Below are 60,948 nucleotides of genomic sequence, written 5' to 3' on the forward strand. Positions count from 1 at the left end.
TCGAGTCACGAGTTAACTCATTAAAAGTCTTCGGTTTTGCACGTGATCTGGGGGTTGGTTGATGAAATGCTGACTGCCTAACCTTTCCCTGCCAAACTCGCCATATTTGACTCAGTGCTCTTTCTAATTGCATTTTTTTTCTTTTTTAAGCATTGACAGCCTGCATCAATGTCCTTTTCTATCACAATTAATTTAATCCTTCTTATTTTTCACATAAATGGAAAAATATAGACAAAATTTAATTCGTTTTCTAACTATATTATTTGTCTATAGTTATGACTTATGAGTAGTAATTATAAACTTTTACTCATGGTTCTTTTTCTTTGTATTTTTCAGGTTCTTGAATGCTGGAATATTTGGCAATGGAACAGAATCCAATTGCACACTACCACACACAGCAACAAGAGCAGCCATGCTTGTTAGAATCAATACTCTTCTTCAAGGCTACTCAGGTATCCGGTTTGAGATTTTGGAAGCCATAACCAAGCTCATAAACAGCAACGTTGCTCCATGCTTGCCTCTTCGCGGCACAATCACAGCTTCCGGTGATCTTGTTCCACTTTCATACATTGCCGGTTTGCTAACCGGCCGACCGAACTCCAAGGCTGTCGGCCCCTCCGGCGAGATTCTTACTGCCAAGGAAGCCTTTGAACTGGCCAACATTGGTCATGATTTCTTTGAATTGGAGCCCAAGGAAGGCCTTGCACTTGTTAACGGTACCGCGGTTGGTTCTGGCTTGGCTGCTATTGTTCTCTTTGAGGCCAACATACTTGCTGTCTTGTCTGAGCTTATTTCAGCGATTTTCGCTGAAGTTATGCTCGGCAAACCGGAGTTTACCGACCATTTGACTCATAAGTTAAAGCACCACCCGGGGCAAATTGAGGCTGCAGCTATCATGGAACACATTTTGGATGGCAGCTCTTACATAAAAGCAGCTAAGAAGTTGCATGAGGTGGATCCTTTGCAAAAGCCTAAACAAGATAGGTATGCGCTTAGAACTTCACCCCAATGGCTTGGTCCTCTTATTGAAGTGATTCGATTCTCAACCAAGTCCATTGAGAGAGAGTTGAACTCAGTCAACGACAACCCTTTGATTGATGTCTCTAGAAACAAGGCCTTGCATGGTGGTAACTTTCAAGGAACCCCCATTGGAGTTTCAATGGACAACACACGTTTGGCTCTTGCATCTATTGGTAAACTCCTGTTTGCTCAATTCTCTGAGCTTGTTAATGATTTTTACAACAATGGGTTGCCTTCAAATCTTTATGGTAGTAGAAACCCCAGCTTGGATTATGGTTTCAAGGGAGCTGAAATTGCCATGGCGTCTTATTGCTCTGAACTCCAATATCTTGCAAACCCGGTGACAACCCATGTTCAGAGCGCTGAGCAGCATAACCAAGATGTGAACTCATTGGGTTTGATTTCGTCTAGGAAAACAAATGAGGCTATTGAGATCCTCAAGCTCATGTCGTCCACGTTCTTGGTCGCGCTTTGCCAAGCAATTGACTTGAGGCATTTGGAGGAGAATTTGAAGCACACTGTCAAGAACACTGTTAACCAAGTTGCTAAGAGGACACTCACAACTGGTGTCAATGGGGAGCTTCATCCATCAAGGTTCTGTGAGAAAGATTTGCTGACAGTTGTTGATAGGGAGGATGTTTTTGCCTACATTGATGACCCTTGCAGCGGCACATACCCATTGATGCAGAAACTGAGACAATCACTAGTGGATCATGCATTGGAAAATGCAGATGCTGAGAAGAACGTGAACACATCCATCTTTCAAAAGATTGCTATCTTTGAGGATGAATTGAAGGCTATCTTGCCTAAGGAGGTTGAAAGTGCCAGGGTTGCATATGACAATGGCGAAAGCGCGATCCCAAACAAGATCAAGGAATGCAGGTCTTACCCGTTGTACAAGTTTGTGAGAGAAGAGTTGGGAACTGGGTTGCTGACCGGAGAAAAGGTTAAGTCACCAGGGGAGGACTTTGACAAACTGTTCACAGCAATGTGCCAAGGTAAAATCATTGATCCTATCTTGGAATGCCTTGGGGAATGGAATGGTGCTCCTCTTCCAATTTGTTAGAACAGTTTGTTTGTTTGAGAAATTGTTTCTTTGTTTCTATATATGTATTTGTGTTGATGAGTATTTGATTTGTCTGTAAGCCTCTGTGGGCAAATCAATCTAGAAGACATCCTTTAAGTTCTCCTTTATGTTAAGGAGTTTGTTGTTTTGCCATAGCTTTTACTGCAAATATGATACATGGCCTTTTATGTAAATGGTGTTTTATCATGAATAATAATTGTTAGTTTTTTTACATTAGCGTTCTCTGTTCAACTTTGAAAGAGGTTTTTACACTTTTTGTGATCTTGCACTCTGTTGTTGTTAATACAAAAATAATTAGTGTCAGTTGCAAGGGACCATTTAAAGTTCAGCTATATTTCAGACAAGTTATTATAGAAAAAACGCAGACAATAAGTGGAAGGAAGATGTTGCAAAATGTTCCTCTCATGGCAAAAATGACTGGCTTCAAGGGGAGAACAAACTATGAGCTGGATTAATGCAAGGAAAACATATAACAAATGATAACATTCTTTCCATGGCTATTTCTAGGGGTTCAATTGAGTATCAATCCATCCAGAAAAGTGATATGGCGTCCTTCTAAGTTGATGCCCGGTTGGGTCATGAGAAACTCGGTGTAGTAGACTTTATTCAAGTTCAGGATGTCTCCTTGAGAGTCTGATGTGAGGGAAGTTGATTCTTAGAAGCTGGACATTTTGTATAATGGGCTTCCTGCATATATTTCTGAAGCAATTCTGACTTAGAATGTGGTGTTGAACCAACATTTAGGCTATGTCTGGACAGTCTGGACAGGGGACAAGTCTGAGATTTATTCAGCAAAGGCCGGGTACAGATGGCTGATTCGAGGCCGGGTACGGGTGTGCTTGGATATGGAGGCTTAAAGCTCCGCTGAAATTTTCCTTTCTGATTCGGCTCGTTTTCGACTACTCTTTTTAGGCTAATCACTAAAAAAAATAGCTAATTAGAGTCGGCCAAAAGCCTACACTAATGAGCTAAAAGCGGACACTAAATTCAATTTAGCATCAGCTTAGAGTCGGTGTTGTGACAGACTCGAAAAGGGTCGAAGTTAACTTTTAGCATCGGTTTTCTGGCTGACTCTAAATTTAGTGTCGGTTAAGACCGATGATATTCACTTGATAAGAAGTTTGACACTAATGTATCTTTTTTACCCTCAGCCATAAAGGCAAACGCTAATTTATCAATTTTAGCGTTGGTGTATAGCTGACACTATTTATTGGAGGTCTTAAATAACTTGTGACGGTTTATAACCACCGCCACAAACTCCTTATATGGCTATTAAACTGCCACGAAAGTGCTTATATGGCTATAAACATTATTGCTTAGGCTCTACACAAGTATCAGATGAAAGCACCATTTTCAGATGCCCTCCCATTCAATCAAACAGGGAACTGGGTATGAATTTTAATATCTAACTAGTAATATAGAACAACATGATAAAAACAACACCAAAATTCATCCAGTACACCAAATAAAGAAAAGACACTACTATTTAAATATTTGTCTTTAAACTGTAATGAACAAGTATAGACAAAAATCTTACACATGCAACTCACCAAGCGCTACCTTTCAACAGACAGACAGCATGCAGTAGAATAAGAAGTTGGCAACAAGTAGAATTGCATGTGCTCAAGCTGTGACAAAACTACAAGTCAAATAAGTAGTTTGCATTCCAGACAACAGAACTACAAGTCAAATGAGTAGATTGCATTGCAGACTATTTAGTAATAACACCGTGAACCAGAAAAAACTTGACAAGAACAACTCAAGCAAAAATAGCATTGAAAGCAACAGGAAATAAACAACTTTTCTCTCAAAATAATTAGAAACCAAACATGCATTTAGTAAGGTCACTCTAATTTAAACCAAACAATGACACATTGCAGGTGAAGAAGGGTACCTAGCACTGGGAGGCCTTCTAGGAACTTCAGGTTTGAACGCAATGGGCAAGCCCAAGAAGCCATTGAACCTATCAAAGGTGACATGAGCAAATTATTAGTTAGGGACCCAATATCCTTGGTGCAAAAAGTGAGATGTTTGAGTCTCCCTTCAAAGTTATTAAACAAGTTAAAAAGGAAAGGCAGTGTTGTAATAGTGCTAGCACCTAAGGCTAAAAAATGCAAAATTTGCATAATGTAGCTTATGATTATGACAGATGGTTATCAAATAAGCAACATTCACCAATTGAAATGCTGCATCACTGAATAAAATATGACAACCTAATTATGTAACTTGATTCAGTCAGCTTATGATATATGACAACCTAAAGTACCTTACAAAATGTTGACTATGTGATTACAGTGACAAGTTTCTTTTTCTACCAAATATGTCTTCAGATTTCACTGCATCTGAAATTCAATTAAGAAACAAGAAAAAACAGAAAACAAATTAAAGTAAGAAGCAAGAAGAAAGTGAAAAAGAGCAACCAAAGTACCTAATTGTTTCATGAAAATATAAAAAAGGAAGAGATCTGCTTAACAAATCATGATCAATCATCACCTCTTTAGCCAAAATAAATGCTAATGCAGAATTAAAATACAGAAAGCCACGGTACACGGAGAGAAATGAGAACTAGGACAGGGAAGAAGCTAAATTAATCAGGATTCAAGAGCGGAGAATCGTCCTTCATTTCAAATAGGAAACCAAAATTTCACACTCACAATATACACCTTGAGAGAGAAGAGACGAAACAGAAAATTGGAGTGTAAAAGAAAAAAGAGATAGAGAGGAGTAAATGTGTAAAAGTTGGAGTATGAAAAAAAAAAGAAGAGTTTTTCCAAAATCCAAATTAAGTAATAACATAATTGTGCAGAATTTCATGTTTATTAGTTATACTTTCTCATGTCAGTGCATGGACAAGGACAAGAAAATAGTTCTCAGCCCAATAGGGACACAAAAGGGTCTATTACCAAGTTCATGAATCATGAATCACAAGTGAAACATTCTCATAAACCAGCACTGTTTCTATCTCGACCTCTTTCCTCTCTTCCCGTCAATCTCCATCTTCTTCCTCTTTGTTTCCCCATCCGAACGTGCACTGTGAAGCTTATTGGAGTTACATAGTGATTCCACCTGTATTTAGTTGGTTACTTGTGTATTAGCTTAGTTTGTTAGCTTTAGTTAATTGTTTGTTAGAGTAAACTAGAGTTACTCAACTAAGGTTAAATTTCTGTTACAGTTAGCTACTGTAGTTAAGCATTGTATATATAATGTACTTTCATCAACATTGAATGATAAGAATTCATTTCAATCAATTCATTTCAAGTAACATGGTATCTAGAGCTTTCTAAAGCTTCCGCATACTCTTTCTCTCTTTTTCCCTCATTTTCTCGGGAAAATTTTCTCTCTACTTTCTCATCACTTTCTCGGTGATTTCTTCTCCCTTCTCTGCAACTTTCCTGTTCGATCTCTGCTTCGAAGCTTCTCTCATCTTCAACGATGGCGCCGATTACGATTACGCGTGCGAACTTGACAGATTCGACTCATGACTATTACATTCATCCAAACGAGAATCCTTCACTCGTTCTTGTTTCTCCGGTGCTTGATGGAAGCAATTATCACGGCTGGGCTCGTGCAATGGCGATGTCGTTGCAGATGAAGAATAAGTTTGGTTTTGCTGATGGATCCATTGCGAAGCTTGCAGATGAAGATCATATGCTTTCTGCTTGGAAGCGCTGCAACAATCTCGTTCTTTCTTGGATCAACCACTCGGTTACGCCAGAGATTGCAACTAGCATCATCTGGATTGATACTGCTTCAGCAGCTTGGCAAGATCTTAAGGATCGGTTTTCTCAAGGCGATTCCGTAAGAATTTCTCATCTTCATCATGATTTGTACTCTTTAACACAAGCGGATCTTTCAATTACTGCATATTATACCAAAATGAAGATCTTATGGCATGAATTGTGCAACTATCGACCAATTCCTGTTTGTGCTTCACCTAATGCTTGTTGCTGTGAGGCTGTGAAAATTTTCAAGCAATATCGAGAGAATGACTGTGTATTATGTTTTCTTAGAGGTTTGAATGACAATTATGCTGCTGCTAGATCTCAGATTTTGCTAATGGAGCCTTTGCCAACATTGTCTAAGATTTTCTCTATGATTATTCAACAAGAAAGGCATTTAGGCATTGGTGTTCTTCCTGAACCTTCAAACCACTCATGCACAAGGTTCTCACTCTCAGCAGTCCACATACCACAAGGGGAAGCCAAGTTACCAGCACAATTCAGGCAAGGGAAATGTGCAAAGGCAGTGCACACATTGTGGAAGGCTGAATCATACTGTTGAGACATGCTTTCTTAAGCATGGTTATCCACCTGGTTTTCCAAATGGCTATAAGCCAAAGAAAGCTTATACTGTGACTACAGAAGGTGCTGCTCCTTCTCCTCATGATCAAGATGATCCTCCTACTTCAAGTCTTGAACTGACTGCAGAACAGTTCCAGAGTCTTCTTGCTTTACTTCCTGCATCTAAGCCTACTGCAGTATCTCATGCTGTCTCTAAACCAGTGACATTAGCACATTCTACCAATCTTGTGAGCAGTCACAATGTTATTTCTAATAACATAGGTAATGTCACTTCTCAATGGATCTTGGATTCAGGTGCCACAGATCATATTGCATCCTCTTTGACTCTTTTCTCTACTTACTATTCCATTAAACCTGTACCTGTGTCTCTTCCCAATGGTGCTCATGCAATTGCAAATCATTTGGGAACTGTGTGTCTTTCTCCCACTTTGACATTACACAATGTCCTTTACATTCCAGAATTTTCAGTGAATCTTGTTTCTATTCATAAACTTACCAAAGTCTTACACTACAAACTAATTTTCACTGACAATTTGTGTCTTATTCAGGACAAGATCACTTTGAAGATGATTGGGAGAGCTGAGATCAGGGATGGGTTATACATCATGGTACTGCCACCTCTCCACAGTGTTCAACCTTTACACACTTTCCACTCTGTGAATATGTCACATGTTTCACCTAATAAAATGCCTAATGTATGGCATTATAGGTTAGGACACCCTTCAAAGCCTTGTTATCTTACTTTGCAACAATTGTATCCTGTTATTACTACTGTTCCTTGTACAAACTGTGATGCTTGTCATTTTGCTAAACAAAGAAAGTTGTCTTTTCCTTTGAGTAATACTATCTCTGGTGCTGTATTAGAACTATTACATGTTGATATTTGGGGGCCATATGGCACTGTTTCTATTACTGGAGCCAAATATTTTCTTACCATTGTAGATGACAAATCTAGGTTCACTTGGATAAAGTTAATGAAAGCTAAGTCAGAGGCTCGAGCTAGTCTTCAAAATTTTGTCATTTTAATCCAAAAGAAATATAATACTCAAGTGAAAATTATCAGGTCAGACAATGGAGTTGAATTTGCTATGACAGATTTTTATAATCTTCATGGAATTCAACACCAATTGTCTTGTGTGGAAACACCACAACAAAATGGTGTTGTTGAGCGCAAGCATCAACACATCTTGAACATAGCTCGAGCTCTCATGTTTCAGGCCAACTTGCCTACTGTTTTTTGGTCCTTTGCTGTTATACATGCAGTTTCTCTCATGAATCTTTTACCAACCAAAGTGCTCAATTTTGTATCACCTTTTCAAATCTTGAATAATACAGCACCTGACATAACTCACTTAAGGGTCTTTGGCTCTCTATGCTATGCCACTACCTTAGCAGCTCATAGAACTAAGTTTCAACCTCGTGCTAGAAAGTGTATTGTCCTTGGACAAAAAGAGGGGGTGAAGGGATATTTGTTACTAGATTTACACACCAGAGAAATATTTCTCTCAAGACATGTTATTTTCTATGAAAATATGTTTCCTTTTCAAGCAAATGACAGGTCTTCACAACATATACTCACCCTACCACCTTCTCTTCCTACTAACCTCACTGGTTCTTTTGATGACCTTGATCCTTCTTCCTCACAACCATTAACCATTGATCCATCTGCTGTAACAGCCATCTCTCTTACTCAACCCTTATCACCACAAACTTCACCACAACACTCTCCTATAGCACAACCACTACCTCAACAACTTCCTCTAAGACATTCCTCTAGGCTCACACATAAACCTCGTTATCTCCAGGATTACCATTGCAATTTAGCTCATACTTGTTCTCAGGTTGCTCAATCATCTGGTATTTCCTATCCACTTTCTGATTTTTTGTCTTATGATACCTTGTCTTCATCATATAAATCCTATGTCTTAGCTGTGTCTCAAGTTGTTGAACCAACAACTTATGCACAAGCAGTTAAACATGAGTGCTGGAGAACAGCCATGGATAAAGAGATTGCAGCACTTGAGGATACAAAGACTTGGATCATCACAGATCTACCACTTGGAAAACACCCAATTGGCTGCAAATGGGTGTACAAAATTAAAAGACATGTTGATGGGAGTATTGAACGATACAAGGCACGTTTGGTTGCTAAGGGGTATACTCAGCAGCATGGTCTTGATTACTTTGAGACCTTTTCTCCAGTGGTGAAAATGACCACAGTTAGGTTGGTCCTTGCAATGGCTGCTTCCAAAGGTTGGTATCTCCAACAGTTGGATGTCAATAATGCGTTTCTTCATGGCCAGTTAGATGAAGAAGTTTACATGTCCTTACCACAAGGCTACAAGACAGGACATTCTGGTCAAGTTTGCAAGTTAGTCAAGTCCTTGTATGGCTTGAAGCAAGCCAGTAGACAATGGAACTCCAAGCTTACATCTTCCTTGGTCTCTCTTGGCTATACACAATCCAAGTCAGATTATTCATTATTTGTGAAGCACAAAGCTAGTAAAATCACTGTTCTGTTAGTTTATGTTGATGACATTGTCTTGACTGGTGATGATCTTTGTGAAATACACCATGTCAAGCAGTTTCTGGATCAGCAATTCAAGATAAAAGATCTTGGGAATCTTAAGTTTTTCTTAGGCTTTGAAGTAGCACGTTCCAAGGCTGGCTTGGTTTTGTCTCAAAGGAAGTATGCACTGGAATTGATAGATGATGCTGGTCTCCTTGCTTGTCAACCAGTTACCACACCAATGGCACCAGGCACAAAATTCTCTGCTACCTCGGGTCAACATTATTCAGATGTTCCCTCTTATAGACGGCTGATTGGTCGCCTGTTGTATCTCACAAACACTAGACCTGATCTATGTTTTGCAGTGAGCACTCTCAGTCAATTCTTGTCCCAGCCCATGAAAGAACATCATGATGCTGCACTTCGGGTTCTTCGCTACATCAAACAACATCCTGGGCAAGGGTTGTTCTTTTCTGCAACTTCAGATCATGTTCTGGCAGCTTTTTGCGACTCTGATTGGGCTTCATGTGTTGACACTCGACGATCGATCACAGGGTTCAACATCTTTTATGGATCTTCTTTGATCAGTTGGAGATCTAAGAAGCAGAACACAATTTCCAGGTCTTCTTCTGAGGCAGAATACCGCGCCATAGCAACCACAGCTTGTGAAGTCCAGTGGCTTCTTTATCTGCTCGCGGATTTGCACCATCCTCTGGAAGTTCCAGTTGCAATATATTGTGACAATCTCTCAGCTATTCACATAGCTCAAAACCCCACCTTTCATGAACGCACTAAGCATATCGAAATTGAGTGCCACTTAGTTGTGATAAAGTTCAACAAAAGATCATTAAGCTTCTACCTATTCCCACCAAGGCTCAGTTAGCTGATTTGCATACAAAGGCACTACATCCTGCACAGTTTCATCAGCTCTTGTCCAAACTGAGTGTTAAAGACATATACAGCTCAGTTTGAGGAGGGGGGGGGGTATTGGAGTTACATAGTGATTCCACCTGTATTTAGTTGGTTACTTGTGTATTAGCTTAGTTTGTTAGCTTTAGTTAATTGTTTGTTAGAGTAAACTAGAGTTACTCAACTAAGGTTAAATTTCTGTTACAGTTAGCTACTGTAGTTAAGCATTGTATATATAATGTACTTTCATCAACATTGAATGATAAGAATTCATTTCAATCAATTCATTTCAAGTAACAAAGCTTCTTACTTCGTTTTGAATTGTGGTGATGCTTTCATTTCGCCCTCACAGCAACCTGAACTCGCAGCAACAATTTTTTTAAGGGGCCGCAGAAATTTCTGCTTAAACGATGTTGAGGGTGAAGGTCTCATTCGTGAACAGAATAAAACCGACACTAAAATGGAGGTATAGCCGTATAGCTCAATGATTGAGGTTTAGGCCTAGCTGACTCTAATTACTTGTAGAGTGGGTCTGGCTGATGCTAAGAGCATCTCAAATGCATAGTTACTAGTTGGGTTGCTTAAAAATTATTTCGGTGGGTCTAGACTGACACATAGGATTTAAGCAACCCAAGCAGAATTCGCTCCAACCACGGTTGCTTAGTTTACTTTTAGTTGGGTCCAATTATACCTCTTATATTTATATTATTTCAAGATAATGACATTATACAAGTACATGAATGAAAGTGAAAATATGATTTTTTAGTCAAAAAGTAAGGAGAGAGAAAATAAGCAACCGTTGCTTAAATAAGCAACCGTTGCTTAAATTTAAGCAACCCAACTGCCACGTCATGTTGCTCCAGTGGTGCTATAAAATAAGTAACGTTGCTTAAGTTGCCAACTGGATTTAAGCAACCCCCATTAGAGATGCTCTAATTAGCGTGGGTCAAACCGACACTAACTTTATATAATGTAAAACATTATTTTTTAGGTTTTGTGTCAGCTTGTCCGATGCTAACAACGTTTATTATGGTTGATGTTGAAACGGACGCTAAATTTTGAAGTCTAAAACGACGGTTTCTTATGGTGAATGCTCCTTGCCACCATAATTGGAGGACTACCCTTGGTTTGTGTAGTAGATGCAATCTTCTTCATGAGATAACTCTTTACTATTTGAGGGATTGTGATAGAAGTTGGGAATGAGGGTGGATTATGCAATGTTTTCAGCGTTTGGTCCTTTAGTTTGAGTTTCTAGCTTGTTAGGCGCCGGTCACTACACAACTTTGGCAGCCTTGTGAGAAATATGGTGCGCTCAGAGTCTCTAGTTGATGGTGCAGAAGCGAGTCCCTAATGATGTGTTAGTTGTTTCAAATCTTGTTTGCAAGAACTACATCCAAGAGATTAATTCATAGGTAAGAGTAGCTGTGTAGATCAGGAGAGTTTCGTGGATAGCTCATGCGTCTTGTGTTATATCATTTAATTCGGATGGTAGTTGTTGTGGTACCCCGTTGCAAGCAAGTTATGGAGGTTGCCTAAGGGATGATTTAGGTGAGTGGCTTGTGGGATCATTGGGTTATGGAAGGGAGTCATATATCCTCCACATGGAGATTCTAACAATCTTTCAAGGTTTGAAGTCAGCTTAGGATTCGGGTATAGAAGGGTGGTTTCTTATTCAAATTCCTTACTTGCAATATCCATCTTTTAAAGAGTCTCTCGGATCATCATGCATATGACTTTTTGATTTGAGATGTTATTGACCTGTTGAGCAAGCATTTCAAGGTTCACTTAGACCCCATTTGAGAAAACAACTTAATTAAGCGCTTATGGTCATAAGCGTTTATTCATAAGCTATTTTAAAATTTTTATTTAAATAAACTGAAAATAAGTTATATATAAGCATAAGCTCTTTTTCATAAGTTGTTTGCATAAGCTCTCCCAAACACTGTATAAGCGCTTATGCTATCAGATAAGCTCAAATAAGTTCTTCCAAACGGGACCTTAGTCCATAACCTCAAAGAAGGTAATGCTTGTGCAATTTCCGGGTGTAGCTGCTTGTTCCTTTTTTTTTCTCTTTTTTTTCCTGTTTGTGATTGGGCTAAGGCTTAGCCCATTTCTTTCACGAAAAAAGGTCTTAATTTTAAAGAAAGTTCTTTGGTCCAAAAAAAGTTCTTAAATTAAAAAATTAGACGAAATGTTACTTGTGTATTTTTTTTTTAATAATTTAAGTAATGCTTGTTATTCCGCGTAGAACTTTCCACTTTAAACATTTTTGAGCTAGAAAAACAAATATAATAAGAATAATAATTGGGTTCTTGTTCATTCTGACTCTTCTTCACGAATCAGATACGAAAAAGTGAGTGAGCGTTGTCAACCATGGCTTCTCATCTCCTCAGACGAACCCTCGGTAGCCGCTACCTCGCTAACTCTCTCCGGGGTTTCTCCTCCGCTTCCACTCCGATCCGCGCCACTCTCTTCCCCGGCGACGGTATTGGTCCCGAGATCGCCGAATCCGTCAAACAGGTTCCTCTCTCGCACTCTTCTCCTTCTCTGATGAAATGATCCCTTTGTTTTTCACTTTCAATTACCTAATTTCCCAAAAAATCATGCATCATATCAAACTGATCGTTTTAGTGGAATTCATTTTACCCTAAAATTGTCTCCATGATTTGTCAAGTTTTTTGCCGCTCTCTGATTCTGATTGCTGCTGCACGAAAGCTTGCAATTTGCAAATGGGGCATACCTAGTTTAATTCAAGTTGAAAGGAGAAAAAATTGAGACTTATGGTTTGGCACATAATTGCATGATTGATGTCATTTTTTTTAATCTGGGATGTGTGCACTCTTTTGAGTTGTAGTTGGCTTCAGTTTATGCATTCTCAGTATCAATAGAAAGGTGGTGGTTTTATTATGTTGGTACTTGATAGAGTTATGGAGATAATGCTATGAGTGGAGTTGCTGTGTCTAATGATTATTACTTCAGCATAGCTATGGTTTGTGTAATGTTTTTGCAAGTTCATAAACTTAGAATGAAGGTGGGATGTTTGTCAATGACAAAAGCTTTACATGTTTGATATGGCTTTTGTTTCCATATCTAGTGTAGGTTTAACATGACTAACTTTTTCATTGAAGCTTACAGATTTTCTATTGAAAAGATCAAGTTTCATCTTTCTTATGAATTATGATTTTTGTTTTGTTTATTCTTCAATAATCTAATCTGTACTTTAAATAGCTCTTCTATGATTTACTATGATGAAGCACAGACAAGACACAGACACAATGACACCCCAATTTTGGAGATTGTTGGAAACAGACATGGCACACACACACATAATAGAAAATATAAGGAAACAGAATTTTAATTCATACTATCATCATATGTATAAGCTTCAAGATTTTCAATATCTTGGTATATGTTATATGTGTCAATATTTGCTCCTTTGTATGCCCCTACCAAAACACATGGAGCATCATGTGTCAATACTTTCTATTCCTGGGGTTCTACTATTTTCCACTTTCTTGTATTATGGGTGTATTGGTTTGCTTTACTTCTCATTTGCCATGGCGGTGGAGTCTGTTTTGCTTTCTAGTCATTTCCTTTGAGTTGTTGCTGAAAGTGTTCACTGATTAATACTTGCTATGATTTATACTTCCTCTTATCTCTTGCTTTGTTTGTTTTTTGTAATGTATATCTGTATACTCATAAACATATTTTCTTGTAATGTTTAGTTAAATTTAAAGCTCTGTCAATTAATAATATTGAAATAATCAGATATTCCTAGCTGCTGAAGTGCCAATTGAATGGGAAGAGCACTATGTAGGGACCGAAATTGATCCTCGAACTCAGAGCTTTCTGACATGGGAAAGTTTGGAATCAGTTAGGCGTAATAAGGTTGGCTTGAAAGGACCAATGGCCACCCCTATTGGAAAAGGGCATCGTTCATTAAACCTTACTCTAAGAAAAGAACTTAATTTATATGCCAATGTTCGGCCGTGCTACAGCCTTCCTGGCTACAAAACTCGATATGATGATGTGGATCTCATCACAATCCGTGAAAATACGGAAGGAGAGTACAGTGGACTTGAACATCAGGTAAATTTCACAACAGTTGATGTTACATGCTTTAATCCCTCATCTGATTAATATAATTTAGTTAGCATTTTTGGGTTACAGGTTGTGAGAGGTGTAGTGGAAAGTCTTAAAATCATCACACGTCAAGCAAGTTTAAGGGTGGCTGAGTATGCTTTTCACTATGCCAAGGCACATGGAAGAGAGAGGGTGTCTGCCATACACAAAGCCAACATTATGCAAAAGACTGATGGTCTTTTCCTCAAGGTCCACTAATACATGCAAATGCCTATAAAATTTTGGGCTCAAATTTTCTTCATGAATTCTAACATTTACTGTTTATTTTGGACTACTTTTAGTGTTGCCGTGAGGTTGCAGAAAAATATCCAGAGATTACCTATGAGGAAGTTGTCATTGACAATTGTTGCATGATGGTAATATTGTTGACCTGGATGTAGGACACAGCTGCATTTGGAAATTCTTTTTTGACTATTAGAAAATGATTGACACTGATTAATTTTCGAACCATCGACAGCTTGTGAAGAATCCTGCACTTTTTGATGTATTGGTGATGCCTAACCTTTATGGTGATATAATAAGCGACCTTTGTGCTGGCTTGATTGGAGGATTGGGGTTGACACCGAGGTTTGAACTTTATTTTTGTCTAAGAAATATAGAGATATCACAATTATATCATCTGACATCATTTTATGTCTTTTGCAGCTGCAACATTGGGGAGGGAGGTATTGCACTTGCTGAGGCTGTGCATGGTTCAGCTCCTGATATTGCCGGAAAGGTGAGACTTCAGAAACCATATATTGTCTGTCCTAAACCTTTTTGCTTTGTTGTCATAAAATATAATTTTTTTTTAAGTGCTTCATACTTGTGCACGATTTGCCCTTCTTTAGGAATTTGGTAAAAGTAACAGGGAAAGCTTTTCATACCATCCTAATTCTGGGGGTAAATAGGCTCCTTATGGGCTTTGTAGTCTATTCTCACTCTTATTCCTATTCAGAGTTGTTAATAGATTAATATTGGGAACAGTATCACACAATTACTGCCTACTTTAAATAAGTAGTTTCATTTTTGTGTCTAAGGTCTAACATCTATGAACATTTTAAGTGCTAGTAATACACTCCATGTTATTTGTTTATTTTTCAAAAAAGTGCATTTGCCTCACTTTTAAAAAATGTGATGTCTTTTTAAAAAATAAACCAATGACATGGATTGTGGCGAAGAGTGTTGCTAGCATTTCTTTTTTAGATATAGATATTATGTAGATACTAAAGACCTCCAAAATATATTAAATTCTGTATCTAAAATCTTATTGAGAATGAAAAAAGTGTTCCTAAAATATGGAGCTTATTTGACTTGTGGAAGAAAACTACAAGAGTTGGAGCTGTGACAAAATGTGGGGAGGTATTAGTTATAACTTATAGGTTCGACACTTCTGCATTTGTTTAAAAAAATTCAGGGATTCAATCATAAGTAAGCCATCGGGATATGCATAGCACTATTTATCTATGTAATAATTCTGTAGCAGTTCCTTGTTGGTTCCTGAAAGAAATAAAAAGTTCTAGGGCAATAAAAACATTTTAGGCGCCCAATTAGTTAACCATTTTTCTTGACAAAGTGAGTTTCTCAGAAGGTCCTTTCAAGGAACAAGGCTACCTATTTGAGTTGCCCCTTAACGGAAAATAATGTGGATGTTCCCTTTCCTTTTGAAAATAACCCCTTACATTATTATATTTAGAGCTCTATTTAGAGGGTATAGAAGGATAGTAGGGCTGGCCTTGTGACTTAGAATCATCCTGTCTTATGGGAGTGAGTAAGGTTGCGTACATGGGCAGCCAGGGTCACCCTTTTGCTTGTTAGTGCTATATTTCTGTTGCTGACCCAATTTTTCTGTGGATTTGTGTAGAACTTGGCAAATCCAACTGCCTTGCTGCTGAGTGGTGTTACGATGTTGCGGCATTTAGATCTCCATGACAAAGCAGACCGGATTCAAAATGCCATCCTCAACACAATTGCCGAAGGAAAGTACCGAACTGCTGATCTTGGTGGCAAGTCAAAGACATCTGAATTTACACAAGCAATTATTGATCATCTTTAAATTTTGCTTTGAATTCAGCAAGAAATTGTTGGTTATGATTTTGTTTCAGTCAATTTCCTTTTATTTCCCCAATTTTTACAGAGGAGTAGAATTACCTCAGCTTACTACGTGTGTGGGCAAGCATCCAAATATTCGCTGCCCAATGCAGTTTTATGGCATTGATAGAGCCCCCTTCAAAATGCACATTGATTGTGATTGATAATCCTTTGTAGTCAATTTCAGTATTCTTTTTTCACTAATATAGCTAAATAAAAGTACTAGATGATGCTTCCTTCCTTCATGTAAAGCACTTATTTACTTGTGCAGGCTGCTTGCTTTAATTTTCTGAAAATTCAAATTGATCTTCATTAGGACATGTATGTGTTCTTTAAGAGATGAAGTTTTGGGCAATTTGCGTTAATTCAAACATGGGGTAGTGGTTAGCTTTTTTTCATTAGGACTTCCTGTGTTCCTTCCTTCATGGTAATATAATCCTTGCACACAATACCTATACTAGAGAGATAAATGTCCATGTATGTGAGGTTTAGAATCAGTTTTTTCAATATTTAGGGTGAGAATTTGTCTACAACTTGGTGCATACTTGAGTTCCACCTCGCATGTGAATATTCCATTCTGCATTGTATCATGAATAACATCAGACTTAAGACAGCACTGGTTGTTAAGGATAGCTGTGATTTGAGCTGTAAGCATAAGTCCTAGTCAAGTTTGATGAAATCAAATTTAATACATAAATAATACACAGATGAGTCCGGAGATGAATAGATGGTGGCCAAGCACTCAGTCCTTAACCTAATTGTAAGGCCTTGAGATCCAAAGCAAACCAATAGGTTCATATGGTAAATGACTAAAGGGTCACTTTCTCCAAAACTAAAATATGGTAAAGGGTCAAACGGAAATATAATTTTAAACTAGGATAATTGTCTCTTGATGCCGGGTAAAGTTTTCTTGGGTGATTTTGACATTTTTTTTTTCAGATCATACCCATTATTTTAGACATTCTTACACTTAAAGTTCACAAATTAAAATATGAAATTTTATTCTATATTAAAAATAATATCAAATTTCTCCTCTTTAAACATTTTATATACAAAATTTTAGACTTTAAAAGCTATTCCTTGTCACCAATCAATCATAAGACCAAATTATTTGAGCATAAAACACGCATTTGAGGATTTTATGTACCTAGAAATCAACAGAAAGACTAAATTTACTTTTTTTTTTTTGTTACAACTGGAAATGAGACTAAAATTTACTAAATCTTGAATGTAGAGGACATGGTTAACTCGAAAAAAATAATACAAAAATCACTTATAGTCCAAACTAGTAGAACTACAAGTGCAATCAAACCTAATTTACAATGAAACCTAATAAAAATGTTTAAAATATTTGAAAGAGAATGTATAAATATAAAAAATGAATTTATGGAGCAAGAATGAAATACACTTGTGGAAGGGGGTATCTTCCACCTTCTTCTTATTCTTATTTAGAGAGCGATATACATTTGTTAATATGCAGTGCATCTTAGGGAAAAAAAATTTATTTGGGTTTTTTGTTGATTTGTTTTTTCAAATTAGTATGCAAAAATTACTTTTATAATTTAGTTCGCCACTAGTTAAAATTTTTGTCAATTTTATCTATCTGAGTTTTAGAATTTTGTAAGCTCAGGATATCCATCACCTACAACAATGACTAATCTCTTGCCGCGATTACTGACACTAAGTAATAAACGACCGACCATGAAATGTGTTCCAATTCTTTGGATGAAGATCGACTCATGGTTAAGGAACAGGTGAGCTAACATCTATTCCACAACTTATGAGGATGAGGTGAATTTGATAAATAATGAACTCACATATATTAGTATGTGTAGAACAGTGACGAAAATGAGCATTTTAGAAGGTATATTTTTCATTGCTAAAGGGATTCCCACATGACATGTTTATGGAGTAGAATATCATCTTTTGCTTTATTAACAGCCCCACCAAAGTACTTGTAATCTTATGGGCATCAATCCATATATAAAACAATGGATTTCTTTTATTCACCTCTCTGCCAAGCCAAGAATCATAATGCTTGAGCCTTGATTACCTTTCACAAACTATATAACAACATCTTTTATGTTGGTTTCTGCGCTGAAAGATTTCAGAGAAACACTCATCTTATCTAGAAGTTCTTCTTTGTTGAAAAAGAATGAAGAATGAACCAACTGGTAGAAATGCTTTATAAATATTTTCTTGCTGGAAGTAATTATGAAGATCTGGGGAATTTTATCTTGTCTATCAGTTCCAAGTATTGGGCAAATGCTGGGTCAGCAACGCCCTATGTCATCCTTTGCTGTGTTCTTCTGATTTATTACTCTTACAGAAGCCCAAGGCCCACCAAGCCCACAAGTCCTGGCTCATTGGACAAATCCATGTCGGTACTGGTAAGTGGTAAGCTAGTTATTATTATTATTATTATTATTATTATTATTATTATTATTATTAAAATGATAATAATAACATTTTCAACCTCCTCTTTGATTAAACAAATTCTGAGTCTATAGTAACATTTTAACTTGACGTTTGTGGCAATTGTTTATTACAAAGTACTAGTTTAATTCTAACTTTTCCTTTTACCCAAAGAAAAAAAATAAATAGTTAAATACAAATCAACGTGTTTATATTTATAATGTTTGGTATTATTGGACTTTGGTGGTCAAGGTATGAAAAAACAAAACAATGGCAGAAAATAGTGACCGTTAGATTTGATTTAGATGTTGTGGTGGTGAGGTGTGCCACAATTTTTTCCACTTTCCAGATGCGGGCCCCACCATCAGGGTTGGTGAACGGTGGCTGGTGAGGGTGGCGGACCCCCAAAAGTACATTTTCCAGAAATTATTTCATGATGACTCCATTTATTTTAAAATTCTGATATAGTACCTTTTTAAATTATTTAATTTTTATTTTGTAGACCATGAAGGGTATAGTGGTAGTGTACTTAATTTAGTCATTTAAGAATAAATTTATAAATTTATTATTTTCAAAAAAAAGAATAAATTTATTAATTAAATTATTAAAATTTAAATTGATCAGTTTTTTTCCCTTCATCCATTTATAAGAATGTTAAAAAAAACGATATAATAAATGAGTTAGAAGGGGAAAAAAGATTATTTTTGCTGTAAGAATTTAATCGTTAATTTTTTTTAAATGTCTACATGAACAAATGATGTATTTATTAGAGATTAAAATATGATTTTATTCTAAAATAAAAATCTTGACATATTATAATTTATTTTTAATAAATATTTAATGAACCACCAAACACATGCATTAGTTGGTAAGGGCTTGAACCCAAAGAATACCGTAAAACAAATATCATAATCAACCACAATTATCATAGTGCTTGTTTTAAATTAAAAATATAAATCTATTCGATGTCAAAAGATATATATTCGATGTTAAAAGATTTAAGATTTGTCGTTGAATGATAGTTGAATTGGTAGGAGTTGTGTGACTTATGGATTAGGGGAAGGTCCAATGATCCATGGAAAGTGTAATTTATTATTCTGATGTAACAAAAAAAAATTAAGATTTAACACACCAAAATCTTAAATCTTTTCTACGAGTTTTTGCGTGTGTGTTTTTAGACCTTAATTGGTTTTAAAAAATGATTTAAGATTTAACACACCAAAATCTTAAATCTTTTCTACAAGTTTTTATGTGTGTGTTTCTAAACCTTAACTGGTTTATCATGAGAGACAACCGGTTCATCAAAACAAATACACGTGAATTTTTTTTACCATAAGAGAAAATAACTGCAGCCTAAGGAACATTCTACCTAAGGAGTAAGGAATTTGTCAACAATAAAGGGGAAATACCATTTAGAGAAATGTCATAAACCGTCAACAAAGACAAAGAAGAGGCACCAAACTTAGCCAAAAAACTGTAATAGGATTACCTTCACGATGCAAATGATGGAAAAATATGACCCAATCACCCTGAAGAGACTTCTTAATTGTATTAATTGAGAATATATGCATAATGGTGAAACTCTAGATGAACATCGTTTTGAAGGCCCAAAACAAGCTTAATCAGGAAAAAAAAAGTTCAATTTGCCTAAAATCGTGTTGTCAAAAAATCCAACCCATGAAGAATGGCTAACAACTCAGCATGTAGAGACTATCAATTGCACCACTGTTACCTGCATATTCAAGAATCCAAACGCCATCCCCATATCTCACCGTACCACCAAAGCCCGACAACCCTAGACTGCGTAAATAATTGTCGTCAGTATTAAGCATAACAAAATCCACTCGAGGTGGTTGTCCGTGAACCCAACACTCCACCTAAAATGGGACAAAAGAAGGAAACACCTTCGCAATTAAAGTCCACAGCGCATGCGCATCAGGAAAAATGCGATGCAGAACCAAATAAAACCGGCATCGATGCTTCCAAACTGACCACCGGCATCGATGCTTCCAAACTGACCACGCAATAGCTAACATGACAACAAGCCCAAGCCATGGAATAAACTCATTTAGTCGCGAAAAAGAGCTTGTGAAAAGAACTGTTGTGGCAAAACGAAATCAATAGTGCGCCCAACCTGTTTTGCAATACTGTAGTCGCCAATACAATGCAAAAGTGTCTCTAAAGCTGTAGGATGTATTTTGCAAGAATCGGAAAGAGTTATCTTGCGATGAGCCAAGAGAGAAAATGTGGGCACAACATCATGAGCAACTTGGCAAATGAAGAAGTGAATATACTCAGGCATGAAAAGCTTCCACCCCCAAGACCATTGAACATAATCGGGCACACGATTTTGCTTCTTGTCTATAAACCGGTTATAACCTACCTTTGGCATATACTAACCATCCAAACAATGACTCCAAGCAAGACAATTAGGGTTATCATCATAAAAAATAACTTGTTGGAACTGAGATAAGAAATGAGACCGATCAAGAGGATGTGAACAACTGAGAAATATCAAAATGACAAGAGGTGAAAACATCCCTCAACATAACATGTGAATCATTGATATTAATATATGAAATCTTCTCACACAAAGGGCCACAAAGAGACAAATTAGAATACCAGAAATATGATCCATCCGGCCAAACCGAAAACTAAAACCATCCTACAATATTTACTAACTTTCGAAACTAATTTTCAGAGAGGAGAGCTCGTATTGTCCACACAAGTCAACAAATCTCTTCCCTTAACATCTTTAGAAGTCATGATCTGCACCCAAAACTTATCAACCCACTAAATCAAACTCCATAAGTGTTTGCCAAAAAAAGCAACATTGTTTATCCTTGCTTTGAAGCCCAAGGCCCCATTCTTTCTAGGACGCGTCATCTTATCCCAAGCATTTAAAGAAATACCCAAACAGGTAGCACTACTCCATATAAGACAGTGTGCGACGCTATCATTTTGATGACAAATAGATTGAAGGAGCCAATTCAATTTCATGACATAAATAGGAATAATGGACATAACCTACTTAGCCCAAGTGACGCGAGTAGGTTTATTCAACAAGTTACTCTTACAAGACATTAACCTTGTGGCCACTCGATCAACAACGACAGCAAAGTCCTCATCTCTAATATGGTCTTGAAGACTTCCAAGTACTTACCTATATTAGGAGTAAAAGGTATGAATGTAACAACCACAATCCTCTCCTTGAAAAACCACTTTCACATACAACGAAGCTATTGCCTCAGACCTTGCAAATTTTATTTTAAGACCATAAGCATCACATAATTTGTTAAAGACACTCTTAAGGAGAGGATTATGGGACCTGTGATGAAAAAAGTTATGAGGAGTTTTGACCCAAAAATTCTTTTTCCATTTCCCTAAAAACTAAACAAAACATGTTAAGTTATGAAAAACTTCTTTCCTCCTATCCACTTCTCTCCAACTAAATACTATGTAAAGTTTGATTGCAATGGAAATATTAATAATCTGCATCAAATCTTAAATTTATTCAATCTCAACTTTTGTTGTGTATTCTACATAAGCTGGTCCATTTGTCTTTGGGGTGGTTGTGGAGGGTGCTTCGGGGTTTTGGGGCTTTTCCTGGTTGGGTTGCTGATTTTTTATCCCTTCTAATGAGGGGTGTATATTTTTGCCAATATTATTTTTATTAATATAATTTTACTTTTGAAAAAAAGAATTAATCCATGACGTAAGATCAACTTTGACCACCATGAAAATATTAACAATATTCTCTTATAATTTTAAAAGTTATTTAATTATAAGAGAAGAAAACCAAATTAATAAAAATTAGAGTTTAATTACTATGTACTAACAGTGTAAAAAAAAATGTTATATATAGTCATTCAAATTCATCGATTTGTCGTGTTATAATTGAACTTAAATATAAAAAACATTTAAGATGAAAAAATGGAGTGATATGATTGAATTGACGTGTAACATTTTTGCATATAAATTTAATCTAAAGATTAACCAATAATGAAAAGTATATTAATAAAAATATAAATGTGAAATAGTTTGAATGTTTTTTTTTTTTTTTGAGGACCACACATATATTATTATACCTTTCAAAAAAAAAAATACCAATAAAAAACAATGAAAAAAAATTCCGAAAGCGCTTATAAAATGAAGCCTTTTGTTTGTTGAGTAGATCTGCATCTCTTTCACAACACCTACTTCACTCTCTCATCGTTTTCCTCCGTTTTCTCTCTCGCATCAACAATGGAGTTGGAAGGCGTTCTTCTCGGCATGGGTAATCCTCTCCTCGATATCTCTGCTGTCGTCGATGACGAGTTCCTGCAAAAGTACGTTTCTCGCTCTTCATTTTCATCTATTTTTCCCCCAAATGCGTATCACCATCACTGTAATTTTGAGTGTGTTCCTGATTCTTCAGATGCATCAGATCTAATGCTTTCTGATTCTGATTTTGTGTTACAGGTATGATATCAAGCTGAACAATGCGATTCTCGCTGAGGATAAGCACAAATCTATGTAAGACCTTGTTTGTTTTGTGCCTAATCGAATGTTACTGGATTTGATTTTGTTTCATTCTAGTATGAACTATCGAAGCTTGTTGTCTCGAAACATGAGATTTGGGGATTTGTTTTGGTTGTTTCAGGGTTGCGTAAACGTGCTAGTTTTGATGTTGTGTTTTTTTTGATTGATTTGATGTTGTCTTTTTATTGTCTATAATATTATAACGGAGAATTGCAAGTGTTAGGTATCACTTTTACTTAACGTTGGTTTGTTTAAACTAGAAAAACCGTAAGGAATTTTAGGATTATGTGATAAATGTATACTTAAAACAAAAGATGTTTTTGTTTGGTTACAATTATATATCTTGTAACAAGGTAGCTATAATTACCATGCGCGCGATAGCGGCGTAGCGTAGCGGACCCTTGCCGCGACGGGACCGCGGCCACAAAATCCCACTATTCGCGGTCAATAGCGGCCATCCCTTGTATAGGATTTCATTTTAGGGGGTCATCCGCGACAGGCCGCGATGCGATCCGCGATTGACTACTATGATAATTACAACATTTATAAACGCTACTCAGAGCGAGGTGATTAGTCTCATGGCTGCCGACTGTGGGATACCTTGGTACAACCAAATAAACAAAGCTTCTTGAAGTAACTCCTTAAAATAACTGGAGATCTGATTATTCTATTTCCTGATTCCAACTCTCTTAATAAAGTTGAACATATTTAAATTTTTTTCTGGAATTAAGTGATTTGTTTTGTAGAATAAGTTCAAACAAATGGGCTCTAAGTACTTAATTTGCATACTTTTGGATTTTTGATAGGACAAGAACTAGAAAGAGAGGGAAAAGGGAAGGAGAACATAGAGAATAGAGGAAACATAGGACATATCATTCATCAACATACCAATTACATAGTGTATACTACCTTATATAGCAACTAGACTCCTAACCCAAATGCATGTGTATGCATGTATAACAATTTGTTTTCAAATTAAGAACTTGATGTCATAGTTGGTTGGACATCCCACTAGTTTTGGGAAGATATGTAGGTGTTTCTCCACACTATTCATTTTGATCTAGTATTTAAATTTGTGTTATGTTTTCTTGAAAGCCACCATATTTTGTGAATTCATATGATCTTACTATCATCTCAGGTATGATGAGATGTCTGCCAAATTTAATGTGGAGTACATTGCTGGAGGTAAAACACCAGACCTGAATTATTTGGTTTCACATTACTGATTATTGCTTTACTATGTAAATATCATGAATAAGCTAACAGAAGAAAGGGAAAATAGTGGATCTGCGCATCTCATTTTGACTTCTGTAATTTTAATATTGGCAGGTGCTACTCAGAATTCAATCAAGATTGCTCAGGTATCTACATTTCTTATCGGTTGTGAGCTGAATCTTAGTTGTGAAATTAGCTTATCATATTATATCTGCCTCTTATAGTGGTTGCTTCAAGTCCCTGGTGCCACAAGTTACATGGGTTGCATAGGAAAGGACAAATATGGTGAGGAGATGACAAAAAACTCCAAACTTGCTGGTGTAAACGTAAGCTTAATTATGTACTTTTGTATTCTTTCTAAGTTCTTGGAATCCAGTTTCTGAAGCTAACTTATTCATTCAACAATCAGGTTCACTATTATGAAGATGAAAACACACCTACTGGAACTTGTGCTGTTTGTGTGGTTGGTGGTGAAAGGTCAGACGCTAAAGCTCTCCTTATGATTTTTTATTTTAATAATTAGAGTGCTGAAAATAATTAATATGGTATGTTGTTCCTAAATTCTAAAACAATCATTTGAAGCTTTGATTTGTTTACATCTGAACATAGGTCACTTATTGCCAACTTAGCTGCTGCAAATTGCTACAAGTCTGAGCATTTGAAGAAACCAGAGAACTGGGCATTGGGTACTTTATTGATCTATTCAGGACTTCTTTCTATGTCATTATATCTGAATAATCTAGATGACTGAAATTTGTTCACTGTTTTTTTTTTGTAAATAGTTGAAAAGGCCAAATATTTCTACATTGCTGGCTTTTTCCTCACTGTTTCTCCAGAATCCATACAATTAGTCGCTGAACATGCAGCTGCAAATAACAAGGTTAGAATTGATTAGAATACCTTATTCCCATTTACTTTAAGGTTTCTGATACTTAAGTGGTTAAGTATTTTATTCCTGTATGCAGATCTTCACAATGAACCTCTCTGCTCCCTTTATCTGTGAGTTCTTCAAGGATGCACAGGAGAAAGCTCTGCCGTAAGGATTCGTTCTCTGTCAAATTCAAATTAATTAAATTTTACACATTGATCTTAAGGATGTCCATTCTGGATTCAGGTATATGGACTTTGTTTTTGGGAATGAGACTGAAGCAAGAACATTTTCTAAAGTTCATGGCTGGGAGGTAAATAATTTCTTAGTAGATCTTCAGGTTATAGTTTTGGTTTTTAATTTTTATTTGTCAAGTATATTGATTCTTTTTCTTTTGACTAGACTGATAATGTTGAGGAGATTGCCTTAAAGATATCCCAATGGCCAAAGGCATCAGGAACACACAAAAGGATTACTGTTATCACACAAGGTGCAGATCCTGTGTGTGTTGCTGAGGATGGAAAAGTCACATTGTTCCCTGTAATACTATTGCCTAAAGAGAAATTGGTTGACACAAATGGAGCAGGTACATTCCTAATGCTTTCGGTAGATAAAAGTGGCACAAAGTTATATATGGAGTTGAGTTTATAAGGCATAAAATTTTCTATTCAAGGTCAATTTATCATAATTTAAGTGCTCATAAAATACGTGGAAGTTATGTGTGTTGGCATAAACCCCGTAGTCACTATTTGCTAATTGGAAACACGTAAAGTCACTTGTGTGGCAAAATTTTCAAAGCGTGCAGTAACCATGCCTAGTGAAAACCATGTATGCTTAGTCCTGCATAGTAATTGAGGCTTGCTTATAATGAGCGAACTCCTTAATTCATTTTTCTTCTTCCGAGATAAGATGTAGCATTAGTTGAAAACATTTCGAACTTGTATCTGACTTTGTTCTTTGAGCCTGTTTGGATATGAGCTCATTGGAGCTTACCTACTGAAAATGCAGTAAATAAGCTTCCATAAGTGCTCATTGGTTTGCATCCAAACGGGTGCTTTCTCTTATATCTTAGAGTGTTGCCAGTTGTTTAAATATTTGGTTTGGTGGGGAGTGAGTAAATTTTGGGGTTGTGTGGTGGTTGAGAGAAAAATCTATGATGTAAAAACTTTCATATAATTCTCTAGTTGGTATAGACATTGATCGTGGTTTTTCTTATTTTGGAGTTTTCCACATGAAATTCTTGTGTTATGTTTGTGTTCCTTTATATTTCTCTATGATGCAATTCCTAACAATGTATGTAGTTGAGTGTGTAATTAGGAAACTTTCCATTCATGATAGTCAATTATGTGTGTTCATAAAATGCATGGAAAAGCCATGATGTTATTTATTATCTCGGGGCATTACTGGGGATAGGCCTGCAAGTGGCTAACAAGATGCCAACTTTGTTCATTCAAAATGTTTGTGGAAACATGATACAATGGTGGTGTTCTTTTCTTCTTTTGTCTTTGTAGGAGATGCATTTGTTGGAGGATTTCTTGCACAGTTGGTTAGGGAGAAGCCTATTAAAGAATGCGTGAGAGCTGGATGTTATGCAGCAAATGTTGTCATCCAAAGGTCTGGCTGCACATACCCGGAGAAGCCTGATTTTGAATGATTGATAAATTTTGATCATTGAGAACGATTTTAATTGCATTCTGAAAGTAGCACTCTTACTGGTTTGAGATTTTTAAATCCCTCGGCTGGGGATAATCAGATGAGAAGTGCAGGGGGAGACAAAACTGAAATAAGTTCTTATGCTTTTGAATTCCTCCTATCTGGGATTCATTTCTTGTTTTGCTGTTTGTTTTTTAGGTCTTTTTGTTACTTGTTATGGATGTATTTGTAATCCTATGAGAAGTACTCTCTTATGAGAGCATATCTAATTTTGCTGTTTGTTATCACTTCTTTTTTCTTTTTTGGTTGCAACTTCAATATTTTTGGTACTGTGAGATTTTAAAAAGAAAAACTTTTACATGTCCTCTTGATTGCTGCCCTCTCTGGTTGATCAAAAAGTGATTGTATAGTGTAATAGATGTCATGAAAAATAATAATGAATTTTAAAATTAGCATTTAAGTAATAAATAGAAGGAAGCACAGCCTTCTAAATTAGAGAGCTTAAACTGCTCTACACTCACTGTGCACCATTGATTTAATGGTCTAATATTTGAACAGTTACAATTGCACAGGCACAATTACAAAATTACCCTTCCCTCCTCCATTCGTAATGGGCTCTCCTATTCCCACACCTCCTTCTCCTTCACTCCACTAGAACAACATGATTTGGCATGGTTGAAATATGCATAAAAATGGCAGACCTCAACCACATCATTGACAAGGACTCGAAGCTGCCTCACTCAGACGTCATTTGATAGCCTTTCTTGGCTTGGGTTTTTGGTTGATGTTGAGAGTCAATTGAGAAGGGCACCCAGATCCTTGAGTCTTGGTAGGAATGTGAAGGAGTAGCACTTCTAACATGTTGGTCTCCATACTAATTGAAACGAGGAAAAAATGCAGGTTGAAAACAAGTATCAAGCCGAGGAAGCATCCAAAGCTCCTTTTGTTTTACCTATGGTGGCCACGACCTCAAAGAACTAGCCTTCAATTAAGTTGGGAAGACTGAAGAATGTATCTTTAACTTTGATGGCCTCAACAAGAAGCTGCAAAAGATCTCTCTCCTCTTCCACCAACCAACTTGTATGGGGAAAAAAGACCTAATTATATTCATAATGGTCTTGCAATACTTACAACGGGAATGTCTACTTCTTGGTACTAGGAATTTTCTAGAGGTGAACTATCTTCGATGCTAGCTCTACTCGATAATACTCCTTCTCAAAGAAAATATTTTTCCTTTTGTATGAGTTGTTATACGGAGTAAGGAAATTCTAAGTCTCATGAGCTCGGAAGCTGATCCAACTAAAGTGTTTGATTCTAATGACTTGGAAACAAAGAAAAAAATGGTTTAGATGCTTCCCTTTGCCTTTGATCTCAATTTCATGATGGATGGTAATTAAAGACCACCCGTCGATCATAAGCCGTGGGTGGGTTGGCGCTAAAGTCACCGACCAAGGTAGCGTTGACCTGAATCATGTTAATTTAAAATCAGCCTGGACTATGTTTTAGAGTCCTCACAACCGACGCTAATATTTAATGAATGTTATATCTGGGTGTTAGTGTTAGCCAGACAAACGCTACCTTTGATGAATTATAGGTCGTCTTTGTCTTTACGCCTTCTCACTCTCTTACTCGCCAACTTTCTCCCTAACCCTGCCTTTGCCTCGGCCTTAGCTGGTGTTGAACGCTATTGGTCTTTAGCCACTATAATGGCAAATTTTGGAATGTATTGTTTTGATTTATGTAAATATGAGCAAAAGCTCAAGGGTGAAGGAGGCAACCTCATTTAAAAGTCAAGGCATGCCACTTAATTAATTAACCTACTATTATTACCACCACAGTTTTTTTTTTGACTATCTATTACTACTGATCAACTGTTATAAAGACTTATTGTGTTCCGCTAATAATTACTGAGGATTCATTTTTTATAATACATTTTTTAATCAAATAATATCAAGTTAAAAAGGTTTACATATTTTTTAATTATTTTTCATCTTATAGCATGATGTGATAATTTCGTGCAATTTAATATTGGATTACACTTGCTTTTTCATATAGTATTTTGTATTGGTTCATAAGAAAATTTTCAATCGGTAACGTCACCTGTTTAATTAGTAGTCTGATGTTTAAAATATTGAGTAAATCAAAAGCTTAAGAAGGAAAATTGATTCTAAATTGTAAAAGATATTTTATAATTTTGGCTGAATTACCATGACAGAGATGGGCGGTTGTGTATTTAATTTTAATAATTCTCTAATAAATAATCTTGCACATTTTCGCATTTTACTTGAAATTAGCAAGTGAGTCTTGTGCTTATTTGGTATTCGAAATTCCATATGCCAGTTTCGTTTGGTGTGTATGGAAGAGATTATTTAGATTTATCTTATAGAATAAGCATTTTGGTAGATGTTTAGTTTAACTTACGAAAATAATTTATGACCTGCTAATTTGACTATATTTTGATAGGCTTTGAAAATAAGCATGTGAATACATTTTTATATCTATTTATATTTATAAACTCTTGTGCTTATTTTAATAAAATTATCTAATAAGCTTATAAAATAAATGTTTGTGTTAAGTGCTAGTAAGCATAGAACGAGATTGGTTGTCGTCCTTGAATTGTGGAGCGCATAAGTGTTACGCCGTTACAGTGCTATTTATTTTAACGTGTTATCTCAACTCGTTTGTTTTATTTGTTTGTTTTTTGCTCTTAAGTGATAGTAGATCCTCAATTCCTCAATTTTTCAAAAGTGTTAAGAAAAATTGAGGATTTACTATCACATTAAATCAAAAGTTTAAGTTGTATCAACACATTATTTGTCCTATATAAAATTGATTCTATTTATTAGAGGAACGCCTAAGTGTCTCCTTCCTTTGTTTCATTTATTTTATCTCTCATTGTTCAACTTCATAATGACAATTCTCACTCAACAAGAATCTCAATACAACCCTTTAATACATGCTTCAATTTCTCATTGTGCATTGTTTAAGCCCAATGGTGAAAACCTTGACTTATCATTATAGTGGAATAGCTCGAAAGATCTGAATGATAAAAAATTTGTAAATTGTGATTTTTGTTTCAAAACAACCATCGGAGGAATCACTAGAGCCAAAAGACATCAAATGGAATAAGGGGATATGTTGGAGCTTGCAACAATACCTCACCAAGTGAGATTGCTGTTGAAGTAAGCTTTTGGAAAAAGAAAAAAAAAGGGAAATGACACATGGAAGAATGAGTTATAAGAAGTCCATGATGAGAGAAAAGAAGTGCAAGAAATTATGAAAGTGATAAAAGACCTGTAGCATGATGTTTTAATTGACCTTATTATTACATGTAGCATGATGTTTTAATTGACATTAGTGCCATTGGATTGGCTTGTACTGGTGGGGTGTGCGTGGCTTTTGGTTTCTTGGCTGGGGACGGATTACACAGTGGATGTGGAGGGTGATATTAAGAGGCTCATTTTGGGAGGGTCCTGTTCCCAAAATATTTTTATTTGAATAAAGTTTCTCTTTAACTTCCAAAAAAAAAAACAAAATGGAATTACATTTTTTCAACATGTGTATTTCTAGACTTTCTGAACCTTTGAACCTTTAGTAAGGAGCCTTTGAAACTTTACTTACTGAGGAATGAAGGTGGTAAAAAGTAGTTAAGAATAAAACTTAGGTGTTGTTCTTTAGTTACCCCTTATGCTGTTGTCCAATAAAACCCCAATCCCCCACTTTCATAATTTATTAATGTAATGATTTTTTTTAACTCGCAAGATTAAAGAAGAGTAACAAATTGGAAACGTTTTGGTTAAAGCAAACCTGAAGAAGCATTGCAACTTCCAACAAAAGTAGTATTAAAAAAAACTTGCAACAAAGTTATGGACGGTTAGGATTGAATCTTTCGAAAATAATATGAAATTTTACTAAAACACCCATGTAGAAAAGTAGATTATAGTGCAATAAATCAATGAATTACTGATTTGCCTCTAATGCTGCAAAACTGCTTCTTTATGTCAGTTAACTACAATGCATTTTCACAATTCATTCATGGAACTCCATAATGCGCTACTAGCCCATGAAGGTTCTATAATTGATGCTAACAAATAAACATGATCAAATCCATAATGCGCCACTGGCCCATGAACAATGCATTTTCAGAATTGAGAAAGGCCTTGCTATAAAGTATAAACAATGTAAATGGAAGAGTACTTGTCATAATACGAAATTCATCAACAAGGAGGACACGGTCCATATATATACGGCTGACCAAATTTGCTGTCACCCAGGTGTATCGCCAGAATAATTGTTGCAATATTTAGTTTCCAGTTGAAGAGTCCAGAAAAGGAGTGAGGTCAATTATACCAGTGAAGTCAATCATATCTTCTAGATTTAACATGATGTCTGTCTCTTCTTCAACCTGACAGAGTCCCAAAATAACAAGTCAGAAATACTGTAGTACTGTTAAGATGTCTGATATGCAAGTAAAAAGACCATTACTAGTGCAATTAAAACATATGCTTTGATTCCAGCTAGAGAATGTGAATCAAGTTCAAAGCAGGAATATTGATAGGAAAAATTAAAAATCAGTTAGACCTTATTACCAGTTTCATCATCATTGCACTGTCCAAGTCTTCAGGGGAACCAAGACAATTACAGATGCTACTGTTTTGATACCTCTGCTGGTCCATTACATGTAGCTGATGTGGTTTAATTGAGCACTCTTCAGTTAATTCAATGATCTCATCATGGTTCATTTGCAAGGGATCGCAAAAATTGAAGGCTGAGTTTACTGGATCACCATTCGCAGGAATCATAGAGCCTATTGAGTCACCACTAACATGAGAATGGTAAGTGCTATTCTGATTATGATTATCCCACCCTTCAAATGGAGCATTACAGCTTATGTTCCAGGGTACAGGAGTCATGTTATCTGTACAAGACACAGAAGCCGGTCCAAAACATTCATTCGCAAGATACTCAGTTGAGCAAACATCATTTGACCTGTCATTATCCAGCAGAGGGAGAGAGAATTGTGAATCTTGAGGGGCTAATGAAGTTGAAACTCTTCCCGTTTGTTTGTCTTGGGAATTATCTTCTAAGTCATTGTTTGAGATACTCAACTCACTAGGTCTTTGATTTTCTTCCAACATGAAGGTATTGTTCTGGTTTGGAATATGACTAACGCCCTTGCTGTGTTGAAATTGATCAACCTGAAGAGTTCTTGAAGAATGAGTGGCAGGAGTGTTTAATCTGGATCCGAAAGCATTTTTCCGAGAAACGGAACCCAGTATCGGATTAGCTTGTTGGTTCGCCATAGAGCTAATTCTTTTCAGATAAAGTCTATATTTCTGCAAAAAACAAAGAAGGTTCCATGTATGAATTAAAAGGCTCAGGTCATATTAGAGCTTATCTACTATAAAAAGCACTAGTAAAGCTCTAATTTATAAGTGCTATTTGGTTCGCATCCGAACAAACTCTATAGCAGGAAAAATAAGAAAATTACCTGCAGATGGCTGGCCACATTCTCCCTTGTAAGGTTTTCAACATCCATCATTTTAAGAACTTTTTTAGGGACAGCCTCTGCAACAGAAATAACACACAGTTCAGCAATGAAACTCTTTATCGCATGGCATAAAAAAATTATCATATAACATTCTCAATGTTGGATTGCTATCATGTTATCATATTCATAATAGGTTGACAAAAAATAAGAGGAAACAAAAACTGATTGAAGACAGAGTGAAGAACATACTGTCAATGCCTAACTGATTGACAGCAGCAAGAAATTTTTGGTGTAGCTCCCCAGACCAGACAACTCGAGGCTTCTTCGGAGCTGATGAGTCCCCACTATCAGTACCATTCTCATGCTCCACGTCATCGAAATCTTGATACTTTCTTTTCTTGGATGACTTTCCATTTTGATCTGAATTTGGTGTGGCTGCGGACCCTTGACCATTGTCGCTATAATTAAGTGTCTCATGGTTGCTGCTGGTTTTGGTCCCTTCCTTTTCCTTCGAGCCAATTTTCCTGTTCCTGATTACATGCTGCCAAATGGTCTTTAGCTCCTCAACTCTAACAGGTTTCAGCATATAATGACAAGCGCCGTGAGTAATTCCCTTCATCACCATATTCGAGTCGCCATTTACAGACAACACTGAAATAAAACATCATAACCAAATGAAATCAAAATCAAAACCTCAAGGAAATCTTCTTAAACTTACTATTCAGTTGCACACACCAAAGTTTCATATTTATCAATCAATTCTGAAGCTTGACCAAAATCAAAACCAAACGCATAATGACCATAAGTATCTAAAATCAGTGGTGTGATATATTAACCATCTAAAATATATTAACTATCTAACTTTATTCATAAGCATCACTATTAATCAATAATCAATGGTATAGATGAAAGTGAAAAAAATAAAAATTGAAATTGATATAAGATTATGACTTACGTATAACAGGTATGTCGATTATAAGTCCCACAAGCTCAAGAAACTTGAATCCATCAATTTCAGGCATATGGACATCGGTGATTACCAGGTCAAACTTGTCTTTGTTTTCTCTCAACTGCTGCAGTGCTGTTATTGCATTATCAGTTGCAGTAACTGCAAAATCCATTACTCAAATAATTAAGTATCATACAGAAAGAGAAAAATTTCATACTACCAAAATCAAGAACAAGAAATAACAATTCTAAAAGTAATTGAATTGAAGAAAATTTTGCAAAAGCAAGTAGAAAAAAGATACCCTTATATTGACACTTCCGGAGCATAGCCTCCAAAATCATGAGGCACGTTGGATCATCATCAACAGCAAGAACGTGCATTCCAATAGGAAACTGGTCTCTGTGATCATCACCCACCATTGTGATTGTCTTGCAAAAGGGTCAAAGTTTGAACCTTTTTGATTCTCTGTTTAATGGGTCTGGAACCAAAACCCTAAAGAGAGGGAAACAAGAATCAAGAAAAGATTTGTAAGGAAGAAGAATGCCAGTGAAATTGATGGAAGAAAAGAAGAATAGAAAGTGACAGTGTGTTGTGTTTGTTGAGTGAGAAAGAAACATACATACCAAGAAGGAAAGGGAAGATTGAATTTTCCGGGAAAAGAAGAAATTTTCCGGGAAAATAAAAAACGACCGTTGTGCTCTCGCTCGCGCTGAAATGCATAGTGAATAGTGAAAGTGGTAATGAATGATTAGTTTTATAACCCTTAGTTTAGGTCACAATTATTTTTTAACCGTTAGTTTTATTTTCAAGAAGAAAAAACCAAATCAATTTGTTTCCAAAAAAATTATATTGCTTTATTCCCAAAAAACAAAAATCTTCTCCCTAACTAAGGTCTCTCTTCCTCCATCATCTTTTCCATTGAAACAAACCCCTGTCGTATCAAGAAATTTAATTGTGGGGCGAAAATTTAGCTATGCTAATAAAAATTTTAATAGTTTATATTATTGTCAATTGTATAAAATGAGATTGTTTAAATCGCATAAGGTAAATGTTAGATAAAATAACTCTAATTTTAGGTAATCCGATGATATTTTGATATGCGTGACAGCGTGAGTGTGACTAGAACTTTCTAAAACACGCTTCTTTTATATGATAAACCTTCTAAAATCACATAATAAAATTTTTTTTTTTTTTTTTGAAATCAACAACCAAATAACATTAAATCAAAGCAAGTTCGGCATAGAAGCCAATACATCATCCCTCAAAAGACTAGACAACCCCGGGGGCCCCTCCTCAATCCAAACAGAGTCTGGGTAAGAAGAGGCGTTCCTAGCAAGGTAGTCAGCACAAGAGTTTCCTTCCCTACGCACAAAGGTAAGATCAACATGATCAAAAAACACCACTAACTTATGACAATCCTTAATAATGGAAAATAAATAAGAGTTTCCAGAAACTTTCTTCCAAGCCTGTTGTAAGAGCAAACAATCAGTCTCAAACTGCACTCTCCTGAACCCCAGCTGAATAGCTAAATCCATCGCCCACCGCAAACTAAGGGCCTCCGCTACTGTAGGAGAAAGCACCATTGTGGGGTACTTTGCTGCAGCTGCGAGAACCTCACCTGCATGGTCTCTAGCAACAAGACCAAAACCCGCAAACCTATCCTGTCCAACGGCTGCGTCCACATTCACTTTGACCACGTTCTCCGCCGGTCTCCGCCACCTCTTCAAGTTGTCCCTCTCATGTGATGCGGCCAGTGTGAAAGGTAGAGTTGATTGGCTTACCAAGCTAGCTGCACGATCCAGCACCCCCGCAATGCAAAACAACTTTTCCTCAAAAATGTGCTTGTTCCTAGCCTCCCAAATGGCAAACAAAAAACGTTGCACGCATGCCACCACCTCGAGATCCATGTCTCGGATCACCATAGTCAAGAAATCCACCATCTTCAAGCCTGGGTCCACGCGAACACCCATGGGACTAGCAAACCAGCAACCTCTAGTAATATTGCAACCAAGAAACTGATGATCCACCGTTTCATCCTCAAGACCGCACAACAGACAGCTAGAATCAACATCAACACCTCTCTGGCGAAGCTTTGTTCGCACCGGAAGGGCACCTGTACACACACGCCAAGATACCTCCCTAACCCTGGGCATAGAGGGTGCTTTCCAAAACCGCTTCCAAAGCGTTTGATCAAGCCCACGAGAGAGAGAAGACGAGGGAGAATCCTGGGCTACCACCTCTTGAAGAAACTCATAACCTGTTTTAACTGAGTACAAACCATCCGCAGTCCCTAACCAGAAGAGCTGATCTGACTCAGGCTGGCGAGGGAGAGGGACAGACATAATCCGAGAAGCTGTAGCTGGACAAAAAGTCCACTCAATCAAAGGAACATTCCAACCCCTGTTACCTAAAAGCATGAGATCCGCAACCTTGGTTAGGCCTAGTTCATCAACCACATCCTGTCGAAAATTAACTGGGGGACCATTAGCAAGCCAATTATCCTCCCAAATTCGAACCCGAGAGCCCTCCCCAATCCTCCAACAACTACCCTTCTGAATCATAGCTGAGGTTTTTAATATGCTACTCCATGCATAGCTCGGTCTGTACCCTTTCTTAGCACACTCCATCCTACCGGAGGAGAAATAAACACTTTTGAACACCTTACCAAGAAGGGAATCAGGGTAATTGTAAATACGCCACCAATTCTTAGCCACAAGGGCCAAATTAAAGGATTTGAAATCCCTAAAGCCAAGACCCCCAACATGTTTGGGCTGGCACATAGTTTTCCATTTAACCCAGTGAATACCACGCTTGGAGGCGTCTCCATCCCAGTAGAACCTGGAAATCATGCTCTCAATCTCATCGCACAACCCATCAGGTAAAACAAAACATGACATAACATACGATGGAATTGCTTGCGCCACAGATTTTATCAACACCTCTCTTCCAGCTCGAGAGAGAGTTTGCTCTTTCCAACCCTTCAAGTTTTTCCACACTCGTTCTTTCACAAACCTGAAAATTTGAGTCTTCGATTTCCCAATGATAGTGGGTAAACCTAGATACTTGTCATAGCTATCCACAGCCTTAACTCCCAACAAAAGTTGTAAATCAACAAAACAGTTCTCTGACACATTTCGGCTAACTGATAACATAGACTTCTCTAAATTAATTTTTTGCCCAGATGCACGTTCATAGGTGGCCAGAATGTTTTTTATGCACTCTGCTTCCTGAACCGTAGCCCGAGCAAAAAGAACACTATCATCTGCAAACAAAAGATGGGAAATTACAGGTGCAGAACGAGCAATTTTAATTCCATGCAAAGCAGATGTTGAAATAGATTTCTGGATCAAAGCAGAAAAAGCTTCACCACAAAGGATAAATAAGTAAGGGGAGAGAGGGTCCCCTTGTCGCAAACCCCGATGGGGTGCGAAAGTCGGTTGCGGATTCCCGTTCAACATAACTACAAAATTAACTGTAGTGACACAATTCATAACTAAATTAACCCAATGAACTGGGAAACCCATGTGAGTGAGAACACTTCTCAAAAAGGGCTACTCTACCCTATCGTACGCTTTTGACATATCAAGCTTGAGAGCCATCATGCCACTGCGACCTGAAATTCGTTTCTTCATATAGTGAAAGCATTCGAAGGCAATGAACGCATTATCTGTTATTAATCTGCCTGGGACAAAAGCACTCTGAGCTTCACTAATTAGGTCATGCAAAATCAATTTCATACGATTGGCAATGGTTTTAGAAATAATCTTAAAGATCACATTGCACAAACTGATAGGCCTATATTGATTTGCAAACACTGCTTTTTTAACCTTTGGTATAAGAACAATTAAAGTTTGATTAACCATACCTGGTGAGATATCTCCCTAAAGCACTTGTAGGCAGAACTCTGAAATATCATCCCCAACAATGGGCCAAAACTTTTGGTAGAAGAGGGACGGGAAGCCATCTAAACCTGGAGCCTTGGTTGGGTGCATCTGAAATAGAGCCTCCTCCACATCCTCCCTTGTAAAGGGGGTCGACAAAATCCTCCTATGGGCATCAGTGACTCTGCCATCAACCAGTGTCGCCACCTCCTCAATCCCAGTTGGGTTACAAGTCGCAAAAATTTCCTGGAAGTAACTTGTAAGGACTCTAGCAATGTCTGCATCACGCACAAACTTTCTCCCGTTGTCATCCTGAATCTCCTCAATCAGGTTCCTCTTCCGTCTTTGGGTCGCTTTGGAATGGAAAAATTTTGTGTTCCTATCACCATGCTTTAACCAGTTAGCCCGCGAACGCTGGCTCCACACTATCTCTTCCTGCTTTAGCAAAACATCCAAATTTTTCTCTGCTTCTCTAGTAGCCCTCACCACTTGCTCAGTTTGAACATCCTCTTGTAACCTTTGCAAAAATGCTCTTGCTTCCTTGATCCTCTTAGGTAATTCCCCATACTTTTCCCGCCCCCAAGAATCAAGAGAGCGACCAAACCAGATTAATCCGAGAGAGTATGGAATGGTTTGTGTTACTCCACCCCTCAGATATGATTTCTGCACACTCTTCTCCGCTTTCAAGCCAGACCTCCTCAAACCTAAACATTCTCGTTCTGTGCCGCTGAGTCTCAGTCCTTCTTGACCCACAATGGAGAACTACTGGATTATGGTCCGATTGATGTCTGATTAAATGGGACACATAAGAAACTGGCCATAAGTTCACCCATGCCTGATTAATTAAGGCATAATCCAAGCGTTCATCCACTCTACCTGGCCCAACCCTGTTATTAGTCCACGTGAAGGAGGGACCAGAAAAATCCACCCTCTGAAGCCCACAATCTGCACAAGCTTGGGTAGCGACCTGTAACCGCGCTAAATCAGGCGGGTCACCACCAAGCTTGTCAGACGGGGAAAGTATATCATTAAAATCTCCAATACAAAGCCACGGTATCGGCGCCATGGGCCGAACCGAACGAATCATCTCCCACGTTCTATCCTTTAGATGCAACTCGGGGAAACCATAAAGAGCATAAACCTGCATAGGCATAGTCACATGGTCCGAATGGACTACAGTAAATAAAATGTGATGTAAAGATGCATTAATTATTGTTACTTCCACCTCTGAACGCCATAAAAGACAAAGGCCTCCTGCTCTGTTTCGACCACACTGGACGGGAAAGATATTTGAGAGTCCTCCCATCCCACGATGCCTCTGCATCTCAAAAGTGAAAAGCTAAGTCTCCATGAGGAAGACTATATCGGGAGCTTGTGAGTGGATGAGCCCATGCAAGGCCCTAACTGCCTCCAGGTTCCCAAGCCCGCGGCAGTTCCACGACAAAAGCCTCATTGAGGTGGGCAGGACCGCTCCGCGGTCGCCGCCAATCCCAATCCAACTGAATTTTGTCTCTTCAAAGGCGGGGAAATCCCCGTGTCACGTACGCCAAGCGATGAAGAGGACCCGCTTGACCGCTTCCTCTGGTTCAACAAAGGATCCTTTTGACCATCCCTCTCATGCACAGTCAGCCCTTTAATATTACCTCCATCATGCTCATGTTCCTCACCCAAAAGATCTTCATAAGTATCACCATTCTCATCCTCTTGTTTCTCATCAAACCAGTCCTCGTCACCATTCTCATCGTCCACAAGTGGTGCCTTGCCGTTGTTGTCCTTCACGGCATCCCTATTTCCCACCTCATTCACATGCTCTTGATTCACGTTCACAACAACACCAAGCACATCACCTTGGCGCGCACGGTGTCGCTGGCGGTTGCCATTTTCCGCTGCAACCCCCTCGGAAAAGTTCCTTTGTTGAGCACCACTCTTTCTACCTCCGGAAGCCCGTAGCCATGCCCCGAACCTTTGAGGTTCACCAGCAGCGGCCCTGGGCAGCCCACAGTCACGGTTAATGTGGTCAATATGGCCACACTGAAAACAGAAATCATAGAGTTTCTCGTACTTGAAGATCACCTTGATCGGTTCTCGCCCCGGCACGACCACCATCTGCCCCTTACGAAGGGGTTTATTGAGGCTAACCCATACTCTGATGCGGAGGCCCTCTCCATCCCGACGCTTGTCCCAATCAAGGAAGCCATCAAAACCTCTTGCCAGCGATTTTGCTACTGTTTCCGTACGGTATGTGAAGGGAAGGCCATGCACTTGCACCCAGAAAGGCACTTAGGACATAGGGACCTGACCTGGGTTAATGCTCACATCATACTTGTTGAGAACTACCATGTGCCTGTTGAAGAACCAAGGGCCTGACTTGAGCACCAAGTCTCTGTCTTTGGTTTTCTTAAATCTGAAAGAGAAAAGGTTAGATCCAACATGGCGGATCTCCAAGCAATTACGCGACGACCATAGTGTTTGCATCACGCTCCTGAAAGGGCCAAAGCTTACCCGAGAACTGGTCAAGACCTTGCCCAGCAGCCACACATCTTCACCGAGCACGGGGTCGACGTCGAAGGCACCAACATCCAGCACCTTGTTCTCATCTCCCTCCAGGATCACGTCAACCTCGTTCACCATGATCAGGTTCCTGTATCACGCACGTAATAAGGAACTGTTGACTGGTTGCTAAAACTGGCTTGGTACCACACACAGCGTTAGAACCACATAAGTTAGAGTGCTTCTACGGTTCTACCCAAAATAAACCTTAGGTGATTTAAACAACTCCATATAAAATTTATTAGACAAAATATCATATATCTCATAAACCAAATACAACAAACTTTAATGAAAAAAGGACTTGTAAAATATTTTACAAGTCCACTGTAACTATCAAGATGAAAACTAATATAGTTTACACTGTATTAAAATAGGTGTCGGAGATGGAGGTCCAGGGTACGAACCCTGAGGAGGAACATGTGTAATTATTAACAATTAACCACTAGCATTTGCCTATAAAAAAAACATTGCACTAAAATATAAAATATTGCATCTATTACAAAAATAAACCCCTAACCTCCACCAACACACTATTAATAAATATAAAACCTCTTCAATTTCAAGAGGTTTAAGATTCATTTTTTCTTTGGTTTATCAAATTAAAGAGCAATGGTCAAAACTCAAAACTTCAAAGTCTTTGTTTTCTTTTAAAAATAATATGTGCACACTTAAGTTATACTTTCACGTATGAAATATGCTATATAAGAGTAGTACTATAGTAGGATATGATAGATAATGTGATAAAAAAAAATGAAAAAAAAAAGTTACAATAAGATGCAAAAAATGTAAGTGTGAATGTATTAAAAACTCATTTATCTAAGGGTTGAACTTCTACTATTAGTAAAAATAATGTAAGTAAGTAGTTAGTAGGGGCAGCTTTCTCATATTTATTGTCCTTAGACATAATATAACCATATAAAAATGAATTGGAAGGCTCATGAGTAACTAACTAGCTGCAGGACGGATGCATAGTTTTTTAGTACTATATGAACCTGTTTTTCTAATTCTAGGGGGCGATCGCCCCATTTGTGTTAGACGTAGGTCCGTCCTTGATCATACCGGCCACCCATGCCGTCGTGATGCCCCGCCTCCGCCACTCTCTTAAAACCCACCCAAGGATCTCCCACTCATTCCTTAACCCTCCGCCTTTGCCACCCCTCGTGTCTCAGTGAACACTCATCCTCTAAAAACTCCTCGTCGTGTTGCTGCGACACTTCTCCCTTCGCTATTGAGAACACCCCTCCTCCACAAAAGGCCTACCACAACACCTTTCCTTTGCAAAAACCCTGTCGTGGTGCCTCGCCTGGGTTCCCCCCTAATGTCACCTCCATCAAGCGAAACAACAAGTGATGTAACAATTGGTGTGTTTGGGAACCAAATGAAAAGCCATAGTAACCTTATGAGCACAAATCTTTTGTTATCTTACTTCTTGATGAATGAGAAGTCTCATTATTCAATATGTACTTTTTTCTGAATGTCAACTAAGTTACAACGTTTAGCCGGAAAAAATATTTTCAAGAACACATGGGTGAGTTCAAGATGAAATCAGTGGTTTATAAGAGTGAGTGTTGTTAGTCCAATTGCTTTTAGGCATTTTGGGCTAAACTATCACTCCACTCCACCACTACACTCTCCTCGAACATCAATTATCTTTTGGACCCTACCCGCACCAAACCCAACAAATGATATCAGAGCCCACTTGCCCAACGGTCCATGATCCAAGAAAAAAAAGAGTTAAAAAAAAAACCAAAAAAAAAGGAAAAATGGGCTCATAAGAAAAGTAAATTGTCAACTAAAAATCAAAAGCTATGGCCCCTAAGACTCGCACAAATTAAGAAGGAGCACTAGCCCGCAACTGTTCTGCTTGAGTACAAGTTCAGGCAGAGCAAGTAACTCGACAACTCAAGTTAGATTTGAGGGGAAGTGATCAAAGTTGAAGTCCCACACATGAATGAGTTCAAAATGATATTAATGGTTTATAAGAGTAGGTGCTGGTAGTTCTATTGTTTTAAGGTATTTTTGGCTATACTATCACTGCACTCCACCACTACACTCTCCTTGAACATCAGCTACCTTTTGAGTCCAACACTTCTTAAGTCCTTAGCCTCTAACTTTAAACTTTCTGTAAGACACATTCTCTTTGTTCTTTGTTAAAACCTTAACACCAAACTTAAGAATCCTTTGAGAAATTTTATATACATGCCAGATTTTTCCTTAGATTAATTTATAAACCAAAATCTGGAGTAAACAAAATCATCCATTGAGTGAAGATTTAATCACTAATGCATAGAAAATGTGTTAGACGAAGATTTAGTCATTAATGCATTATCTGTTGTGTATCGCCAGTTTAGTAACTTGGTGGAAAATTGGCTTTGCTTTGCTTAATCTACGAACTTCAAACTGAGAAAAGCAAAATAAAAGATCAGAATCCCCTCTCTTCTTGAATTGATGAATATCTCAATCTACTTACAACATAATATAGCTACATATCAGCATGGTTAGAATTTCAATAGCATGATAATTACGAAAACCTCTCAACAAGTGATTTAATTCTCACAAACACAGACACACCCTTTGGTTCTGCGGGGAGCCGGTGCAGCGAAGGACGTTGATGAAGAGGTTTTCATCGCAAGGAATGCAGAGTTTTGAATCTGCAATGAAATCATACTCTTCCTGAGCCTGATCCAGCAAGGCCCTGAAGAGCGGATGGTGGAGCAAAGCAATCTTGATCACATATCTCGCACGGTTCTCGCCAACGTAAACAACCATGTGTCCCTTTGGAACATCACTTGGGATGGAGCAGCTTTCATGCAGGGAAGACCACAAAGCCCATTTGCAGCAGTTCTCACAAGCAGCACAGATTTTGACTCTGCTTCCCATTTTCTTGCACTTGTTAAGGCACCCTCTTACAAATCTTGACTTCATAGTAGTTCTCACTTCTAAGAAGTATTATGAGGTATGGAGAATTAGAGATAGGGAGAGCAAATGAAGGAGAAAGGGAGTGAGAGTTGCAAGTGCAATGAGTACTTGGAAAGTGATAAGGTATATATAATTGTGGCATGGGAAGAACCTGTACTCTAGAGCATTAAATGTAGGACATGATTGGTAGCTTCTATGCTATTAAACACTTCATTCATTCTCTTTAAGTAAAATCTCATTTTCGAGTTTTGTGAATAAAAAAGAGATAGTTCCACAATAATGTTGATGTTTTAGACTTGAACATAATTAATTCATGAGCAAAGTAACTGTGCTAAGACATTACTGATAGGGATTGAAATCATTTGTACATGTTTGACATCTCACTCTCTGTCCCACCAAGTAAGTTGTGACATATCATTTAAAAATCACGCTTAAAATGCTATAATTGACATACTCATATGCATGACATAATTTCATTGGTGGAACGGAAAAAATTACACCAAATGATGACAAAAGGTCTTCATCTCATTAGTAACCTTTATTTTTTATTCACTTTAAGTAAGATTTCAGGATCAATTCTTGTGAATGAAAAAGAAAATAACTAATCGAGAGAGTTAGCTCAATTATGAGGTTCAACTGTGTGTTAAGATAAAATTATATAATTATGGGGGTCAAGTTCAACATATATATTATTTCAGTTGTGCCAGTTATTTATAGTTTGGAGCTTGTAGGCTAGCTTAGATCGTTGCATTGATACGAAACTGTACGAACATGCATGGCAATGATTTTAAGATACAAAACAAAATATGATGTATGTATAACTGATTAATTAACAGGACTCCCCTCCTAGGAAGTAAGGGGTCTGTCCTTCTCGTCACTGTTCTTTCGAAGTTCTCAACGTTAAGACCCCACAACTTTGGGGAGGAAAAGATAAGATATCAAAAGAGGGATGGGATAAGTTTCTTGGACAAAGTGCAAACGCACTTATTTCAAATATACACATGGGGGTGGATAAAAAAGATATTGGAGGACTTTATTTATTCAAAGAGAGGATTCAACTTTTTTTAGCAGTAAACGTTGAAAATTTTGTACGGTTTAAAGTGGATTGAACTCCAAAATTCTACATGGCCGTATAAGTTCAGCTTTGGAAGAAAGAAATATTGTTAAAAGTACGTGAATGTGTTAATTGTTGGTCAAGTTAGTCACATAGAGAGACCAATTTGACTTATAATTCAATCGTTCAAATACTTTTAAAGGTATTTCATTTTTTCAGAAACATGTATGTTCAACGCTTTATCTTTTAGGATTGAATTTGAAGGTTCAATGGTTTAAAGTATTAAAAGTCGGCATAAGAACAAATCTAGTGCCAAAAAGTGAATCAGATGATGATGATAGTGTGATTGAGTGCATTCAAGATAGTGCATGCTGGTGTTAATGGGTTTGAGATATGGAGCTACTTGGTCATTAGTAATTTTATATATGCGGGTATGAACCAATTAATTAGCAACTTTGTCTGTATATAATGTATTAATGCTTGTGTCTCTATCAATTTCAGTAGCTTTTTCTAAGCACTTATTTAGATTGGAATTTAGTATTCCCATTTGGATTGATGTTAGATCACTACTTGTGTTAAATTATATATCTTGAATTTGAAGTACATGTTGGCTAAAGCATTGTTTAAGTAAGGACTAAATAGGGTACTAGCCGTACAAATTGTCATATATTAAGTCTCCTAGTAGCTAGCTATCCTGATGCAAATGGATTTGGGATAAGTTTTACTGTTCCCAGCATCGCTCTCAGGAGTGCAGGAAATGGGTTATGCGTTGCAAAAGGGATGGAAGGACGTATCTTTTACTGCAGAGTAGAATGGAAGTCACAGTTCTTCCCCCTTAAAACTTTGACCCTGTATGGATCTGACATCTTTGATTTGATTCCCTTCCAATGTTCTATGGAATTTAATTGGCTTAATTGCATGGTTGAACTTTTTTCTGTAATTGATTGAAATGCAAGTTTTTGGAGAGAAACTTTTATGAGTAAGCTACTAAGTGTCACAATTAGCTCTGATAAAAAAATGTTGATCCAAACATGAGTAGTTGCTTAAGATGTATGCCTAACCTCATTGTTATGATTGACCCAAACGACCACTTGGCCGACTATCATCCTTGATGGCTCAAATGATTTTATCACCAATGTCTACCCGTGAAGAATGACTAAGCACATAACTTTCACTTTTCGAACCAATTAGTTACACATGATTATTAAAGTTAAGTTGTTAGAACTATGGTCAAGTAAGCTTAGCAAAGGTTAAAACCCGGCCAATGTCACCTAAATGGTAGGCTAACAACGGTAAATGACCTATATTCTTAATAAGACAACCATTATAAATAGTTTGATTGCATTCTAAGCTATTTCGACAACTCATTTTGCTATCTTATTACTCTTTTAAATTTTAAGATTCTCTTTGGAATCTTGAGCTGAATTGAGCCTCAAAGTATTTTTTGGTCTATTTTTTGCGGGCATTTCCTTCGTTGTGGACATTCATTGCACCACTGCATTCACCGGCCACCGTACTCTCCGCTAGCATCATTACACTTGTTGAGAGGACTAATTTGCTCAAATTCTGGAAGAACACTTATATTCTAGAGAAGAAGAGAAGAAAAAACCCACACAAACAATTTGTATGAGTAAAACTTCACTTTGTTTTAGTTAAGAAAAGGTTGGAGATTAAGGGGAGAGTACTGTTTGAAGTCTTAGTTTCCATCGTGTATAATAATAATGTAATTAAATGGAGAGAATATAAACTAGATTCTGTATGGAAAATTCAGCAATTTCAGGTTCACACTTCCCTGGTCATCTTATACTGATAGTGCTCAGAGTCAGAGAGATGATTGAGAGACAGCACATTGATTCATCCCTTTTAAGACAAATGTGGGTTGTGCTTAGTTGGTTGAAAACAATGGCGCGTTCAGTTTGCCACATGATCATTACTGTTTTCCAGATGAGACAACGAGAGAGTTGAATGGTTCAGAAAAGGCCTTCAATGGATCTTATGAAAATTACACAGTACGTACTGTTTATTTCACTTCACATTACAAAATGCAATCAATGTTCTTCCGCATATTTTGCTCCTTTTAGTGTTTCCTCTCTCACACCTAAACTAGAGTAGATGACACTAATGTAAGTGGTGTTTTTTCTAAACCAGCAAATCCATATTATTAAAATTGAGTACAAAATGAACATACAAGTCTATAACTACGATCTAAAACTTTGGCCAAAGACACGTTAAAAGATAAACATCTTCATCCTAAATATCATCTTCCATCTTCTGCAAAGATTAAAAGTAATAAGTTGGATTGAGGTAGCGCTTTTAGATCTGTTGGAAGATTAAAGATGACATTTCGGATAAAGAAAAAACGTAGAAAATATAAATAGCGGTCTGTTTTATATTGTGTGGTGTTTTATTTGGTGATAGTGCAGTCGATCTTATATGAGATTGATGTTCTAAAAAATGTTTAGAAGATAAATCTAATCTTTGTTTTCAAAGTGGGTTATTTTTGTCATGCCTTCAGCCGTCAATAAGATTTTAATTTAATTGAATGCACAATATCATGTAAATAAAGCTCGTTAGAATTAAAAACATGCTTGCTCCGAGTGAGCTAAATTGACCAAACCGTTGCATGTCAAATCATCATCTAGCTCTTCCTTCTTTCGAACGTACAAGAAGGTAATTCTTGAAATTGATGTTACTGAGGGCTATTATGCAAAGATGATACACTTAATCACTGTAAGATTGTGTACCAAAGCATAGATGATACAAAGCACTCTAAAAGCAAATGAGCAGAATCACAAGATGACCCACAAGATGTACAAATAATTTGGTAATTCTCCAATGAATTCCCATGTTTCAAAATAATGACCCCACACCACAGCAAGTATTTTCCCCTTTAATCTCCACAACCATTTACCTAATACACTAAATTAAAAGATTACAATCTTCTCACACCCGACCACCCTTCTCTCTCTTTTTTTACTAATGTACTCCCATGCCACTCAATTCTCTATCCTAGGGATGGCACCCGCGCGGGGCGGGGGCGGGGAGTGGCCCCCCATCCCCGTCCCCGCATCTCTCTTTTGTCCCCGTCCCCATCCCCATTCCCCACGGCGGGGTAAATTTTCACCTCATCCTCAATCCCCACCTCCCCACGGGTCCTCATGGGGACCATTAACACATCATTAAAAATATAATAAAACTAAATTAAATATAAAAAATACACAAATTTCTTCCTGGACCACAAATGTATAGAAACCACGGATGAGAATAGAACATGTCAAATTCCATGAAAATGTATATTGAAGTTCAAATAACATTGATCAAAATTCATAACATTAAGTCTACAAATAAGAAAATTGACATATAAAATTCAACATTCAATCCAAAAAAATGTGAAGTCTATCATCCAAAATATCTCAAAAGTCAACGCCGAAAAAAGTCTAAACTCTGTAAAAATACAAATCATCCCGCAGTCAAGTCATCGCCAATGTGAAATAGGGTTATACTTATAGTGGTAAGAAATCTAGGGTTTTATAATTGACTGTTTGTATTCTTTTTTTTACAACCGACTGATTGTATTCTTATTTTTAAACTTTTATATATAATTGGCTTCTTTTTTTTTTTGAACTCTATATAATTGGCTATGATACTTTATATTTTTTAATTACCTACTTGACTTTGATTATTAAAGGTATTATTAATTTTTTACATATATATACGGGGCGGGGTCCCCGCGGGGCAGGGAGGGTGATCCCCATCCCCAAATTTGTTTCGGGGGGATTTTTGTCCCCATCCCCACCCCCACAGGGAAAAATTCCCCAGGATCGGGGCCCCAAACGGGGCAGTCCCCACGGGGATCCCCATATACAAGTGGAAATTGCCATCCCTACTCTATCCTCCTTGAACCTTTCCCCACAAAAACATCATAAATAGAATTTCAATAGTTTAGAAATAATACCTTCTTGGAGCCATGAAGTCTAAAATGAAGAAAATTGGCATTGAGGATAGTACAATTTTTAACAAAACTATACGCCCTCCAAATGATAAACATTTACTTCACCAAAATAAGAGCCTTCTTTAAACCTTTTGCAAAAGTGGTTGTCAAGTTGCACGCTTCCTCGAATTTGCTCCTAGCAGGATGCCAAAATAAATAAAAAGAATATCACTCAACTCACAATTTAAAACAACTTATGTAAAATTCGACCAAGTTCGCTCGACATTTAAGTGAAATAACGGTCTTTTGTAAGTTTTGTTGAAAGCCGACGTAATAAGGGATTAAGTATTCTTTTTATCTCTTTGAAATTGAAAAAAAAAAGTGTATCCACTTTTAATCTTTAGAAAATGTGGTTTGTATCTCATGAAAGACTAAAACCACATGACTTTAATGTTTTGTAGGGACTAAAACCACTTCACTTTTAACTATTGACTTAAATCAATAGTTACAAATTTTACTGGGATAAAAATTATATTTAAGTCTACTAAACGAGTACAAAAAAATCGAAAGAGACAAGAGAGGGCCAAGTCAAAACACATAGAAATCCATTTAGTATGCAATCAACATAAACACAAACACTACCTACAATTTCCAAAGTCACCAATTGAATTCATGGTTGGATCAAAATGAAACTCCAATATTGAGGAAACACTATCACATTATGAGTAAGAATGATGATGCAAATGCAATTGTACACAATGGGGGGGCATGTGAGTGAGTGATAGATGATAGATAAGGTTCGTTGATAGTGCACATGAGGTTTGGGCCACGGGTGGGTGAAGAAGATATTATGTGACATAACACACTTAGATATATATAAGAAGCAGAGGAGGCAAAGGGAAATGGTTGGTGACTGAGCCCTCTCCTTCTCGTCTTCCTCTATGGTTCACACGCAGCCATTTTGATTTGATTAGACACCATTTGCTCCCCTTGCACGTGCATTCCTGTGTTACCTTGAGCTGTCACTGTGATCACATGCATTCATTTCATCATTTTGGCTCCAACTTCTTCTCCCTAACTAACTGTCTGCCCCATCTCCTTATCCCTCATTTAACACCTCTCCATGCTTCCTTCCAGGAAGCATAACTCCATGTTCATTCTTGTTTACCGCGTCAAGTTCATAACATAGTTTAGTGTCGGTTGAGATATGAAAACCTTGCTTTTAGATCATTTGACGGCTAGGAAGGTCAGTGTTGTTAATTTGTTACAAAATTGAAATGCATTCTAAGTAGACTCAAAGTTCAAGTACAACATTAGCCTATTGTGTCTTTGTGAAGTACTACAATACATCTAAATTGTGTATTCTATCTAACTAATAAGAATCTCTAGTCTTTACATGTGACGTGATATTGATATATTATGAGTTTGAAAGGATATTGATTCCACTTTTTAATAGGAATCAATTATATTACTGCAATGTCAAAATAAACGCACAAATGATCTTTTGGGTAAGATTGTGTTGACAAAAAAAAATTCATGAAAAATACATTACGTAGAAGCCATGATTCGAGCAAGTTGGATTTCGTCAAGTATTAAAAGGGAACCTTAGGATAGGTGTTATATTCATAATGTTCATGTTATTCTCAAAGTTTTCTGATTTTAAAATCGAAAATGGATCCAATTCATAAGATGTAGGAATTATTACGGTTAAAAAGTGAGGTCAACCGATATATGTTAGACAGCTGACTAAGATAGAGGGTAGGCAGAGAAGCCATGATATAGATGAAGATATGCATAACGAACATGCTAGATTTAGGAGATTCTAAACAAACTCCTACTGATCCAAGGGTGTTTGACCTAAATATTCCTCAACCCACTCCCACTATAAATCCGATTTCTAAGGGATGAGTATTGGTCGAGGGGGGAGCTCATTACAAAATTAGAGGCTCATATTCAAGGGAGGATTCCATAAGGATAACTATGTGCACAAGCATCAGAGTCATGGAGCACCATAGGAATCAAAATCATAACCAAAGTCTGACTCATAACTTCCACTCTTCTCTTCTGATGTACACCACAAGGGGTAAAAAGACCACGTCATTTGACATTCTCATGACGCAGCACAAAGGCACATCTATACATTATTTGTCAACCTTTATTGGCATGAGTTAAAACACCCGCTAAAATGCTGCAAGAAAAAACTCAGAATTGTTTGTCGCAATCATGATGAGCTGCGCGGTACAATGCCTTGCAGCAGAGTGAGGGACAGGATCCTAGTTATCTCACGAGGATGACCACTAAGATCTTTTTAAAAAAGCAAGTCATGGACACAATATTTAACACAATAGTCAGGCAATATGACAAGTCCACTAAAGGAAACCATGCTATTGACGAACTTGAAGCATTAGGCATCGCAAACTACACAGGCCAACTATTGATTCCTCAAGTTTACAATTCATAATCTCTTGTAAAAATCTCTATGCCTCTGTAGTAGATACACAAGCAGAAATAACATGGAAGTACAAAATTTTGCAAATGTGATGCCTAAATTTCAACAAGATTCTTTTGTTGACTATGGATTCACTGGACCGTTTTACACAGGAGTTTACTTCTAAGTTCACTTCTTCATACGCACACCTCTTCTCCTAAGACTAATTGGAGAAGAACGGTTATTTTGACTAGCTATCACAGAACCAACTTGGTTAATGCCGGATTTCTTTGAGCCGCGCTGCCTTGGGTATGGGTGAATTTTAGCCAATTCCCGCACACGGCGTGCCACATTAGATGGTAAGGGACGTAGGGCAATGTCGTCGTTTTCCTCAGCCTACAATCACCAAATGATTGTTTATACATACACTTGTCAGCAGACTAAATTTTACCAGCATATTCACAAAAATAAACTTTATGTAAGTACCACATCTGATAAAATTGGCGAGTTGGAAACAACATCAAGTGAGCTACAACTGAAATTCAAGTGAAGTGAAAAATCAATGAACAGACAAAAGGTTCAGTAAAGGGAAAAAAGAAAGTTAACCTCTTTCTTGCTGCATTTCTGTGCAGAGCTGGATCTTAAAAGGTTACGCCACTTGTCCTGCAGAGATATCACGTTTAGAAAACATGGGATTGGGAGAAAGATGAGAAACTGAATTAGTGAAGCTTAGTGAAGTACCCTGAGATCAATGGGAGTTCGGTAGCTTGAAGAAGAAAACAAACACCTCTTGATATCAGTCCATCGACCAACTCCATATTCAGATATGCCATCAACCAAATTTACCACTTCAGAGAGAGTCCACATTCTCTGATGCTGTCTTCGATCTTTCCCTCTCGAACTTTTTGGTGTGAAATATTCATCCCCAGACTCCGATGGAGATGGCCCGTTGTCATACTCGAGTTTCTGCACAAACAAATCAGTATAACTAAATGGGGAAAATAATTTAGATTTGCAGCCATCAGCCACGATTATTAGGCAATTACATCAATATGCAGTCTCCACTCTAAATTAACAATATTCCACTTACAAGAGAAGAATTTAATGTTGTACTGAACTTAAGTATCATAACGAAACCTCATACCGAAACCACAGGGACCATTCTGTTTCAACTTGTACAGTTTAAAAAACGGCCATAAACCTTTAGAACTGCATTTAAGAACTACAATTTCATGCTTTAGTAATTAAATAAATATAAATTCACTACCACAATAAAGGTGATAAATGATCCTGAGTGAAAAATGTGCACTGCGAAGCGATCCCACTTGGAGCCAAGACACAGGGACGCCCGATGAATACAAATTGATAAATTTACACAGGTCACAAAATCGAATATTGATATCCAATATAGATAGCAATAAGACCCAGGTTTCTGAAAAAAAAATACCTTTAATATGGGTGTGTATTTACCCATTACAGGTGCATTTGGGTAAATAACTTGTTCATGCTCCTTTAAAAAGATAACTGAAATAAACTCAAGATTTTCTAGGTAAGTATATGCACTTAAATCAGAAATGGTTATGTTTGTTTATGCCATACTCTGATTCTCAACCCTACCCAAATCCACATTATATATTTATTTATTATGTTCTGTAATTAGGATTTGAAAGATTTTTTAATAACTTCTCAAATAAGCTAATGGTTATGTTTGTTATGCCATTAAATCAGAAATTAGATGATTTTTTAATATTTCTTCAATTGAAATATACATGGATACATTTAATCAATATTTATATTTTTTGTTGACTTCTCAATGTTAATAATATTTTGCAACATTTATGTACTAATTTGTCAAACAAATACATCTCAGAAGACTACACTTAAAGCTAACAGAAAAGCAGGTAATGAATCCAGGTAAAAAGCGGGTAAGGGCAAGGGCACAAGCCTTAGTGTTACTAACCCTGCGCATATGGGCACCTCTATTTTGTTAAAAACTTAAAATCCATCCATGGGAACGACTAATATCTATATCTATAGTACACAGTCCAAACCCTATCCATTGTATCTCTAATATTCAATGTTTCAAACTCACACAGAAGTATCCTAAACCAGTTGAGGATGCACATCTAAAGAGATCCAAAAGATAATAAATACACAATATACAAATACGATTGAAGAATCTCTCTCCCTCTTGGCCCAAGGGGGAGGGGGAGGTTGCGTAGAAAGGGTCCTCGTATGCTGAAGAAAATATAGACAGGGCTAAAATGCCCAGCAAAGAAAACAATACCTCTTTCTTTGGACGTCCCCTGCGAACTTGCAGCTCAGAAAGCGTCACATCACTATTTCCATCACTAGACTTCTTGCCAGTAATTTTTTTCAATGCTTTAATTTTTATTTGAAGTTCATCACAAGATGACACACCCAAATTTTTATTTTTGGTAGCAGTAGTGGGTACTTTTTCCTTTGACCTCGAATTTGAAAATTCTTCTATATACCTCTGAGTGGGCTTTCGGAATCTCTTCTCTCTGGGTGCAGAAGTTTTGCATTTCTCGACAGAAATATCTTCCTTCTCGTATGACAATATATCACCAGTCAAAGGATGATCATTATTCAACCCATGCAAATGATGTAAATCAAGTGAAATGTTGTACATGCAATCCACATTTGATGGTTGACCTGGATGGTTCCTGAAGGCACCATGAGAATTTTTTTTGCATTCAGATTGTGAAATGGGTATTTTTGTTGATTCTGAGACGCCACCAATTATGCTACTTCCACTTAAGCCTGAAGAATGACTTTCCGAACTTGAGTTTTGCAAAAATGAACCTTCACAAGGATCATAGCCTGGTGTCTCAGCTATGTTGGCAAATTCAAAATCTGTAGAGTGAACAAATAAATTACAATATGTACAACGGAAAGGAGTAACTAAAAAGGGGAAGCAGAAACTAATCCTTTTTCTTCCTTTCTATCAAAGCATCTTGATAGTTAATAACTTACCCAAAAAATACTCTCCACATGAACCAGGGAAAAAATCAGTTCCTCCGAGATCATTGATTTCAACATCATCCAGCAATCCGTCAAGGACCTAATAATATATTTTATCAAAGATAGTTTTAATACCCAAAATAAAGACAAACAAATTGTACCAAAGAAACAGAAATACCATGCAATCGACATTATATAAGGCATTAGGATAAACTCGAGCAGTAAGCCAGAGACAATCAATATGCAGCTTTAACATAAAAAAAAAGCATAAATAAATACCTCCAGTTCCAAATCATCCTTGCCATTCAAAGTTGTATGAGGATATAAACTGCCTGGTGAATGTAAGAACACTATTATAAGATACAACATCAAAAGTAACCAGGAGAATAACTGCAGTTTGAAAGTAAATATTATCATTATGCTTAGAAAATAAGACAGCCAGCATAGCTTTATCAACCATAAGAAGTTATCGAATCCAACATAAATCTCAAATATAGTGTAAAAAGTTTGATTTCATATCTTAAAAGATGCAACATTAGTTCCTAACTTAAAAGCAATCTCTGTAAAAAATACTCAGGTTCTCAAACAGTTTGCTGCTTTTTTCATTCTTTCACCTCATCATTTTACTTCATTTGTTCCACTTTTTCAGAAACAGAGTTCAGGAAAAAAAAAATCCATCCCCTGAAAAACGGACTTTAAGTAGCAGAATAAAATAGACTTTTTTAAGTCATTTGAGAATTACCAACACTTAATTTTAAACCAAATTGAAATCTATAGAAAATATTGCAGCATTATAGAATTTCCTTAATATCTTCATTAAAATACAATATACCATCCACTGAAACATGATCATTTCTAGGTTCTGCAAGCAAATGCTCAACTTCCATTACTTCATCTTGGAGGATAGGTACAGATTCATCCACTTTAACCTAGGGAAATTTAAAACAGAGACATCATAAATTATATGCTTTCAGCAATATCATATTACTTCTCACATTTTAGCTAAATAGTAACATAAGAGCACTTGGAAACAATGACGTCAAAATCTACTGAAGTGTTAACACAAACAACACTAAAATGCTTTTGTCAAAAACTCAAAATATTGAGCCTGCAAGAACCTAGTATACAGCAGGCCAAGAAAGACTTAAATTTAAAGGTAAAGGTTACCTACACATGCTAAAAAGAATGAGACAATCGATCAAATAAACGAAGTTGACTTGTTTCAGAAAGTGAACACCAATCAGTAACTACAAGTGTAATTGTGGCATCACTCATCACGTCTGAGATGTGTTCATATCAGCACTGGTTCAATTAATTTGATAAAAAAAAATAATAAAATTGGACAGGACAATTTATTTTGCAGAAAACCAGTAGGCAGTTTTTTTTAATCCTAAAGGGACCATGATGTACATTTGAATGTGGAGAGGATTGAATCATTGATTTCACTCTATAATGTAAATCACCCTTGTAATCCTTCAGATAGAAGTTCAAACCAGCACTGAACATTTAAAGAAAACTATAAATAAAAATTATTATTTAATCAGCGGGCAAGGTGGGAAGATCGAGAGGATAGAAGGAACTGTGGTGGTGTAGGAGAAACCAATGATGAAGCAAGGAAGGAAGGAAATGAACCTGCAGTGAATGGATATCAATACAAAGAGGCCAGCCAGTATAATAGAGATGCTAATGAACGTTTTGAAGGAGGTGGTGCTTAGGAGGACTGGAAGAGCAACGACAATTGGAGGCGGAAGACTCGCACTAGTCAAGGGTGCCAAAGGGAAAAGGATGACAGGTTAGTTGAGGTATGACCGTAACAGCATAGTTGGACCAGGATATAGTTTGAATTTGGTGGCAACTCTACCAACGCTTTCCGTCGAGGCAAATGAACATCAACCTACATGCAAGAGCAAGAAGGATGTCAGGTGTTCAGGAGGCTATGGAAGTATGGTTGGTGGCAGAAACAAAGGTTGTGCATGTCAAAGACCGGAGCCACTGCACATAAAGGGTTGTCAAGTGACAAAAGCGACGCTGAAGGCAAAAACAAGGACAGGGAGGCACAAGTATTTAGGCATCTTAGCTAAGCTTTTTCCGCTGAAAACCATCATACCATGGTGCGAGCATGCTAGCCTTAGCTGCCTGGGATGGAGCGTGTTGGGTAAGCAGAGAGGAAGTGAACAGATTGCAACCATGAACGGTAGGGGTCCAATGAATGAGCTGCTTGCTCTCACCTAAAGAACCCCCAATCCACGGCACCAACATGGTGGCTGAAATTTCGCTTATGGCAGAGACGATGAGAAAGGTAAGGGGTACCACGTCGTTCTTGAGTAGCGACACAATTTGAGAGAAGGCGGAGGCTAAGTTGGAATGAGACTGCTGGAGAATAGTTTCTTGATACCTTGCTTCAGGAGGAAGGAAATTGTTGAGTAACGTGCACTGTTTTCGGTGTCTCAAAGTTGTTTGGAGGTAGCAAGTACATGTTGGTATGGAGACACAGAGAAAGAGGTGGCGAATGGAGTTAGCGCAAAGTACAAAGGATAGACCTTCCAACCACTTGCTAAGAAAATGGGCCAGGGTCTCAAGTTAATGGAGAGAGCTGGGGTCTGCAGAGGAAAATTACTTTAAGTAGAAACTATTAGGGATATTCAAGATTAAAGGATAATAGCAATGGTAATTTTAAACTACAACGGACACTGGAGGAATTTGGTGTCGAGCAATTTCACAACCCTTCACCGTTGAACAAGGTGAATATTCAGGGGGGTGGGGGGGAGTAATGATAGATTACCCATTAGTTAGTTAGGAAAATCCCTTTCTTAGTTAGTTAAGAGATAAGTAGAAAGTGAGAGGCGATAGGCTATAAATTGGGACAAGGGAAAAGAAAAGGGTATCTAGTTTGTATTAAGGAAATTCTAGGGAGAGTGTTGGTTCTCTCTAACAACATGAAAATGTAGTTCATCACTATTCTTGATAATAATCATGCATGTAAAATAGATACTCTCTTGATGTTGCACAATGCAGAAGAATGTAAACAACATGATAGGATAAATGATCTACGTACTTAAAGACATGACCAATAGACAAAATCCTTACCCTTTGGCATTTCATATTGGAACACTTACGCAAATAATCTTTCCGATCCATCTAATGCTCTTTTGAATATTATCCTACAATTTCAATGAGCATTAGTTTGCTCCTTTCTTTATCGTATTTATATAGTCATCTGACATAATAAATATTTGTGAAAAAAAGAATAAAAGCAAGCTACAGCATTCAAATATGTGAGCGCATTAATACAAATGCAAGATCTTATTCACTTTTAAAATACATTCACATGTCCGAACTGTGCAACTGCAACTTGGAAAGAACAAGCAGTAAGACAAAAGTACAACTGTTAAAGTAAACTTAAATGTAATACAAAAATTAAAAATCATATGAGGCAAATTGATGTACTTGTTCTAGGCTGGGATCTTGGCTCAAGAACCAGCATAGGTTAGACTCGATTAGATGGATTCAACCCCCCTTCTCTGCTAGTCCAGGGTAAGGCTTATTACCTTGTCTGGAAGCTCCACTTCCTAATGGGGAAATGTAACTGAATTTTGGTGGTATCAGATCAGGAGGAAGACTCCTACTCATGCACTGACACTTAATCTATAAGCACAAGGCTAAGGATCATAGGCATGGAACCTAAGCATCCATCCTCTTCATTCTTAATCTTTTCCTTACTTGAGCTGTTGAGCATCAGTGATGTGTAGGTGCCAACCATCCAGATCATAACCAACCATTCAATCATTGGAATCGAGATCATAAATGACCATCCAGATCAGAATCTCAGCTCAAATCAGTGTATGTGGAGGAAATCTAATCCATAAGGAATAGTGCAAAACTCATTTCTTCAAATAAAGAATGCATATATATTACCAAAAACAACCATCTTTAGTTGTCAAATCAATATCTAATCTATTTTACTTCTTTTACAATAATACCAACAAAGCTCTCTGACCTGATAGTCCATTTTCAATCTTTCATATCTCAGATCACCTATGAGTGTTTTATCATAGTATTTCTATCAGTAACGTAATTCAAACACGTTACTAAATCATGTCAAAATTCAAAATCAATGCAATTAATGGGGGAAAAGAGAAATGAGAACAAGTGGGAAGACGAATATCCTCCCAGCAATAAACAAAAAAGAAGAAACAATAAAAACCATAATCACAACACAGCACTACAAAGCCCTCAAATCCTTTTGCATTACGGCCAAACAGCATATGGAGACCACAAAAACAGTCCTAACGACACAAAGGCCAAAGCTCAATAAAAACTCCATACACTGCTCAATTTACAGACAACAAACAACCCAGAACCAGAACCAGAACCAGAACCACACATCGCCGTAAATTATTCTCTTCCTTATCCCACACATAATTATTATCTTTTATCTTCAAACAACACACTCATAATCAGATACTAAGATGACCTTAACCATCTATCCTCATACTAAATTTTATCAATGCAAGTGAACTAAAAAAACAATCCTAGCCCAAAAAGCTAATAATTACAAAGATGATCTAGATTAAACCTAAAACACCACGATAAATCGAGTTACGCTGCAGTGAAATCAGAAGATAAATGAGCTTCCAAATAACAGCATTATGTGAAACACATATAAATAAACACAGCAAAAAAATAAATAAATCAATTGAAAGCTTAAAAAAAATTAAATAAAATCAATGTTCACAGAACAGTGAAAAGCATATCATACGCTACAGAAGCAACGCAATCCATTAATTTTGAGTAAAATTGAGGTGATTCAGAAACCGCATGCAAATTCATCGAGAAAATGGAAATGAAGAAACAAGTTACGAAAACCGAAAAAAACCCTACCTCGTGAGTTCATGACACCAAGCAGCAATCTGGAAGTAACCGATCCCTAAAACCAGAAGTGAAATCAGCAGAAAACAGAAAGATTAAGATGAAATCTGAAGCAGAAACGAGAAGAGAAGCAAACCCTAGGTTGAAGATCGAACCTGGAAGTGTTGAATTGAAACCGAAAAAGGCTAGAACCGCCAAAAAGTGACACGAAATGGAGGTGCGTTGTGTTGTGTGAGTTTATTATGCGGCGGAATCCAAATGGCTATTAAAATTCTTTTTTTTTTATTTTTATTTTTCCGAAACTCGGTTGTCATGCACATTGTGTGTTTATTAGACGGAGGGAGGGGACACGTGTTGGATTTTCAGTGGTTCTGATTGTGGTCGCTTTCTATTCGCGACGTTATCATGTCATAATAACGCTGTCAACAACACCGTCGTCGTCATTCATATCCCACGAAACGAATTGCACGACGTCGTTTTCGTCACTTTTTTAGAGTTCCTTTAAACTCGCGTTTTTCTCGTGGCAACAAAGTTTACCTACTAAACTACTGGCTTTTCACGGTTTTTGCTGTTTACGTTAAAAATTAATTAAATCTAACCCACATTTGGACCTTGGGATTCGCGGGTTTTGCTTTCTAGTATAAGAGCATCTCCAATGCTAATTCTTATTTATTAGTTCTTAACACTATTTATGTGGTTCCTTATTGTCACATGTGTTTAAGCAATTCTCGAACAATTTTGCTCCAACCATGAGTTCTTTTAGTTCTTAGTTCTTACCACTATTCATTTGGTCTCACCAACCACATTCATTATTTATACTTTTTATTTTCATAAAATAATAAAACAAAACTCATAAAGTAATTTGGATGAGAGAGAAATAATTAATATTTTAAGCTAAGAACTCAAAAAGCAAAACTCCTTATATAAGAACCGATTTCTTATTTTTAAGAACTGAGGAGTCCATGTCAACACCTTCAATGGTAAAATTCTTAGTTCTTAACTCCAAAATAAGAACTAAGAACCTTGCATTGGAGATGCTCTAAGTATACTAGTAAGTAGCCCGTGCAAAGCACGGTGTTTTTTAAGAAAATATTTAATAGTTATTTTAATTATTATGTAGAGATTAAATATTTTAATGTATATTTGAATTGACATCTAGTATAATAACATTTTATTCACATTAAATTAGTAAAATACATCACTTCCTCTTGTAACCAAAAAAATTAGTAAAATACATGAAATGTAATTTCTTAAACTAAATTTTGTGGAGAAGTTAGTTCTTATATGCAATAAATGAAAAAAATATTGTCATGCTTTAAAAAATAATAATAGAGAATATACAAATCATGAGGGGTTGGAGATGGAGTACAAAGTTACAGGTTCAAGCTTCTATCAATTAGACTTGATAGATAATGCATTAGTCACATGCTCATCATTCAGATTCACCGTGGCTGCTCAAAATGCAATTATGTGTAGAATCCTAAAACAGAGCTCCAATCTTTTTAAAGGAAAGAATCGAATTATTCACCAGAAACTTAAGAGAACAATTTTAGATAAGATTAAGATAGATACAGACTCATATCAATTCAATCACCCATCATTTCTTAAAGTTACAAAAGAATTATCCCTATAAACCCATGACCAGATTTACAAATTAAAAGAATTTAACAGGACGCATCATTTCACGTTCCAATCCACATTGAGCTATTTGCCTTACTCCATTACCTCCCTGGTTACAAACACACGTTTCATCCACAAAGACATGCCAGGTCCCACATTAGAACACACCAACTCAACAATACAATAGTCCCCTAGCTAACATGCCTCGTTTTTATATGTCTTCCACAATTCAATACTTCATATTTGCATCTTGACATTTTGATCAGATTATTTGCACTGGCCGCTTAGCTCTAACTGAGACATCACACACCCCACAGCTTCAGGGATAACATGCAGTCTACAAAGCCTAATATTTAACCTGCTTCAGACATTCCTTTGCTGGATCCTCCTTCCCCAGGAAGGTACAGAGGCAACGGGAGATTAAGTTTCCCTGAAATTCCTAAAGCTGATATATTCTTCAATAGTTTTCCAATAAAAAAAGTGTAGAGAATTAAAATTCAAATTAAACACTCAGGTTCCATGCACACACAATCTTATATTCAAATTCAAATTGGGACATGAGCAGAAGTGAAGTTATGGATACAAATTAAAATTTGAGCAAAAAAAATTACAATTGAACAATGAAAAAATATAAGGGCACAAAATCGAAAAGATACAACATGAATAATACAGCGAAGGAGAGAAAGCCAATGGTTGAAAGATAAGAAAGATTAAGGCGCCAACAACTCACAAGAGCACCAAATCCAACTGCGGCGACCGAAGCAAGAGCGACCCAATGAAGCTGCAAAGATGAAATTATTGTTGAGTTTAGGGATTTTGGCCCCAAATTTTCTCCCCAAATTCAAATCTGAAATTTTCACTGAGGTAACGACAAAATTGAAAGGTGCGAGATTTTGGGAGAGAGATTTTTGGTGGGTACAATGAATTGGAAAGTTGAATCGCAAATATTAGAACAAACCCATTAAATTGCAGTAGAGCTCGGGAAATTTAGGAGAATTTTGGGAGGGAGTTTGAGAGAATTTTGGGAGAATATTCATATCCATAATATATAGAAATATAGAAATAGTTCAGGGTCCCACCATTCCAGGTGGGCATTTCAATACCCATTCTTCATCATAGTCCATGTGGCATTTTCAGAGCATTTTTCATTTTTTCCCCCTTTGTTTCTCCCATCTCTCATCTTTACTCCATTAGGGTTCTCACCCTAAAAAAATGGTCTCCCCCAACAATCTCACCTCCATCGCTCATCAATCTCATCTCCGCCTTCATCCGATCTGCTTTTTCTGTCTCTTTCTCTCAACATTTCAATTCAAACCCAATCTCTGCTAAAGAAAACGCAAAACCAGAGGAAGGGAAGGAAACCGCATCTCTTTTCAACCCTAATCTCTGCTAGAGAGAACTCAGATTCAGAAAAAGGGAGCGAAAACGAGCACGGCAGATTCAAAATATCCCATCTCTCCCTCCACGATATCTGTCTGTTCTCTCTCTTTCTCCCCAACGATCAGAGAACATGTCCAGAGGCAAATCAAATGATTCATGCTTTGTTGAAATTGGCTACCA

At 37.1% G+C, this 60,948-nt stretch overlaps 6 protein-coding genes across 8 annotated transcripts in view; 3 read left to right on the plus strand and 3 right to left on the minus strand.

The window, feature by feature from the left end:
- The window catches only part of LOC130718501 (phenylalanine ammonia-lyase class 1-like), a 4,246-nt gene extending 1,928 nt beyond the window's left edge, over positions 1–2,318 (plus strand). Inside the window, exon 2 of the mRNA XM_057569103.1 lies at positions 337–2,318. Within this exon, the coding sequence (XP_057425086.1) occupies positions 337–2,086 (1,750 nt within the window). The 3' untranslated portion in view covers positions 2,087–2,318. The remainder of the gene's footprint in view (positions 1–336) is intronic.
- Positions 2,319–12,127: 9,809 nt separating this feature from the next.
- On the plus strand, positions 12,128–16,284 carry LOC130718337 (isocitrate dehydrogenase [NAD] catalytic subunit 5, mitochondrial). Its single transcript, XM_057568916.1, has 7 exons — positions 12,128–12,346; positions 13,595–13,915; positions 13,997–14,158; positions 14,251–14,325; positions 14,427–14,536; positions 14,615–14,687; positions 15,813–16,284. The coding sequence occupies exons 1-7, from the start codon at positions 12,200–12,202 to the stop codon at positions 16,002–16,004; spliced, it is 1,080 nt and encodes a 359-aa protein (XP_057424899.1). The 5' UTR covers positions 12,128–12,199; the 3' UTR covers positions 16,005–16,284.
- Positions 16,285–22,599: 6,315 nt separating this feature from the next.
- On the plus strand, positions 22,600–26,998 carry LOC130716914 (adenosine kinase 2). Its single transcript, XM_057566954.1, has 12 exons — positions 22,600–22,782; positions 22,916–22,969; positions 24,114–24,160; positions 24,305–24,336; positions 24,415–24,516; positions 24,600–24,667; positions 24,800–24,876; positions 24,973–25,070; positions 25,156–25,226; positions 25,305–25,371; positions 25,461–25,644; positions 26,570–26,998. Exons 1-12 carry the CDS (start codon positions 22,700–22,702, stop codon positions 26,710–26,712), a joined length of 1,026 nt encoding a protein of 341 aa, XP_057422937.1. The 5' UTR covers positions 22,600–22,699; the 3' UTR covers positions 26,713–26,998.
- Positions 26,999–30,714: 3,716 nt separating this feature from the next.
- Positions 30,715–33,612, minus strand: LOC130720255 (two-component response regulator ORR22-like). Its single transcript, XM_057570882.1, has 6 exons — positions 33,453–33,612; positions 33,158–33,310; positions 32,452–32,853; positions 32,203–32,279; positions 31,301–32,047; positions 30,715–31,116 (listed from the first exon to the last, which is right to left on the minus strand). Exons 1-6 carry the CDS (start codon positions 33,568–33,570, stop codon positions 31,015–31,017), a joined length of 1,599 nt encoding a protein of 532 aa, XP_057426865.1. The 5' UTR covers positions 33,571–33,612; the 3' UTR covers positions 30,715–31,014.
- An 8,385-nt stretch (positions 33,613–41,997) lies between these two features.
- Positions 41,998–42,616, minus strand: LOC130718584 (protein SMALL AUXIN UP-REGULATED RNA 12-like). The gene has a single exon (XM_057569192.1). The coding sequence runs from the start codon at positions 42,505–42,507 to the stop codon at positions 42,136–42,138; it is 372 nt and encodes a 123-aa protein (XP_057425175.1). The 5' UTR covers positions 42,508–42,616; the 3' UTR covers positions 41,998–42,135.
- Positions 42,617–49,844: 7,228 nt separating this feature from the next.
- LOC130717039 (uncharacterized) lies at positions 49,845–58,073 on the minus strand. Of its 3 annotated transcripts, XM_057567133.1 has the most exons (11): positions 57,924–58,073; positions 57,781–57,826; positions 55,987–56,060; positions 53,732–53,828; positions 53,179–53,231; positions 52,912–52,999; positions 52,202–52,791; positions 50,656–50,880; positions 50,521–50,577; positions 50,401–50,449; positions 50,171–50,310 (listed from the first exon to the last, which is right to left on the minus strand). In XM_057567133.1, exons 3-10 carry the CDS (start codon positions 56,035–56,037, stop codon positions 50,444–50,446), a joined length of 1,167 nt encoding a protein of 388 aa, XP_057423116.1. In that variant the 5' UTR covers positions 56,038–56,060; positions 57,781–57,826; positions 57,924–58,073; the 3' UTR covers positions 50,171–50,310; positions 50,401–50,443. The 3 variants fall into 3 exon arrangements, with proteins under 3 accessions (XP_057423114.1, XP_057423115.1, XP_057423116.1); XM_057567131.1 differs by lacking the exon at positions 50,401–50,449 and having other exon boundaries at positions 49,845–50,310; positions 57,924–58,071; XM_057567132.1 differs by lacking the exons at positions 50,401–50,449; positions 55,987–56,060 and having other exon boundaries at positions 49,845–50,310; positions 57,924–58,071.
- Between the last annotated feature and the right edge of the window lie 2,875 nt (positions 58,074–60,948).

Source organism: Lotus japonicus, chromosome 5 (assembly GCF_012489685.1).
Source record: "Lotus japonicus ecotype B-129 chromosome 5, LjGifu_v1.2".
Taxonomy (NCBI): domain Eukaryota; kingdom Viridiplantae; phylum Streptophyta; class Magnoliopsida; order Fabales; family Fabaceae; genus Lotus; species Lotus japonicus.

Bases quoted from the DNA above. Each gene is read 5' to 3' on its own strand.
- LOC130718337 (XM_057568916.1), top strand. From the start codon at position 12,200: ATGGCTTCTCATCTCCTCAGACGAACCCTCGGTAGCCGCTACCTCGCT. The intron at 14,159-14,250 runs GTCCACTAATAC...GACTACTTTTAG, and splicing joins CTGATGGTCTTTTCCTCAAG to TGTTGCCGTGAGGTTGCAGA. The intron at 14,688-15,812 runs GTGAGACTTCAG...GGATTTGTGTAG, and splicing joins CTCCTGATATTGCCGGAAAG to AACTTGGCAAATCCAACTGC.
- LOC130716914 (XM_057566954.1), top strand. From the start codon at position 22,700: ATGGAGTTGGAAGGCGTTCTTCTCGGCATGGGTAATCCTCTCCTCGAT. The intron at 22,970-24,113 runs GTAAGACCTTGT...CTATCATCTCAG, and splicing joins GAGGATAAGCACAAATCTAT to GTATGATGAGATGTCTGCCA. The intron at 25,227-25,304 runs GTAAGGATTCGT...TTCTGGATTCAG, and splicing joins GCACAGGAGAAAGCTCTGCC to GTATATGGACTTTGTTTTTG.
- LOC130720255 (XM_057570882.1), bottom strand. From the start codon at position 33,570: ATGGTGGGTGATGATCACAGAGACCAGTTTCCTATTGGAATGCACGTT. The intron at 32,280-32,451 runs GTATGTTCTTCA...TTTCTGTTGCAG, and splicing joins CAATCAGTTAGGCATTGACA to AGGCTGTCCCTAAAAAAGTT. The intron at 31,117-31,300 runs GTAATAAGGTCT...GGACTCTGTCAG, and splicing joins GTGCAATGATGATGAAACTG to GTTGAAGAAGAGACAGACAT.
- LOC130718584 (XM_057569192.1), bottom strand. From the start codon at position 42,507: ATGAAGTCAAGATTTGTAAGAGGGTGCCTTAACAAGTGCAAGAAAATG.
- LOC130717039 (XM_057567131.1), bottom strand. From the start codon at position 56,037: ATGGATCGGAAAGATTATTTGCGTAAGTGTTCCAATATGAAATGCCAA. The intron at 53,829-55,986 runs GTAAGGATTTTG...AAATTTCCCTAG, and splicing joins CCAATATGAAATGCCAAAGG to GTTAAAGTGGATGAATCTGT. The intron at 50,881-52,201 runs GTATTGTTTTCT...TTGTTTGTGCAG, and splicing joins GGGGACGTCCAAAGAAAGAG to AAACTCGAGTATGACAACGG.